At 38.1% G+C, this 72,089-nt stretch overlaps 1 protein-coding gene and 1 non-coding gene across 3 annotated transcripts; both read right to left on the bottom strand.

Annotated features, from left to right (window-relative positions):
• Nucleotides 1-18,011: 18,011 nt before the first annotated feature.
• Nucleotides 18,012-23,588, bottom strand: LOC141623115 (phototropic-responsive NPH3 family protein NPY5-like). Of its 2 annotated transcripts, XM_074439187.1 has the most exons (5): nucleotides 23,206-23,562; nucleotides 22,164-22,772; nucleotides 20,467-20,536; nucleotides 19,067-20,227; nucleotides 18,012-18,795 (listed from the first exon to the last, which is right to left on the bottom strand). In XM_074439187.1, the coding sequence occupies exons 2-5, from the start codon at nucleotides 22,223-22,225 to the stop codon at nucleotides 18,262-18,264; spliced, it is 1,827 nt and encodes a 608-aa protein (XP_074295288.1). In that variant the 5' UTR covers nucleotides 22,226-22,772; nucleotides 23,206-23,562; the 3' UTR covers nucleotides 18,012-18,261. The 2 variants fall into 2 exon arrangements, with proteins under 2 accessions (XP_074295288.1, XP_074295287.1); XM_074439186.1 differs by having other exon boundaries at nucleotides 22,164-23,588.
• Nucleotides 23,589-33,076: 9,488 nt separating this feature from the next.
• Nucleotides 33,077-33,183, bottom strand: LOC141625673 (small nucleolar RNA R71). The gene has a single exon (XR_012535441.1). It is a non-coding gene; the product is annotated as a small nucleolar RNA R71 (small nucleolar RNA).
• Between the last annotated feature and the right edge of the window lie 38,906 nt (nucleotides 33,184-72,089).

The following is a 72,089-nucleotide window of genomic DNA, read 5'->3' as shown; positions in this document are numbered from 1 at the left end:
ACAAGACCTTTATTTATGGTACCCCTTACATTGTCCTTTCGATCTTATAGGGTATTCCGATGCAGACTATGCGGGGTGTAGCGTTGACCGAAAGAGCACTTCCGGAATTGCCACATTCTTGGGTCCTTGCTTGATTTCGTGGGGCTCAAAGAAACAAAACACGGTTGCTCTTTCAACGGCCGAGAGTGAGTACGTTAGCGCCGCTCATTGTTGCTCTCAACTTCCTACAATTGATTGGGCCTCTTCATCCCACAAAAAATCCCGTCCAATTCCCAACTTCTCAAAACTTCCGTCCACCTACCACTCAACTTCCTCAGTCAACCCAACCTCACTACCAACCATCCACCTCCCTCTTCACCTACCCTTACCATTTTTACTATGGTAAAAACCTCTTTCAATACCCGACTCAAACCTACCCACATGTCACATCCAACATCACCATCTAACCCTACCTCCAATCCATCCCTTTCTCAACCCGATATGCCCAAACGAAGAGGATCCTATGCATTCCCAATTAATCCGAACCCCACAACCTCCAATGAACTCGAGACTCCTCTTGAACCAACACCTCTTGCCACTCTTTCTCCTGATCAACCTTCACCACCAGAACCTCCGATCTCCTCCATGATCGGAAAAATAACCAGAGGAGCTCATCGGAAAAACACTCCCTCGGTAGGATCGTCATCTGCTACTGTGAGCGTTCTTGATGAAGAAAACGAGGAAGAAGAGATTGTTGACCAATCTGAGGAGGAAGTAGATCAAGGAGAAAAGAAGGATGTTCCGACTAAGTCAAAACGTGGGGTCAAAATAAAGGGGCCGGTTGATCTCCCTAACATAAACGAGGAAGCCGAGGGTGATGACATGAATATTGAGAAAGAGGTCACTGATTTGAACAAAGATAATCTTGATAAATCTGAGTCACCAACTAAATCCGACAGGGGAAAAGGAAAGGTCTCTGATCTTGATGAAAGTATGGGGGTTGAGGATACTGAGACTAAGAAAAGGAAAGGAAAGCTGCAAAAGGGTGTCCCAAAGAAAAAGGCCAAAACCGTGACTGTGGAAAAGCAAGGAAAACCCGTCTTTATCGACCCAAATGATTCCGTCCCCTTGACCTCTAAATGCGACAAAGATGCTCTATGGGGACAAATCGAGGCTTTAGATCTTCCTCCATCGATCTATCGCCACTGTAAAAGGATGATTTCAAAGGATGTAATCCACTCGACTCGAATTTATGAGAAGACGTGGCTTGACCGACCCGCTTTTACCAAATTCCGAGAAATGTTAGCCGTTCAACAGTGGGAGGATTTAATTGAGCTTAGGGAACCGATATTTTCCTGTGAAGTGATTCAGTTCTATGCATCTTTACGGGTTGACCAAACCGGAAAAACTCTCACGACAAAAATTAATGGTAAGCCCATTACCCTTTCTCAATCCGACTTTTCTGAAATACTTAATATAACCAACGAAGGCTATGACAACCTTCCCTCTGAAACCTGGCCAACCCTTGAATATGCCTCACCCCTGACCGTTGCTAAAACTGTTTTTCCAAAAGCTGTCACATGTGGTGCTGTCGGGAATACACAAATCCCTCCCCCTCTTCGTTTAATTTTCAACATGTTGTGCCATACCCCATACCCTTCCGGTGACCGCACCAAACTATCCATTTCCCAACAGTATCTTATTTACCACATCGCCACTGACCGTAAAATCAACCTCCCTGGACTCATGTTTCGCCGTTTCTTGGCCATGACCACCAAGCTCTACGACCCTAAGTACACTAGCGTTATCCGTCAACCATATAGCATGTGGGTGTTCAAAGTCTTGAAAGCCAAGGGTGTGTTAATTTCGACAAGTGTGGGTTGTATCAACTGTTGTGATACCATGAGTGATGGTCAGTTTGGAAAGATGTTAATTAGGATTGGTGAGGATGGGTTGCATCCGGTAAGGTCTCGTGCTAAGGGCCGTGAGTCTACCTCATCCAGTAAGGGCACGGGTCCCACCTTGGGAGCGGTTCTTAAGGATGTCCAAGACCTAGGTGCATGGGTTAAGGCGGATTTGGAGAAGAAGGATATTGCTATTGCTCGTCTTGAGGAAGCCGTGGCTGGGATTAGTTGTAACATTCCGTTTTGATGGTTGATCTTATTTTGTGGATTGTCTTGGTATTGAGTTGCTAGGGAGTGTTAGGGAAGTGAGACAAGGTTGGCAACATTATATTGTGGTTATTCGATAATATTATGGAGTCAATATCGAGAGGATATGTTATCTAGTAAGCGTGGTTGGTGGAGTTAGTGTTAGGTGTCCATGTTTTATAGGTTGGGTTGGAACTTCGGGGACGAAGTTCCTTTTAAGGGGGGAAGACTGTAATACTACGGATTTTCATAAGCTAAGTACTCGACCGAGTAGAGCCTACTCGGCCGAGTAGTGCTAATTGTGTATTCTGTTTTGGTTATGTCGAGGAATACTCGGCCGAGTATGATGAATACTCGACCGAGTAGAGGATACTCGGCCGAGTATACTCTTTACTCAACCGAGTATCTGGTCTGGCGAGTAATACTTCAGTGGTTTGATGCGGGAGTGTTTAGGGTTATTTAATATTAAGAATCAGTTTCTAAACGTCATTTCAACCCTAATTATTTTATGATTACTCTAATCACTCTCTAATCACTCCCTAATCATTCCCTAATCCTCCATTGTGTGTGAAATCGTCGTAGTTCTTGCATTCAATCCTTCATTCTACTGTTGGTAAGTCCTTGTTCTCCATGTCATTTATGTTCTTTTAGGGTTTACTGTATATATATGAAATTGGGGAAAAGAGGGGATTGTATATTGTGTAATTGTCCTATGTGGTTATTGTATAGGACAAGACTTCATAGAGGAGCCTTTCTGATTGTTCAGTTTCCGTATTGCTCTTATTGCTAAGGTAGGGTTTCTCCTACTCAGTACTGTTAATTGTTTGAGATTGCATATGTTTTATAATTGTTGTTATCTGCTGATCATCGGAGGTTGGGTGTTGTGGTGACGGTGTTGGTGTGGTTGTGTTGTGACGGTTGTGGTGTTGTGACAGTTGTGATGCTGTGTGTGTGATTGTGGTGGAGTCACTTGCGGGAGTGGATTCACACCCTAGTTCGCTCTCCGTGGAACCCGTCACGGGAGGGGATGTGCACATTAAGGGACAGGGATTGGTAGTCGCTCGTTGATGAGCTGGACTAAGTGGGGATGGGCTGCGGTCACCCACTGGCGCGAGGATTACCTGTTGCGATGGGTAATCTGGCAGGGTTACACACTTCGGTGTGTAGTCGGTTACTGTGTGAGATCGGGAGACCGGGGATGGAGGATGATCAGCTGGTTACATTATTTGTTTGTCTTATCTTGATTGAACGGTACTGACCCCGTTGTTGTTTTATAAAACCTGTGGTGATCCATTCGGGGATGGTGAGCAGATTGTGACAGGTAACGCAGATGTTTAGCTATGAGACAATCATGGGGAGTCATCACCCGAGTCTAGCTTCCGCCGTCAAGAGACTTAGCTTGCATTCTTTGTAGTTGTTAGACCTTTCACAGGTATACTTTGATTTAGTGTTGGAAACATGTAATCACTAACTTTTTATACTTTAATAAAGGTTGTTTGGAATTGGTAACTTTGTTATACTAACCTCGGGAAACCGAGATGGTAACAGCCTTTTATGCTAGGGTAGTCCTTGGTAAGGTATCTTGGTATGAGGGGGTGTTACAAAATGGTATCAGAGCCGAAGATTCCGGCACCTAAAACAAATGAACATAATGAGGTTAGGGAGTCTAAATAAAATGAACCCGGGGAGAGTTGTTTGGAGCTACCTCAAAGACTTGGGAGACGTCTCGGAGTCGCACTATGGCCCTCACAAACTCAAGCCGGTCACGGGGGGGACTGTGTTGTGTGTTTATTTGATTCATGCGTGTGGTGTGTCGAAATTGAATGCTTGGAACATGTGGTAGAATGTGTAATGTGTGAAAATCTGTGAAGGACATTGTGAAAGTGGTAGAAAGGCATGATGGAATTGATGTGTGAAATCAGTTAAAACGGTTTTGGCATGAAAAGTATTGTCATGTTACGTGTTTACTATGTGGCTTTCAGATTTATGACGTAATATGCTTAACTTTGGGTATGCATCTATATAGAATTACATGCTTAAGTATGTTATCGTAAGTTTATGTCGTGTTTAATTTTCATGTGAGTAAGATAAAAGTACATCTATGTACTGGTTTCTTGAAGTATTGAGTTGTTGTTGCCTTATGCATGTTCAAATTGTTTTGGCTGAAAAAAATTTGATTTGTATGAAAACCGATTACGGAAGGATTGTCTTAAAACTATCATAAGTCGAGTTCTAGAAATGATATGTCTGTGATTCCAAGTTTAGGTGATAGCTTGTCTTCTTACGATTCTAACGATAGGTCACACGCCCAAAACGACCAAGTAACGAGTGAGATATGACTGTTTTACGAAAACTGGACGATGCTGAGAATTGTGTTGGTACTCGACCGAGTAAAGTAATACTCGACCGAGTAAGGGCTACTCGGCCGAGTATTCCCAATACTCGACCGAGTAATCCTCTGCGATAATTACGTTGGCTTCTGGAGTCGAAAACTCGGCCGAGTAATATAGTTACTCGACCGAGTATCATGTACTCGACCTAGTATGCTATGTACTCGACCGAGTACCTCAGTGTGCGGCTATTTTGAGTCGGTGTCTATATTTTCACCTTAATTTTAAGTCGGTGGCTATGTTCTTACATTTTTTTTGAGTCGTGGGGTATGTGCACACGTATGTTTTGAGTCTTAACGCATTCTTTTATATATGTGACGGTCTTGATACGTAAGTTACCAAATGCTATGATAGGGAGGATGCCGGTGTATGAGGAATAGGTGTTGGATATAAAGGACATGAGTTATATGTGGTTGTGAGGGATAGTGGAACAAGAAAAGAGTAGATTGATGAGCTAATTGAGACAAGGAGCATGTTTTGTGAGATATGATGAGTGATATAGTCGTGGGTTGAGTAATATAAAAGTAAGTGTATATGGGCAAGGGTGATGTAAGTGTAAAGAAACGTAAGAATGAAATATTGAGATGAGGGATACGAATAGTGGCGTATTGGGATGTGTAAGGATTTATGGAGGGAGACGGTTTGGATTGAGTTGCTTAAGGATATATGTGATAAAAGGTCGCTATAGAGAGATGGAAACGAATAGTGTATAGTGAGGTCATGTTATGCCGCGATGAGTAGATAGTGGTTGATTTGGGAATTTGGAATATCAAGAGGTGAGCCTAGTATGTAATTCTTTGGGCAATTAACGGTATGAGATGAATTTTTGGTTTCCTAGAGATACGACAGGGAGATACGGCTTATTGAAGAATAACCGTTAGTGTGTAGACTTGATGGTAACAAGTGCGAGTGAATAGTATGATGACAGGAGATAAGTGATAAGAAATAAAGAGAAGATATCGATGTGAATTACTGGAATTTGAGTTGTGGAGTAACAAGAAGGTAATCGGATTACTAAAGAGTTAGGTAGAAAGAGAAAGGAGATGAATTATTAATTGGTATTATTGAGTAAAAAGGGGGAAAGAGGGATGGAAGTAAGTTGAGAGAACGTTGACCGGAGTTAAGGAGCATGAAGGTAGCAAATTATGGATATGTACGATAGCCTCACTAGAGGGTGTGAGTTAATAGTTATATAGGAGAGCAGGATGACATGTTAGCCGTGAGTTTCGAGGTATTAAGGGAATAAGAAGCTGGTAGAGTGTTTGCACGATCTGAGATTTTGGTGGAGAGTTAGGTAACGATATGATAAAGGATAGAATTGGGAATAATGTTGAGGTAGATTTTGTTGATGGATTGGATGTTCGTTATTTGAGATGATAACCAAAGAGAGGAAACAGATTGTTATATTAAGAAGTGATAGTAAGAGAGTAGTCACATGAAGGATGTTGGTGTCATAGTATTGTCACTAGTGGTTGAGGATGATGTTACTTTAGGGAAGTTAGTTGTTCTAATGAGGTTGATTTTGTGGAGGTGATTAGTATGTTTGGTTGTGAGGGGGTATAAGGTGTGGATATATGAGGTGTTCGCTGGAAGTTGGGTACTGATGTTATGGCTACATTTGCCGGAGAGGTGATAATTATGTGTATGAGAGGATATGTTATGAAATTAAAGGCACCTGAGTTAAGTCCGGATGAGAGGTATTCATTGTCAAGTGGTAACTTACGAGATCAGGATTGGCTAGTTAGATTCGATTATGGGTCCATGGGATGTGTAAAACTTTGTGTGAGGTCCTGACCTCACGAGTAATTGTGTGACGTGATAGTTACGAGTCGTTATATGTGTGTTCTGCGTCATATGTTATACTTATATGTGTATGTATGATATCTGTAAGTGGTGGTGTGAGGTCCCGGCCTCAAGAGTCATGGTATGGATAATATTCATAAGGTTGGTATTTGTGATCCCGTCTAATGTGCTGCGTCGTGATCTGGTATAGCAGTTATAAGACAGTCTTGTGGTCAAGGAAGTTGTGCTGAGTCAGTATTATGAGATTGTAAGAGTTCCAATGACTATCGATGTGGTGTTGTGCACTGGGCACGGTAATTCGTGTTGTGATAAGAGTATTTTTGTGTTGTCATCGATCGTTGTTTGTTTACTGCTATTTCTTGTCAGTGTCGGTCGGGGCATATAAACCGTTGTGTTGTTTCCCGATGTTTCTTACCAGTGTCAGCTTAGGAGTGAAAATAGAGTATGGTATGAGAGAGAGTTGGGTATGGTGCTGTTGATGTCATGGCGTAGTAATATTCTGTTAATGGGACACCATTGTGAGAGGTTGTTGGAGTGCTTTTGATCTTGTGTTAGATGAGGCATTGATGGACATAGTTGTGAAAAGAAATTGTGAAACGTGTGTGGTATTGAACTTGAAACTACAAGTGGTTTGGCACCTTTCCTTAGGAGAGGGAGTACGGAGTTTTAGGACTTAGTATCGTGTCAGGTTAAGGGAGTAGTGGTAATAAAGAAGATGAACTTGAGAAGCTAATGTAAGTATGTGTAACACTTGAGGATTGTGAGATAAGATTGTGGAGATGAGTGTATATGTATATAGAAGTATGTCGTGTTGTGGTAATGTAGAAGAGATGGAGTAGTGGTTATACTGAGGATTTTATGATATATGTTATGGGAATGCAGAATAATTGGAGGCACGAGAACTGTTAAAGAAAGAGAGCCCTGGATATAGGAATTCTTGTAGGTGTTGAGATTATCGTGGGTTATTGTTGTCATGCAGTAGTAATGAGGATTATGGGAGGTATAGCAAAGGACCTAGTATTAGTGAGTTACGAGGACGTAACATTTATCTTAAGAGGAGTAGGATGCGACAAGAGAGTTTGATGGTCATACAGGTTGCAATTGGAAGTTTGAGTGTTGGTGCAGAATAAGAATGGATTTGTGTGATTGCCGATTTTATTACAGGTAATGGCAGTGCTCGTAGTAGTATGATGTTTATGAGTGAGAGTAACGGATTGTGTGAGGATGTTTATGTGTGTGAGTAAACTTCGAGGACGAAGTTCGCTTTAAGGATGGTAGAATGTAACATTCCGTTTTCATGGTTGATCTTATTTTGTGGATTGTCTTGGTATTGAGTTGCTAGTGAGTGTTAGGGAAGTGAGACAAGGTTGGCAACATTATATTGTGGTTATTCGATAATATCATGGAGTCAATATCGAGAGGATATGTAATCTAGTAAGCGTGGTTGGTGGAGTTAGTGTTAGGTGTCCATGTTTTATAGGTTGGGTTGGAACTTCGGGGACGAAGTTCTTTTTAAGGGGGGAAGACTGTAATACTACGGATTTTCATAAGCTAAGTACTCGACCGAGTAGAGCCTACTCGGCCGAGTAGTGCTAATTGTGTATTCTGTTTTGGTTAAGCCGAGGAATACTCGGCCGAGTATGATGAATACTCGACCGAGTAGAGGATACTCGGCCGAGTATACTCTTTACTCGACCGAGTATCTGGTCTGGCGAGTAATACTTCAGCGGTTTGATGCGGGAGTGTTTAGGGTTATTTAATATTAAGAATCAGTTTCTAAACGTCATTTCAACCCTAATTATTTTACGATTACTCTAATCACTCCTTAATCATTCCCTAATCCTCCATTGTGTGTGCAATCGTCGTAGTTCTTGCATTCAATCCTTTATTCTACTGTTGGTAAGTCCTTGTTCTCCATGTCATTTATGTTCTTTTAGGGTTTACTGTATATATATGAAATTGGGGAAAAAGGGGGATTGTGCATTGTGTAATTGTGCTATGTGGTTATTGTATAGGAGAAGACTTCATAGAGGAGCCTTTCTGATTGTTCGGTTTCCGTATTGCTCTTATTGCTAAGGTAGGGTTTCTCCTACTCAGTACTGTTAATTGTTTGAGATTGCATATGTTTTATAATTGTTGTTATCTGCTGATCATCGGAGGTTGGGTGTTGTGGTGACGGTGTGGTTGTGTTGTGACGGTTGTGGTGTTGTGACAGCTGTGATGTTGTGTGTGTGATTGTGGTGGAGTCACTTGCGGGAGTGGCTTCACACCCTAGTTCGCCCTCCGTGGAACCCGTCACGGGAGGGGATGTGCACATTAAGGGATAGGGATTGTTAGTCGCTCGTTGATAAGCTGGACTAGGTGGGGATGGGCTGCGGTCACTCACTGGCGGCGAGGATTACCTGTTGCGATGGGTAATCTGGCAGGGCTACACACTTCGGTGTGTAGTCGGTTACTGTGTGAGATCGGGAGACCGGGGAAGGAGGATGATAAGCTGGTTACATTATTTGTTTGTCTTATCTTGATTGAACGGTACTGACCCCGTTGTTGTTTTATAAAACCTGCGGTGATCCATTCGGGGATGGTGAGCAGATTGTGACAGGTAACGTAGATGTTTAGCTATGAGACAATCATGGGGAGTCATCACCCGAGTCTAGCTTCCGCCGTCAAGAGACTTAGCTTGCATTCTTTGTAGTTGTTAGACCTTTCACAGTTATACTTTGGTTTAGTGTTGGAAACATGTAATCACTAACTCTTTATACTTTAATAAAGGTTGTTTGGAATTGGTAAATTTGATATACTAGCCTCGGGAAACCGAGATGGTAACAGACTTTTATGTTAGGGTAGTCCTTGGTAAGGTACCTTGGTATGAGGGGGTGTTACATTAGTCGCCTTGGGAAGGCCGTGGATGGGCTCAAAGGTGAAATTGACATTATCTCCACTTTCCTCCAAGCAAAGGACGATGGCCCCTCCGAGGGAAATTCCAATGATGATCACGTGTCCTCCTCCTAGACCTAAACCATGCCCCTAATTAAACTATTTTGCCATTTTGTTACACCCCTTCCCTTCTCTCGTATTATTGGTTTTGGTGGTGTATTTTTAAACTTGATCTTGCCTTGGTGAACATCGTTTGAACTATGTTTAAACTTTGATTTGTGCTGACTTTGTTATCTCCTCACGACTATGCTTATCTTTATGTGTTTTCTAACGTGTGTTCTCCCTTGATCGGACGATAGCATCGTTGCCCTTTTGATGATGTCAAGAGGGGGAAAAGGTAAAACCCATGCTCTATGTCTTCTAGAACAATTTGATTAACCCTTGCCATGCTCTAAATTTCTCGATTAATCCTTGATATATGGTTTATGTTTTTTATTTATAGTCTATCTTGCTTTAGGTATTTTGCTTTATTTGGTTAACCCATTCTAATCTACATGCTCTTGGTGATCTTTGACTAAACATGAAAGGGGGAATATTAGACTTTTGATAAGCATTCGTTTTTGTTTGGGCTTGTCATCATCAAAGGGGGGATTGCTTGGGTTCTCTTAATTGATGATGACATACCAATTTAACTTGTGTTCTCTTAATTTACTATTTCAGGCTTAATCGATCAATTTGCTAGTCCTAATCACTCAAGGTTCGTCAAGTGTTTGCTACCCAAGACATAGAGTCGTTTGGTCATGCTATGTAAAAGTTGAAAGAGTAGAATACTTGTAATAGTGACAGTCTGAGATACCGTTACCTGTAACGGGTAGTAGTATGCTTGACTATCCCGTTTGACCCGTCACAGTTGAAGCAAAACTTTCATTTCAAATATTTCACAAATGGGCCTTCTTAAACCAGTTTAACATCCTGAAATATTTGAAAGGGTGGTGTGTTAAAAAGAGTTTGTAAGGAGTATTTCAAAAGATTTCTCATTTCATGATACAACTTTTGTTTGTCTTTCCATGGAACTTGGTTTGGCTCTTTCCTTGTTTATCAAAAGATTGTCCTCTTGTTAATGGCATCTCTTCCTTGTTTCTGAAAAACTCATGGATCATTTAAGGGTAAATATAAACTCTCTTTTCTTCTTTTTGCCTCTTAGAAAGAAGTCTTTTTGGTGCTAGTTTGGGAAGGTCAGCCTTTTTGTCTCATGACTAAAAGTCTTGACCATAAACCCTAGCATGCACCCCATCGTCCTCTCTCTATAAAAGGAGCGCCTCTTCACACTTTAAAAGCAAGACTTTTTCTGAGAATTTATTTGAGTTTGCAAAATTGCTTTCAAGTTCAAAATCGTTTTAAATATTTTGCAAAGCTTTCAAAGTCTTCAAGTGTTACAGTCACAACAAATGTTGCTTTAAGTATTAAACTCTTTTACTTATGAACCGTTTGATCTTGTAAGTTGTCCATATCAATTCTTGTTAAGAATCAGTCCGTGGAAACTTGATCTTTGTAAACATTCTAAGTTAGAGTGTAGAGTTCTAGGACGGAGTAGTCCTTGGACTCTTGTGGCAACCGTTGCGAGTCCTTTTTATTGTACGGGTTTTTAGTAATCGGAGTATGTAGATCCCTTAAGTAATCAATAAAAAGTAGATTGGACGTAGGCTCTTGAGTTTTGGCCGAACCAATTCAAAAAACTTGTGTTCCATCTTCGTTTACTTTTATTCCGCTGCACTTGTTTCTGTTAAGTTTCATTACTTGCTTTACTCTTGGGTAACAGTTCTATATACTGTCACATTCGTTCTGTAGCTTGTACTTCATATGCAAAGAGACGAATAGCAACAGTCAGAACCATTGTTATCTTCAGGCTTCAGCAAGTATCCACATTTCAATACTCGTTTAATTCTTCAATTTAATCGATGTATTTACAACTCTTCTACATTATCAAACAACTTACTTTAATTCAATAAAGTTCAAGTTAAAATTTTTAAAATAGTACATAATCCACCCCCTCCCCCATCTTAGATACTTGAATCCATAAACTCTTCAGTAATGAAAAAACAAATAACAAATAAAATGAAATAAAAGTAACTAAATGCCAAGTATTATTTTGATTGTTGCCACATCAGGCCGGTTGTAGCCAAAGAAACGAATAAATAAGGCAAAGAGTGGCAATTAGTTAATTTTAAAATCTAAAATGTTGAGCAAATTACCAATATGATTATTTAGGGGTGTAGACCTAATCATTTTAACTTTTTAATTGCTTAATTTTTAATTTAGATTGTACTTACAAAATGTACTACATGCATACATGTAAATTTTAATTTACTACCCGTATGCTTAGTTTATATGATCAACTATATGCTTTAGTGAGTGCTAATCTTAACTAAGCACAAATTAAAGTAGCAGCTTTTAATAACATAACCTCTCTAATGTCACTTCTTGTCTTGAAGTTGTATAGAAAAAGTTGAATAAGAAACTCCATCTAATAAGATTAAACATTGTATATTTATAAGATTAGTTTATATATTATTATGCACACGACCAAACTACATTGCACCATCCCACTTGTATTTGTTGATCACCGATATATAATTATCGATGTAAAGAACCCAAACGAAAGAGAAAACCCTACACGTATTAAACTCATTTGTGGACCTAATTGCTACTTCATAGGGTCTTAGACTCTTAATTAGGATACCTTAATCAAACTACTACATTCGCACATGAATTTGGGCCCATGTTTATCAATGATAATAGAGTGTTCACTTTTTAAATTTAAAATGTTTTATCCTAAAATCAATTGAAAATGAATTGTGTAATAACTTCTTACTCATAAAGTAGATTATTTATATGTAGGGTTTCCATTTTTATCGAAGGATAGGAACGTCATTCTTTTTTAACTTGTTTCGTCGGACAAGCTAAGAGCGTCGTTGCTTTTCAGACCCGTCAAATATAACCCAGTTTTTACCTTTTAGGAACGTACAACCATGGGTTCTAATACCTACCCTATTAGATTTGCTAATGGACCTGAGCCGCAGCCATCGAGGAGCTAGAAGTTTAATCAATTTTCTTTTTTATAATAAACATCCATTTTTTATCGTAAATTTATGATCTATAAACAATTTCCAATTACTTCTATTAACATTTTTACTTTAGATTATGACATACCGTCATAATAAGTTTATTATAAACCGGTATGTCACGACCTACATACTCCCATCACTAATCCCTTATAGAAGAAGTAACGGGAACTGAGAAAAAAAAAATTGCACTGGATTGAAAGTACCAATATAAAATGAGGGGCCAAATGAAATTGGTTGAGAAAAGTAGGAAAGGCCGGAACTGCCATATGCATGCATGGGATAAGCACTGGTTAAAATAGCACGATATGTTACGTCTATGTCATATTTTAATTGTTTCTCATTGGTATCATGCATCAGACAAAATACAAGGCTCACATCACTCACCACAATTTGGTGCAACGTAATAAATTTGCCTTCGCAAACGACAATTATTAATCATATATTTTTTGACTATTTTCTGAATTATAAACTTCCTTAGATGATCGATCACTAATGAAATCTAGTGGGTACGTTCAATACGTCGTAACTAGGAAAAGACCGGCTTTGGTTTGAATCGGATGGATTTATAAACTTCCTTAGATGATCACTACGTTGTAATTAATTTATTATTGTCTTATTGGGTTTCAAGTTTCAACCATCATGTTTTTAGTTGAAGTGATCCTTTGATATGATATAAGAGCTTTCTTCAATGACACTGACGTTTCAAATCCAGATCTTGATAGACTCCTATTTTGATGTGTAGAATTTCAGCACAAAGTTTGATGAGCCCGGTTTCAACCCCACGAGCTTTGTGTAGCCTACATGCTTGCGCATAAAGGGGAATATATTAATGTATAACAAGCAATTTTGGATGTCAACTTTCAAGCTTCGACCATTAATTCAAACTTTTGACTGAAATTATTTTTAAATAGATAAGTTAAAATTAAATTTGTCGAGTTAATAAAGTCTAATAAATATATGTCAAGTTCATGAATCTAATGTGATTCCTAATAATTAAGAATGGTGGAATGCTAAAAGAGGAGACACTTTACACTTAATGGTGCTTTATGAGGGATTACAAAGTTTCAATATCATTATCAATAGTTAATACTAAGAAAAATACAAATTGTTTGGGGGGCATGATTAAAAATATGTCTGCCATGGGGTTGAAGAAAAAATTAACTAGTTTTAGTGGATTTATCTTTTGTTGGTTGATATATACGGAGTATTAGAGAAAGGTTGTTAGGAAAATGGATAATCAGTTTTTAATCACACTTTTTTCCCTCAAATAAAGTGTGATTAATAAGTTATTTGATTTAATTTAATGGTGCACAATTGATTGCGCATTAATTAATACTTCCAATAATAGGTGTTGGTGCTAAGGTGGGCTAGGCTAGCTAGGCCGCTTGAACAATGAAATTTTTAATTTTTAATAACATTTAAAAGCTAAAATCTTCGATTCTTTTTCGTATTCTACGTATTTATTAAATCATCCGGTCAAGCTGAAAGATTTTCCTCCGTCCTAACTGCAATACAATTTTTAGTTGCGGCACATACAACAATGCTCTCAATGAGTGCATGCATGTATTGACATCAAGGTCCAAATACAAAGAAGCCGTTTTCTCATACGTACAAAGTGATTACTACAATTTCCTAAGTTTGTTTCATTCAACTTAAAAGGTTACCCGAAATATAAACTCTAGAATAAGACGGTTTTACATTGTGAGACGGTCCTTTTAAAGCTAATGGTTGAAATCTTAAGATTAATTTTATACTCTAACACGTTTAGTCACAAGGCTGTGATACCATGTCAGATGAATCATCCCAACCAAAACCTTAAGGTGATAATTGATACCAACTATAATAGTTCGCCCTGTGTGGATGCAACTATAAGTCTACTCGTACATGGTGCTTAATATTCCGCTTTAGAAATGGGGGCGGTGAGATTGGAACCCATGATCTTTTAGTCACAGGACTCAGATGAACATTTCATGTCAAGTCATGTAAACGGGGTTAGGCCGCACCCAAATGGAAGAGAGAGAGTCAGTTTCATAAGTTCAATGAGTCACACTCTAAAACCAATTGGCAATAGAGGGGGTAACCCCTTCCTAACAACACTTACATGTCGGACTTGAGTTTCATCACACTCCCTCTCACATGTTAGCCCACTTTAAACCAGACTGGGCCATCAACGGATGAACTCTTTATCCTACTGCAAACAAGCTCAGGGGACCACGTAAGAGGTACGCAAAGCCTCGCCCAGCTGGTTGACTTTGGTTCAGTTAATCATCATACCTAGGTCTTTAGCCATGTACTCTGATACCATGTCAAGAAACCATCTTAACCACAAGTTTAAGCTAATGGTTAGAGTCTGAAGATCGATTTTGTACTCTAACTGATCGTCTAACATTGTGACACTGTCTCACACAATAATTATTGAAAAATAGCAAAAAAAGTAAAAGAGGCATGTTTTTTATAACTACTTCATTTATCCCGATTATTTACTTATATTTGATTAAAACACATGTTTGGAAATTGACGATTGGTAGAAGTATATAACTAGATCTAGTAGTACGGAGTCAATCTTGGAAAACGGACTCTACGTTATGGGCCATAAGAGAAGAAAGGTTGTAAGTCCACACCTGAAAGTCTGAAACTATTGGTGAAGGGCCACTATAGTTACTAGCCCAATGAATTTTACATACGTCGATTTGGGCTCAGGGAAGTTGGGCCTACTCTTGCGCACATCATTATTGCAGCTGGATAAAAGTATATTATTTCCGTCTCGATCATTTGTTAACCTTGGGTTTTAGCATAAATACAACAAAGATGGGAGGAAACCATAGTGGATAGTTGGATACGGAGGGGGAGTTTGGAAAGGGAAAGGGAATGGAAACAAGAAAGGGAAATAAGGGGAAAAGTATGAGTTACCCTTAGATTATATTAGTTGTTTGGTTCATATTTTATCCTACGCCAACTTCCACCATATCTACCACCATCAACACCATAAATCACTTTATCCTACGCCACCACCACCACCACCACCACCACCAGGAAATTTTCCGCCGTCGCCCAGTAGCCGCCTCACCGTCGTATTGCCAACCCCAGCATCCCACACTGCCATACACCCCTTAACCCCCAAACCTGAAACCAACCTCCACCACCCACGAAACCTTCTTCCCCACCCTCCAAAACACCAGATCTAGTGTTTTGGAGGGTGGGGAGGGATTTTATTAGGTGAAAGTGGTGGTCTTGGCAGGTTGAAAATGGTGTTTAAAGGTGGTCGGGATGGAGAAGGATAGTTGTGCCGACGCTGACGATAGGGGGAGGGAACGTCGGCGACACCGCCGATGATGGTATCGACGTGATGGGTTGCAATGGGTGTCGGCGGTAGTAATTGGTTGGTGGTATAGGTGGTGAAGTGGTTGTGTATGGAGAGAGAAGAGAAAGGGTATTAATTACCCTTGGGGAGTTAGGGGTATCAAACTAGGTGGAAATGAGGCGAAGTCATTGTGGAAATGGGGGAAAGGGAAACAAAAAAGTGTCAAACAAACATCAACAACCATTCCCTTTACCTCTCCTTATTACCCTTTACCGAACGCCCCCTATAGCGTTAGAGAATGACAAGTGAACAATATGTTATATGGATAATTAAATTAAAAAATATTCCTAATACAAAAAAGTAAACAGATAAATGAGACATCTAAATAGGGAAACGAAGACCGGACGGAGGGAGTATATTATACGCATTTTTGAGGTGTGCGTTCACTCATGGACAGTTCTAAAGGATGATTCATGTCAGCCGACCCCAAATCATTTTGGGATTAAGGCTCTGATGTTGTTGTACTCATTTTGTGATTGATCATAGGTATATCGTTTAAAAAAATAATAATTACCTTAAATTTTATACTCATTTTGTGATTGATCATAGGATTCATAGGTATATCGTTTTAAAAATAAATAAAAAATTAATTATGTTAAATTTTATACTCATTTTGTGCTTGATCGCGTGTATATCATTTGTGCTCGTTCAATTACTTTTTATGTCATTTTATTAGTAAATCGATCTCACGATAAACCTATTATGAGACCATTGCTCAAAAGAAAACTTAGACAGCATTCCGGCACCATGATCTGAAACTCATCCATTAAACTGTCTTTAACTTGTGTTAATCATCCCCCTACTACTAAGAGAATAAAAATTCTCTTAATTTTCCCTCCAAAAAGCATATAGCTAAATAAGGTAATAAATAAAATTTTCTTTCTTACATTATTATCTTTTCAATGAATATATTCTTATAAATAAACTCAATTTTTTTTAATTAAATTCATAATTATGATTTTTTCATTAAAATAAAATAAAATAAAATTGATATTAAATTATAAAGTATAAGTTGTTAAATGTTTCAGTAATACAATAATTATTACTGTAGAGAATAACTTGACACATGCTTACTATTAATTTTGTGGCAAAAAAACATTCACTAAAAAAAATTCATAACTTAAATAAAATTTTTTATTAGTTTTCCATTTCAATTTTTTTTTTTTTATTTCATATCAAAATACAATAAAGTGAACTGATAAATATTAATGAGGTGCAAATTTTAAAAATATAAATCCTCCTATATACTATGCAAATACAACTTCTCTAAAGTTTTCCCTCCAAAGTGCTCAAACTTATATATGGAAACAAATTAGATTTTTATTTATTAAACTACTTTTCCATTTAAAATAATCTATACATAAAAATTGTATCTTCTATTATTAACTTCGTGGCGAATTTTTTTTTTTAAAAAAAAAAAATTGATGTAGTTAAAATATTTTTATAAAAAACACAATTCCCCCTACTACTAAGAGAATAAAAATTCTCTTAATTTTTCCTCCAAAAAGCATCTAGCTAAATAAGGTAATAAATAAAAAAAAATTTCTTACATTATTATCTTTTCAATGAATATATTCTTATAAATAAACTCAATTTTTTTTAATTAAATTCATAATTATGATTGTTTTCATTAAAATAAAATAAAATTGATATTAAATTATAAAGTATAAGTTGTTAAATTTTTCAGTAATGCAATAATTATTACTGTAAAGAATAACTTGACACATGCTTACTATTAATTTTGTGGCAAAAAAACATTCACTAAAAAAAATTCATAACTTAAATAAAAAAATTTATTAGTTTTTCATTTCAATTTTTTTTTTTTTCATATCAAAATACAATAGAGTGAACTGATAAATATTAATGAGGTGCAAATTTTAAAAGTATAAATCCTCCTATATACTATGCAAATACAACTTCTCTAAAGTTTTCCCTCCAAAGTGCTCAAACTTATATATGGAAACAAATTAGATTTTTATTTATTAAACTACTTTTCCATTTAAAATAATCTATACATAAAAATTGTATCTTCTATTATTAACTTCGTGACGAATTTTTGTTTTTTTAAAAAATGTAGTTAAAATATTTTCATAAAAAACACAATTCGTGGAATTATTCAATTTTTTTGATTAATTTTAATACTAGTTATCTTTTATAAAAATTCGCGAGATATAAATCTAAAATCTATAACTAATACACTAAAAATTAAAATGTCTATATTTACCGCGCATTTGCGCGGGATCTATACTAGTTGTTAAACATAGAACAAGGTCTACAAAACTATACTGTATTTAGGAAGGTTACTGTAATCTAATGGCACAAGAAGTTTGATCATTAATGAAAACTTGCATCCAAATCTAAGTTAACATCAAAAGATGATGGAGTACATATTCATATGACAATTGACATAAACTCATCGGTTAGAATCTCGAACCAAGCATCCCTAAATACCCTAAGTCGTTCCGCCATTCTTTTCCTGTTCTATTTCTTCCTTTTCCTACTTGAAGATTTAAGGTAATCTCATTTTACTTGTCGGGCTAAATGCTCGTTATTCTCTAGATCGTGACCTTGAGAAATCACGGTAGCCTGTTTCGTGAAGGGGTAATTCTTGTTTCCTCGGCATTAGTAGACGCTGGGCTTTCTGATGTATCCGAGCTACTGTTTTCGCCCTCTCTTTCTTTGTTCGACCATAATTTTGAGAATAACCTCTTGGACATGACCAAGCCTCGGACCTTATTAGCTGCTGCTTTGTCCCCGGGATTAGTGCCCGCTATTCGGAGTTTGGCAAGTTCCCCTTTAAGAGCCTTGAGTTCCTCGGTTGTTGGGACGGAATCCCAGTCCTCGTCGGTGTTTGTGGTGGCAGATCTTGAGCTTCCGTGGGATCCACCTGGAAGTGAATTCTTTAAAGTTCCTGAGGAGTTTGGAGTCTGACTTCCTGGGGATGAGGTTGCTCCAGCCCGGGCCTGCTCAAAGAAAAGCACCTGGACGACAACGCGCAACGGGAGACGTTCATTTTGCACGGCATGTGCACAGGCCTCGACCGAGAGTTTCCTGCAATCCATGAGTCTGCATATTCTTTTCCTGTCACTCTTGCTGATGCCAGGATGTTCCTGCACAGAGAGCAGAATTTGTTCAGATTAACTAGACTACAAGAGTTGCACACAAACCGAAACGTGGCAAGCAGGATTAGGATTTAGATCGGATCACTACGGGTTCATGACATTTTGAATGTGCTGCTACTGGGTCATTTCAGGCCACTAGACACGACTACACGACATACAAGCACACAACCCACAAAGTGAACATAGATGGAATCATTTACCAAACAAAACCGAAGTACTGATGATTTTTGGGTTACAGGAAAAAGCAATTTATCTTTACCTTCAAGAACATGTCAATGGCTCGATAGATTCCATCATGAGAAGCTCTTGGAAATCCCGAGACTAGCCCTGCCATGCTGATGAATTTATCCAAAGGTAAATCGGGGTCTCGGGAAACTTCAGCCAGGTAGCAATCAACAAGCTGGGCAACCATTTGCTTGGAAGCATCTGATAGGAGTATCGGCTTCTTAACCTCTTCGAATTCAATTTCAGCATGAAATGAATTCTCAACACTCTCATCCTGCATCACAAATTCCTTAACCAGATTTTCCACCATATCAACATCATATATAGTAGTCTCGCCAGGTGGCGCACGAATCAACAAATCAGCCACTGAAGCCTCATCCAATTGCAGCCCAATTCTTCTCAGTAACTCAGTTCTCACCATTTCCCCACACCCTAAAGATATCGATGCCCTTAATAACCTAAGCATAAAGCTCGACGACACACTACCTTTCTCTCTAGGCAGAAGCCCCACAATGGTCTCGACTAACATTTGATTTTTCGTCAAATCACCTCCTGGGACTATATTACCCTTACTGAAGCCCGGCAACTTTTTCGATGCATAGGTTTTCAAGGCTTCACCAATTACTCTGCTAGAAACTCTTCCCTTTGTTTTAATTGTAGCTATGACACGCTTATACAAATCTATATCAAGGTCAGACAAGTCTTCTACCCACCAATCTTCAGGGACCGAGACCGGTTTCCTTACACCATTCTCGGATGAGAGCCTTTTACGGTTGTAAGTATACGACCACTCGACTCTAGATGTATCCATTGATGCTTTGGATGCTATTGAATCAAGGCAGTGACTAACCACTTTGAGCTCTTCAGAGAGTGGAAGTAGGGACTTGGTGCTTTGAAGAACTATAATCGAGTCTTTCCAGCCTCGAAAGATGCTAGAGTTTAGAAAGACATCGATCTTGTATATTAGGTTTCCTTTCTCAACAGTGTCATACATTTCTAAATACTCGGCTGCACAACGAGCTGCAACCACATTGTAGGCATTCAATGTAACAGTCATGCCATAGCAGTACTTTGCACATATCTCAAAAGCCGCGGGTCCACCTGGGATTTCCTCGATATATATTTCATCCCTGTTTTCCTGACTTGCCATGGCTACCAGCTTTTGTAAACGAGCACTCTTGGACAAAAGTGGAAACTGCAGATAAATTTACCGGAAATAAGCATCATCTTGCAATTTACAAACTATCACTAGAAAAATCTCTTAAATATTTTTCAGTTTCATATCCTCAATTCCTCAGATAATAGAACTTATTATTCAGTTTCAAATCCTGGATTCTCGGATTTAAATTTTAACCCAAGTATATACTCTGTATTACATATTCCCTACTTTACTCATGGGAATGAGGAGCGATGGCAGAATGAAGCAAGTCATACCTTGTGCAGACAGAATTTGACATCCGCAACATGGACAACTATGTCAGTTGACAGCTCAGTTGCCACATACCTGAAAACAATTATTCTCGAAGATTTAAGCATGCTAAACTCTATTTGCTAATTTACAGAACTGAAGTCAAGATATATTATCAGGTCAAGCATTTCCCAAAGAAAGAACAATAAATTGTTTGTAATTGTCCCTTGATTAGCAAGGATAGATTTAGCTACCAAGAAGTACATCTTCAATTCTTGATTAAAGCAGCTAACGAATTAAGACTACTTTTCAATATCGAAAGTCACATACGTAAGGATAGTGGCGAACCTAATAACAAGTTAATATTTTTGTACAGTCTTGATACTGATATGGAGTAAAATTTTACATTGTTACATCAGAATGATTAAACAGGCAAGCAAACTGAAGGAGTGTAAAACAAGTAAAATGTCTGCAACATAATGCTAAGAAGTGTTGTTGCAACTTTGCAAGCACAAAAGCAAGAACTTCGAATGAATGTAACCACAATGTTGAGCGCATAAATAAATTGATTAAGAGAGGAGAGCCTTGACAATTCTTAAACAGGTTCTTTGACATGGTCAAAGCCTCAAATCAACATCCTTATATTAGGGAATACCTGTGAGAAGGTTTCAAAACCTGTCTAAATCACTAATGACTTAATGACCCCTTCGCACCACGAAAATATCGTTAATATTTTAAAGCGACTCACAAACAACCAGTGCCTGCCTAGTAGAAGAGAAATTTCTACTCAATGGAGCCAAATGCTCGCTATTCTTTGTTTCTATATTTTGATGGAATAATACTCCCTAAATTGGATATTTTTCATTTGAGTAACCCGGAAGCTATATCTGTGGTAAAAACACAAGGGTAAGGTTGCGTATATCTGACCCCCTAATCCCGCCACTAGTGGAGCCCTAGGTGGGTAAATGGTAATGCTGCTGTTTTTCTTAAAGCGCATTCAATGCCAATGTCACATTATCCCCACAAATGGACTACGGAAGGGAACACAAGACAGTTATACCGCAGCGATGAGCACATTCAATGATCTTTAACCCATACTCAGCAGCTGATAGTAGATTAACAGGGACCACAACTCTACTACTTGACTACCTCAAAGATAAGTATGTCAGGCCAGAACAATCAACATTAATATGTGTTGGAAACAAAGCTATCTCACACCCGTATCAACGACGACAACACCGCCCGTCCATCGTGTGAGCTGTCTTGTACTCCTTTAGGGAAGACATCATTAATTTCATTGTCTATAACTACCCTACTTTTAGAATCCTCTATATGCACCACTATTTTGACCTTGAGCACAATAATAAGCTAAGACAGTACTAAGCTTACAAGAGACCGGGGACTCGAACCTATGACCTATCGAATAAAGCCATCAATCTCGGCCACAAGGTAAAGCAAGTTGCTAATACTAAAACCTGTTTACTAATCTCCTAAACCCATAATTAAGTTGATGAATATTGTTCCAGGGTCATCTTTAACAAAAATGCAGAACAACAAAGACATATCTCGAAAATAACGAGTTTATCACAGTGCCTCAATGGCTCCCGAAAACCGAAGATCATATTCAACAAAACTAAAAGAAATACAGTTACTTCAATCAAACAGTAATACTTATACAAACAACATCACAAAAAAAAAATTAAGAAACATAACAAAACTAAACCTGATTCGATCACCATCACTCTGAAAAGAATCGGGCTTGGATCCAAGCTTCATAAACTTCATTTTCACTTCTTTTTTTTCGTATCAAACAAATCAAAACCCTTAAAAAATCCAAACTTTATGCAAATTAAAACACAACCCAAAACCCAAAAACACCAATCTAATAAACCCAAAATGAGATAAAGATCATATGGTAAAAAAAAAAAAAAAAAAAAAAAAAAGTAAAAAAGAAGAGTGATGAAGTAGAGAGAGAAAGTGAAAAAATAAAAGGGTGAATTTATGAGAGTAATGAGTAGTAGTAAAATGTAATAATAACACCACCAAACGTTATACTTTTGCTACCTTACTTAATAACACAAGCCCACTAAGACCGGACACATTTTGTTACCCCAAGTAAACATCTTTTTATCAAAAAAAACACCATTTTTTATAGAAAAACGGTGTGAGATCCGTCTTATTCTAGAAGTTGTGTTAATCTTAATTAAGAAAATTTATTGAGAAAACCAAAGGAAGAATTTTGAGAAACCCTAGAGATTAGTAGATGAGATATAGCACATTCCTTTACGGTTCTTCTATCTTAATCTCCATGCTCCTAAAAATGATAACATCCCTGCAAAAATATGCATAACAAAGACAAATGGTGGACAATTAGCATCTAATTGTAGACAAACATCACTAATTTCAACAAAGTTGTTGTTTTTGAAAACACTAAAAAAAGTGTGCAAACTGAAACCCAATAATATTTCTTAATTCTGTGAAGATTGGTATAAATAAAATCTTTGATTTGGAATCATTGTTGAGGTGGGTATATTCATATAAGCACGAAATTCAATGATAAGACTATGTAAATTAATTAAAGATTTGACGCTTTTTATGGACGAGCGGACGGACATATGTTAGAAAAACCGTTTGGCTAATATGGGAAATGGGTATGGTTTGTTTCCGGTTTGTTTTGGGGTAAAGCAGAAAGAAGAGAAACAGAGAAATAAAGTAAAGTAAAGCAGAGAAGGCAGAAAAAACAGAGGAAAAAGAAAAGACTGAACTGTTGATATAATGATTAGAAGCAGAGGCTATGGTGTGTGTGGGGTGGGGGGGTGACTGTGTGTAGTGTAGTGTAGTGACTAGTAGTGAAAGTAGTGAGGGAATATTTATTATTTGGAATTTGGATCTAAATTTAAATTGGGGAAAATTAAATCTAAATATTATTCCGTACTTATTAATTTAATACGGAGTATAATAAAATTATGGGATTATTATATGAATGTAGAGGAAAATATAAATAAATGGATTAATTGTAATTGACAATGTAATAAAAGAAGATTTGTGAGATTTTTAGAGAAGGAAAAAAGGGAATTAGGTGCAAAAAAGCATTGTTGTCTTGAAGGATTATTGGGGAGGTTATATCATTTTCCATCTGTGTGATTATAGTAGGATCAACGCCACCGTCCCCACTTGTATACCACCTTTGCACGTAACAACCAATCTTTCGACTTCTTTTTTCATCCGTAGAATTTTCTTTTTCCGGTTATTTTATAGGGATAATTCATTGTATGCGTGGCTTGCTTAAATTATGTCATCCTATTAGTAATTTTAATTTAATTCATACTAAATAACATACCTTCCAATAACACTCTGGCATCGGGCAACCTGAACAACAGGTCACCCGTATGTTTTTAAGGGTTAAAACACCTTAATTCTTACCCTAATTCCCAAAAAAAAAAACTCAATTCATCTCTTGTCCCTCCGTTCATTACTCCTCTGTCGATCGTAAGCGGTCCTCCCTTCGACCACCACTCCTCTTGCGGTCACTCCTCGGCGCTAACTCCCTCCGACCACCAGCGCAGCTGCTCACCTCCGCACACGTCAATTTACCATAAACCTACCAGACCACCATTAAACTTCACCAACTCCACCCCTTATCTTCTTCGTTCGCCACAAAGCACTGACCACCGTCGTCCACCGGCACCAGCAACCACCATCAAGCAACCAACCACCAAAACAACCTCCTTTGAACCCGAAAACCACAACCTCTAGATCTAAGGGTGTGAAAGGCGATGCGTTGTGGAGAAGATGAGAAGGCGTGAGGAGCTTATGGGAAAGAGTGCGACCCATAAAGAGAGATAGGGAGACGGTGATCGGCGAGTATACTAATCGGTGAGTAGAGTAGGTGATTGTGGTAGTTGGTGTGTGTAATAATGGGGGATTAGTGATGTAAGAATTTGAGGGTGGGGGAGGTAGATGTAGGCGTGGTGTTTGTCGTGAAGTGAGTCAAATTTGGGAGTTAAATGAAGAGTGAGGAAAAGGCGACCTTATACAATAGGTAAAAAAAATCAAGTGAGTTTGTTCTGGGAAGGAAGGGGGTAATTTAAGCAGGTCACCCATAGAATTGATTAATCATATGAAATAACCCTGGCGAGTATGAACAATTACCGTTTGATCGTCTCATAATAGAATCTAGGTCATTAATAGGAAATGTAAGGAATAAGAATGGGAAATAAATGAAGAGGATTTCAATGAATAACAGCGAGGATTACCTTCTACATTTACTCCTTTTGTCCCAATGAATAGGTTATACTTGTTTTATTTTGTGAGGGAAAAATAAAGCAAGTTTAAACTATTGACTGAGACGGAGGGAGTATGATATAGGCTCTTACTTTTTATAGTTTTATCAACGAGACAAATTATTACTCGATAATTACAGGATTTATATACATGTAGGGATGATGACAATCAGTAACGTAACAAGGATTTTTAGTTTGTGATAAAAAAATTCGGGGAGGCAAACTATAATAAGGTAAGCGGAAAAAATTGAAAAATTAGCTATATATCACTTTCAAACTTTAAAAAGTTTTTGGTTGAATCAGTAGATTCCAGACCGAAAGATCTAAATCTAGAGCAATTTCAATGGTTTGACTTTGGAATTTGCTTGCAATTTTAAGAAATTGCAAGCTAGTAGATCAACCATTGAAATTATCCAGGTAAAATAACTTAGTTTGAGCTAGTAGCCCTCGAGCATCTCCAATGGATCGGACAACTACGATACATTGTAGTTTGATTTGTCACATCGATATTCTTAGCTACTCTGTTTTTCTGTTACATACCGCTCTAACGATGAACTACAACAAATTGTAGCTTGTATGAGTCCTGCATTAACGCTTTCATTCAATGAGAAAATTTACTTTTTATTTATTATGAGGCAAGTTATGTAGCTTGGTAGAGCTACCATAATTGCAAGGATGCAAGCTACTCTTAAACATTCTATCTCCAATGGTAAAATACATGCTTATTATTTTTTAAATATTGCAAGCAATTCCCTAAAAAAGACCATTGAAGATGCTCACTACTACTTTAAATAGACCCACAAGAATGAAGCAACCATTAATTAAGAAAATAATGGTCCAATTTTTAAAGTTTTGATCTTATTTAGGAACTTATTTAGGAAAATAAGAAGTACATATATAAAGAAGAAAGTATGATGTGTGGTTCCATCTAAGCTAATAAAATAAATTGACATAAATAAAGAAGAAAGTATTTGTCTTAAGATGAAAACAGATGAACTATACTCTCACTTGTATATATAGGACAAACATTTTGTTAATTCCTTCGCATCCTTCTTTTAGAGTAAGGATCTTCTCCATTTTTTAAAGGTCTATTACCTTTTAGGGAGTGTTTGGTTCAACTTATAAAGATATGAGGTATGAGTTTGGAATAAGTCAAACTCATAATAGGTGTTAGTTTGGCAAAAATAGAGGTTTCATACCCACACCTCAAACCCATGAGGTATGGGTTTCTCATACCCAAGGGGGAGGTGGGTATGATACCAATGGGTATCAAATAATAAAACCAAAAACCATGAAAAAAAACTTATATGGAACATTTTAAATGAAATTTTTTTACATTTATTTGATCAAATCTTCATTTTTATGATTTTTCAATATTAAGAATAATTATTTTTAATGTTGTATTTTAGATTTTTTTTACTTTGATGAAGTTTAAACCCATTCCAACCAAAATTGAAACAAACACAGGGTATTAGGAATCAAGTTCCAAACCCATACCACCCAGGTATAATTCCCGATTCTAAACTCATATCCACGCGCGAACCAAACACGCCCTTAATGGTCCGGATTAGATCTGGGTTCAATCGAATGACTGTAAATTTACTTGGGAAAGAAAAATTAATGAGTGCAATTGGAATATATAATATAATAATTCTTTGTGAGAGAAAATGAATCAAAAGGAAATGGAAAGGATATTTTCCACTTCTTTTATCTCATCTACCATACTGACATATTTGACTCTTTTTAAGATTAGGACCGTTATTGCCTTTTGTCATCTTAAAACAAAATCAGTGACAAAACAATTATACTCACACTTGTATATATAGGACAAACATTTTGTTAGTCCCTATTACCTAAGCATCTTTCTTTCATCTCATTCACCATACTGACATGCTTGACTCTTTTTAAGTAAGACGATTATTGCCATTTATCATCTTAAACAAGAATTTGTTACAAACCAATTGCGCTATACGTAAAGAGATCATTAACCATTGTAATCCTCATTCAATAATATAGTGATTTAACATAATTAATTGAGATTCAAGAATAACATCCCTGATCATAAGGAATCAGAAATTCACAAGGAGTGTATACTTTTTTTTTTTTGGTTAATATAGGAAGGAGAAATAATAAAGTGCAAAAAGAATGGGCACGCGAAACTGACAGGGTGAACATGGATGCTCCCTCACACAAATACAAAACCTCGTTCATTTGCCTTTGGTTTAGATTTTGTGGAAGCTGGAAATCACTCACACAGTCACACTATATTGTCTAGTTAACATAACCACCCATCTTTCCTTTTCCTTTGTTTTTTTACTGCTTGGCTTTCATTTACTTTCTCATATTCTCCCCATTTATTTTAGGAATCTAACTCATTCTACCACTCGTTTTTTGCAGAAACTTGTCTCTCCTATATATTCCTCCATTATCAAATTCCATCCATTTTTTTTTCCAGCTAGTCTTGCTTGTGACGGGCTAATCCCGTCACAAGCTTGTAACCTCTCACAAAAAGGGAGAGGGGACAAAGGTGGATCACCCCTCATGTGTTTCTCACTCACCTCTTAATAGGCATTTTGTGAGATGAAACGGTATCCGTCACAAGCTTGTGACAGATATCGCTGTCACAAATGAGAATTTGTGTTTTTTTGCTTTTTATCTTTCTCGTTCCTCTTTATAAATCTCGGAGCTTTTTTACTAAAATAATTTAAAAAAACAATGAAATTGTAAAATGATGTTATTATGAAAGAAATTATTGGAAACGGATCAAACGATCCATATTATTAAGCTCGTTTTTAATTACCCAAAATAATAATAAAAAAATAATAAAAAGTTTATAGTAACAGAACAACTAAATAATTCAAAGATGTAGTACAATAAAAAAAATCTAACACATCACATGACAATCCATCTAAGATAATTTACATAAAACTATTCATAATATTTAAGCTTTTGAATTAATTTTTACAAATATTAGTAACAAGATAAGAACTCATAACCGATAGACATCACATGACAATCCATCTTAGTTAATATACATAAAACTAGTCATAGTATTTAAGCTTTTGAATTAATTTTTAATGATGTTAATAATAAAATAGAACTCGTGAGTCGTGACCGATAGACAAAGGATACAAATGCATTTATTATAATTTAGATAATATGTATTTCTTCTTTTTATTTGCTTCCAGTTCTGTTAAGGGTCCAAAAATAAATTATCGAACATTTTAAAGGTCGGTATTTAAAGTCAAGAATATTAGGAATAGATGAAATAGTACAATAAATATACTAGAAATAAAAACGATCTAACCTATTTTAATTAAGTGGAGATAATCTTTAATCTAAATAAAGTAACATATTAAATCCCCTATTTACTACTGTAAATAAATAAACCAATCTACGTTTTTTTCCGCTTAAAATATTATCTTCTAACCGAACTTTTAATTTTTGCATAGGCTAAGTCTAATGTAAAAAATGATTCCCAAAAAAAATGTATAACGTCCTATTCTACTATGTGCTCAATCTAGATCATATCAATGATCTTGCCCAAAAATAACGTAAAAATTGATTGCCAAAAATAAGTATAAAATCCTCAATCATTGCCAAAAAAAAAAAAATACCGTCAATCATTGCTATATTGCTAGATTTGCTACAAGTAAAAAATCCTCGATCATTGCCAAAAATTTGGGTTCATATATTACAAATCTCGAAGTAAAAAATCCTCGATCATTGCCAAAAAATTTGGGTTCATATATTACAAATCTCGAAATATATCTTTCACTAATCGAAATATATAAAATCATTGCCAAAAAGACATGAAATATGAAAAATTAAGTAAAATGATGTGAAATATGATAAATTAATGAGATGTTAATTTAGCATGATTAAGTAATACAAAAATAAAAATTCTATAAATACCGCGCATTTATTGAGCGAGATCTAAACTAGTAATTTTATTAATTGATTATATAAAATAAAGAGGAAAACTATTGAATGCGCGAGATTTAAACTAGTAATTTTATTAATTAATTGATTATATAAAATGAAGAGGAAAACTATCCCACAAAAGGCATCATAAAGATGAGTAGTGTGTAGAACGGAGGTCGGAGACGATGGAGTTTGATTTTTTTTTTTTTTTTTTTTTTTTTTGGGTGTTGAGCAGGAGTATCCCTACCGACAGTTGGGGCAATCTCCTTCGGGATACTGAAGGCAATTTAATGGGTTGACCCCTCCCAAGTTTGGCTTTTTCATTCGCAAGAGTCAGGAATCGAACCCCTGACCACTTGTTTAAGAGATGAGAGCCCTTACTACTCACATTAACCAACTTTGGTTGATGTGGGTTTTTTCTTCACTTCAATTTTACTCATTATTTCTTGCGTTGCTTTTACGGTTTCACTTTTACCATTTTCGTTTTACTGTAGTAGAACGGTCATATTCGGCACTCAACTTGAATGGTTCTGCAATCCACCACAACCATCATTTGCATTAATTATGTCTTTTCATAGAATCGCATGTTTTATAACCAAGGACAACTAAAAGTGATTTTTATAAGATACTCCGTACGATCATTTGTATCACAAAGATCAACAAAAATCATTTTTTTGTTAGAGCAAGTACAATGGTAAGCAACAATCAACTAGCTTGACAATTCCACCTCATCCCTTTAAGCTAATACCATTTTAAGCTAGTAAACTATTCCAATGGTTTATTAGAAAATTATTTTTTTCCTAAACATAAAAATTGTAAATCAAATAATAAGAATAAATAAAAAATTATTGAAGCTAATTTTCTATTGGTTGTTTGGTAAGTGGACCCATCTAAGCAAGTAGCATTGACGTTTACTAAAAAACCAAGCTAATTTACAAAACCTTCTCCAATGGTGTAGAAGAACTACAGATTTTATGAAATCGCGACAGTCACTCCTGCCTACACCATCAGACTTTCTTTCTTAGAAACTTCCAACAATCTCTTTATTTTTTTTATTTTTATTTTTATTTTTATTAAGTAAGAAAACTAGATTGATCTTCTAGATTAGGACCAACCTATCTCATCATTCCGAATGAATGAGATAAGTTGAAGCCACCGGCTTTCAAACTACCTCGAAAGAGTTAGACATAAGGCCAGCAACTATATTGGCTTCACGAAAGCAATGTTTAATTATCACTTCATCGAAACAATGAAATTCTAATTTAACGTCTTTGATAATACTAAAAATTTCTCAAGGGATTTGGCAAGTACTACGGATTGAATTAATAACACATAAATTATCACCCTCAACAATTAGCTTTGAGATTCCTAAGGATTTAGCTACTGAAATGCCTTTTTTTAAAGCGGGAGCTTCCGCAACAAAAATACTATTGGATTCACACTTTTTTGCTCTTAACAAAATGACATTACCATTATGATCTCTTATACAATATCCTAAAGCAACTTTATTGCATTTTATTCTCGACCCGTCAAAATTTAGCTTTAGGAAACCGTTTCTAGGTTTCTCCCACCAGATTTCTTTCTTACTAAAATTGATTGTAGTTGAATTGTCTTTTTCGAGGTTGTTGAGATCCTTATGTCTAGTCTCATTCCAAATCTTAATGCTACTATTACATAAAGTAATAAGTTTGCTGATATTGAGATGAACATTGTTAAAGATAATGTTATTTCTATAAAACATGCATTCCACCAAATAAAGATAATCTTAATGAAATCATCGTTTGGAATTAAGTCTTTGAGATAATTGAGTTTCATTACAAAACTTTGACTTGCAATATTATCATAATTTGACAAAAAATTGTTATAAGTACTAATAATGTTCATGTCTTGGATAACAGACCCAATCAAGGGACATTTGTAAAAGAAATTATCTTCGTTTTCGATAGGATAGTTTCATAAAACACAATGAGGTGGGACACTAATATGACTCTTGAGTAGCCTACCTTTCGTTGGGAGGCCGTCAACACAAGCTTTCCAAAGAAAAAAAATTTTAACTTTTGAGGAATATTCAGTTTCTAAATCCATTGAAATTCACATTTCTCAAGAGTTTGATCGAACAAACCTTGCATTATATTAGGACTCTAAAAGCCTTGTTACATCCAATACTTCAATAGTTTGTCTTGTGATGAGTCATAATTATATACATATTTATGCCTGCCCTTAATTGCTTTTGATACAGTTTTCGTGCTAGTTTATATCATTTACATGCATTTTATGTTAGAACGTTGATACTTCCACCTTTTGATGTTTAATGCAGGAATGATGTATTTGAGGAGCAAAGGAATGAAATGGGCACCGCAGAGTGGGCATGGAGGAATACACGGAGCATGGCACGGAAATTTAGAAGAATAAAGGAAGAGTTTCTTATTACTAGTGCCTACTTTGAAGAGCCATATCTCGAGTTCTACAACTGATATTCAAGTGATTCTAACTGGAGGTGAAAGCTTATCTTCTTAGCTTTCCAACGCCGTAAAAATCGCTTATTTCCGACAAGTAACGATGAAATGGCGGTCGTTTGAAGTTCGGTGCGCAAAGCAGGAACTTGGTTCCTTGATCAACTGCAGCCAGGCTCGATCAAGGAACTTGTGTACTCGATCAACTGCAACAAGGCTCGATCGAGGAACCAACCTAATCAATTAAGCTAATTAAAATATTCAATGTCGAGAGTTGGGGTTCCTGAACTTTGGTACCTCGATCAACTAGGGCTGCGCTCGATCGAGGAACTTGGTGGCTCAATCGAGTACATTGGGGCTTGATCGAGGAACCACTTGGTTCTAGAATATTCCGCAATTTTCCTTAAGTCGGTTATGTTTTGCTATAAATACCAAAACTCGTACCCTAGCTTATTTACACTTTTATTTCCGTAGTTTAGTATAGCTACCTTAGAAAACTCTCTCAAATACTTAGTTTAATTTAATTATTGTTCTTATTTCCGGATCTAGCTATTTACGGTATTGTTCGTAATCTTTCCTCATTAATTATTAATTCAATTCATGCTATTATTTCTTTGTTCTTATTTATTGTCTTCAATTATATCTTTCATTCAGATTATTGTTGTTATTCTCTTTAATATGAGTAGCTAAATTCTTAATCTAGGGTGAAAGGGGATCTAGGTTATTAGAAAAGGGATTTATTGTGAATTGATTGTTAAATCGCTTTCTATTGTTGTTTAATTATCGTTTTACATCTAGTTAATTGATTACTGATCAGAATTGATTAATTTAGTCTTGCACAAACTAGGATTTTCACCGACCGGGTTAAGACTAGTATAGGCCACGATAATTGAATAGAAATAATTTAATTATAGCAATCGCATATTAAATTAGATCTAAAAGAAATATTAAATCGACTGATCATGTGACTTTCAACAATATAAATTGTTCAATCAATAAATTAAATCTTACCCTTGGATGACGATCTAGTGAACCCGATTCCTAGACTCTAATAATACTATTGTTTATCATATTTATTTAAATTGTTATTAGTTGTTAGAAAACAAACTCAACCAAACCCCATAAAATTGTTACCTTTAAGACAGATTTAAATATAAACAAACTAGATAATCACCGCCTCCCTATGGATTCGACCCTGACTTACCACTAGCTATATTGTTAGTAGTAGTATAGAATTTATTTTGACTAAGGCAAACGACTGAAAATAACCTTATCAAATTTGGCGCCGTTGCCGGGGAGGCAACAATTGTTATGTTTGTTTCTGTTTATTTTTGTCTTTTGTCTCAGGGAGTATCAGTTCCTTGAGACAGTTTTTTCTTTTCTTGTTGTTTTCGTGTATGCCCAGGTCTAACAGGTTAGAGATTCTACCTTTTGATCCCGAGCCAGAGAAGACTTTTCGCTACAGACGAAAATTTCAAAGAGAAGTAAGTCAAGTGGAAGACTTGAGTACACTTGACTACGAGCGGTATACTTTTGCAGAAGATTCATCCTTAGAAGAGGATACTCTTATTTCTGCACCTGTGACTTCTACAACACCAAAGATGCCTACATTAGCAAGTCACTCCAAACCCACGGTTGCTTCTATTCCTAAAGGCTTCAAGCTCCCTACTACTGATAAGGGAACTTTTGAAACCAAGCCTTATTATATAAGCTTGGTAGAAAGGAATATGTTTAGAGGAAAAGCTTGAGAGGACCCCGCAAAGCATATGAAGAAGTTTGTCACTTATTGTTGCTCTATCCCTTTGACAGTTGGGGTGACTCAAGATCAGGTGAAGCAAACTTTATTCCCTTTCTCTTTGAGAGATGATGCAGCTGAGTGGTTAAGGGACTTGGATATGGAGACCGACGCAATTACCAACTGGACTTCATTGGCTCTTGCATTCTACAAGAGGTATTTTCCACCACAGAAAACCAATGCTCTTAGAAGTCAAATTACAAGTTTTAAGCAAGGTCCTACTGAGGATTTTAATGAAGCTTGGATACGGTTTAAAAGACTAGTGCGGTCAGTCCCTCACCATGGATTTGAGATTTGGTTCCGTTGCAACCAGTTTTACAACGGGTTGTATGATGATCATAGAGCCTTACTTGATTCTGCTGCTAATGGGAGATTCCAAGATAACACTAATGACGGTAATACTTGGAAGTTGATTGATCAGATAGCTACTCACACAACTGAGTATGGTAACCCCAGATGAAGTAAAAGAGGGAGTGGTTCATATAGTGCGGTCGCGGAACAGTTGGAGGCCATACTTGTTCAAATAGCAGAATTAAAGACTACTCAGTCTTTGGGAAAGCAAGAAACGGTTCATATGGTTAAACAAGAAGTGTCCTGCAAGAGATGTGGGATAGATGGCCACACTGCAGCCAAGTGTATGTGTAATACCCGTCCTTTTAGGGATCTGTTGACCAACGTTGACCGACCTTAGGGGCATGGGATAGCCTTTGGGAACCCGTACAAGAGTTGCCTCTTGCTGGGATAGGCCTTGGGATGAGTGGTACTCGATCTAGTCGAGGCTACTCGATCGAGTAGTTTGGATACTCGATCGAGTAGGGGCCACTCGATCGAGTAGCGTCTTTTCAGTGAGGGTTTATAATCGTGTTTTGATAGAATCGCAAATCATTTCCGCCTTCTTCTTTTAGACCTAGATGTCGCCTCACCACATTCCCTTCACCATAATTCCTTCCATGGGAGCCATTGAGGATGCTTGTGCCTTGGAGATAGGTTGCTTGAGTCGGGTAGCGGTCTTGATTCCGATATGCGATGCGTAGGTATATCATCATCATCGTCTTTGTCGTTGTTGTTTCTTGTAGGGTGATAGCAATAGTAATAGGTGTTTGTACTGTTTGTATAGGGGTTTTGCTTGCTTGGTTAATGTCATGTGATTGAACAAGGAATTGCTGCGGTTGGCTAAAGGTAGGTTTGCCTACTCATTTTCTGTCGGTTGTTTAGTGTGTCGGTTGTTGTGTCGATTGTAGTGTCAGTGTGGTTGATTGATTATGGTAATCGGTTGGTGTTGTGTTGTTTTGTTTATTGTTGTTGTGGTGCAGCTGATTATGAATGATTGTCTATGGTTCTCGAGGTGCGTCCTCGGCTGAGTGGAGTCACTTACGGGAGTGGCTTCACGCCCTAGTTTCGCCCTCCATGGAACCCGCCACGGGAGGGAATGTGCACATTAATAGAATAGGGTTATCGCTCGATATGTTGAGCGGGGCTTAGGTGGGAACGGCTGCGGTCCCCCACTGGCAGGGCTGGTCCAGTGGACAGTCGGTGACGGTGATTGGCTGGAGTGGTTGTGATTTGTGTGTGTGCTTGGTTGTATTTGTAGTATGCTGGTAGTTGATGTTGTGTCTTGCCTCAGTTGCTGACCTTGTGTGGTTGTTTCTTGTTTGTTTCTTTTGTGTCTGCCGTGATCCCTTATGGTGAGCAGTCAGTCTTAGCAGGTGATGTCTTGGATGATAGCCGGAGTCTTGGCGGGATGAATCTTCACGAGTCATGACAGGAGTAGTTGACATAGTGTTGATGAGTTGTATCGTTTGTATCAGTAGTTTTGGTTTAATCACTTGTAAAGTAACTATAAATGTTCTTTTATCGACTTTTGATGATTGCTTTCCTCGGGCAATCGAGATGGTGATGTCCTTATATGCTAAGGAAGGTCTTGTTAAGGTTTCTTGGCATATGGGGGTGTCACAAAGTGTTATTAGAGCGATGATTTTGGAACCTGTAATAAATGAGCCTAATGAACGTAGAGAGTCTAATAAAATGAACCTGGTGTATGTATCTTGGGAGCCCCAGCCGATGCTAGATTTTGGGTGAGTAGGCGCCCTCATTTTAAAATCATGTCCCCATTATGCTTAAGCCAGTCACTGGGTAAGGGAAAGTTGAGTCAGTAATTATGTGCCTAGTGTGTATAGTGGTTATGTTAGAAATAGCTGTGTGAATAATGGGTATGATAGCATTAGTTACGATGAAGTCTCTGTTGATAATAATATGTATGATTAGAGATGGAGGTGCATGATAGTAGTGGAAGTGGTGGAAATCTCGTAGCACATGGCCCTGGATATGATGTAGTAGCTGGTGTTAGTAGTCAATATGATGAACTTGTGAGCTTTGTGTGTTTAGTAATATTGATAATTTATAAGCTATGGATTTGTAGTGATGATTTTCAAAATAGTATTGGATGGATATGATAGATGATTGGTTGAATGCTTCCGCATGTGGCATGATCAAGTTGAGTAAACTAGTTTGTATATGTTGTGGTATAGTTAAATTTCTAGTAGATTTGGAATGGCAAGTAATGGTTGAATGAATAAATGAATGCTTAGAATAATATGATTAGTGGTTACATCGTCAAAGATACTAGTGCGTGATTGGAATTTCTTTGTTTTAGTCACAGTTGTATGAGTAGAAATAGGAGGATATGTGTGAAAATGTGCATGATAAAGCTAAGAGATTAAACATTTAATTGGTTAACGGTTGGCATAAAATAAAACGAATGTGTTTAGTGGAGTAATGTGTTTACAAGGATATATGTTTTGAGCTTGTATAGTAGTAATAATACGTGAATGAGCATAATAATCTGTGACGGTTTTCAAAGTCATTTTGGAATCGACACGCGTTGCTGTTTTGCAGGGATTTTATCTAGACTCGTAATTGTTGACCGTGTATCTAACTTTACTTGACCGAGTATGAGTGCCTACTAGACTGAGTTGACCTCATTCGATCTAGTTAGGAAGCTATAACGTCGAGAAAGTTGGGATTACCTACAAAAATTCGACCGAGTAGCTCCAACTCGATCAAGTAGAGGCCACTCGATCGAGTAACCTACGTACTCGATCGAGTAAGTGAACAGTACCCGGAGAATTGCGGGTTCATAAACCCATTCTTTTGTTCATTCTTCTTATTCTTTCCTTATTTTCGCAAACCCTAATTCCCAAATCCCTCTCACCCTTTTATTCTTGTGATTGTGGTGCTTCAATTTGGTGATTTTCTTGCTTGAATTCGTTCTTTTTGCTTTCTAATTGATCAAGGTATGAATGCTTACTCTATTTTGATGTTTTTAATTAGTTAGAATCATATAGGATGATGAAAAGTGTTGAAAAAAAAATCGATTTACATGTGTTAAAATTTGCTTCTAATTATTGCAATATGATCTAGATGCTTTCCTTTGATGATTATTGTTGTTAATTATGCAAAAACCGAAGTAAATTGGGGAAAAAGATGTCTCGAAAGTTTTAGGGTTTGAGAAATTGAATTGATTTTTGGTTGTCTATTGTATGTAAAAGGATGAAAATTGAGTAATATGTGTTATATATATCATGTATAGAGTTGATTTTTGTGATTTTCACCCCAAAATTCGTCTTAAAACTCCGTCTTAAAGGTGCCCCAAACTGAAATTCGTCTCATGTTATTGTGAACTTGGGTTGTATATGAATATGTTTTGAAGGTTTGAGTCCTAAAAGTAGTAGTGGTTAAGTTAGTTCATGCTAAATGTGTTAAAATTTTTACAGCTGTAGAGACCGTCTGATTTCTAAGAAGTGAGAATTTTTCTTGTAATTTTGGATTTGTTGGTGATAGTGTGTACTTAGATGATTCTTTTATGATCAAACATGTATGCTTTGTATGTTTTAGTGTATATGTGGTGGTATACTTAAATTGTATGCTGAAACAGATGCCGAGACTGAACATATGAACCAAACAGAGTAAGAGGGGTAGGGCTTATGAGCCCGAAGTTGGGGAGGGGAGTGGACCGGTAGTTCCGACGGTACCCGAATACCCGTCCATAGTATTTGTGGACTTCACCCAAAGAAAGAAGTTTGTGGCTTTACAGACTCGTAAGATGAGACTGACCCGCTGCTTTGACACGACCCTCTTGGATGATCTGGGTATTGAGACTGATGTCAGGCACATCTTTGAGACCTTGGGGTTGGCCGGACTTTATCGCCTACGAAAGCATTCGTATGCCTTTCTAACCCTCGAGTTCATGAGCTCGTTTAAATACGAGCCGGTGGAACAAACTGTGGAGTTCCGTCTCATGAATACCAGCTTTGTCTTGACCATGGACATGTTTGCTTCTCACCTTGGCTTGGCTAAGCCTGCCAAGGGAGCCCTTCGTGACATACCGACCGAGTGTGGGGTTAGCAGTCTTATGCCTTGTATCACCGGGAAATCAGCTCCCACTGCTAGTAACATGTTGATCAATGATGTGCAACATGTCACTTTGAAAATCTTCATTCGTGCTTTGTCGTGCCTCCTCTACGAGAGATCGGATGTGATTAAGTTCAAATCACATGAGTTGATGCTTCCGATGGCGTACCTTAACCCCGAGCGGACTGAGAGAGTGACCTTTAGTGCTCCCGCCATAGTGTGTACCAGTCTAGTTTTGATGGCCTCGTCTGACACTAGGATCCTGAGTTGTGGTGCCATTGCCACACGTTTAGCTAAGAAGCTAACTTCCTTTGAGGCTTCTTCGGCCTACACCCCGGTACCTACCTTGGACAGAGCTTACTTCCTCGACCTGAAATGGTTGAGAACCTTGGAGGATGGTAGTTTAGCGTGGAGGGTGTGGGGTATGAGTTGGATAAAGATACCAGTTCCCTGAGCACCTCCCACCGACAGAGCCTTTACCTGCGGTAGTTATATCTGCCGATTCTGACGAGAAGGAGGAGGGGGATGCGCGTCCTGCGAGGCAGACGTACTTCATCGACCCGGAGATCCTCCGAGTCATGCCTGAGCCGAGGAAGGGGGAGAACGTGAGGGTTGAGGAGGATCGACCTAGGATTGGGAGAGGGCCATGCCGAGTGCGAGAGAGGATGGATGAGACTCAGCCACAGCAGCCGGTACCACCACAGTATCCGTTTCCTGGTTACCCTTCTTTTGATACCCCGGAGATGCGTGAGAGCTACCTTGCTGAGAGAGTGTCCTCCACCTTGACGATCCAGAACTTGCATGAGATGGCGTATGTTCAGGGAATTGGGACCTCGGGACCTCATCCGGTTTGGTGGAGGGGAGTCGGGGACAGCAGCGGGGTTTTCTACTCTTATGGGGTGGACATGTCTACTTGGGGAGAGCCTCAGGCGTACCCTTACGGTGGGTTGACCCCTTGGTACGTGAGGCCAGATGCTGGAGCCGGTGGTGATGCGGGTCTTGGTACGTCACGAGCAGGCACTTCGGGTGGTGGTGGAGATGAGGATGCCGTTATGGATGAGCAGCAGCAGCAGGAGTGATGCTCCGTTTATTTCTGTTATGTTTGTAGTTTATGATGGATGTTAGTTGTTTCGGTTGGTACTTTCTTTTTTTAAACTCGTTTGTATCGGTGGCCATAAGGCCGTACTTGCTTATTTTGAACTTGTTTCACAGAAATTGTAGTCGGGTTATCATCCTGGCTCATGGTTATGTGATCACATGTCTCGTATTTGGGAAATTATGGGCAGTTTTGACCTGAAGCCACTCGATCGAGTGCCCCTCACTCGGTCGAGTAGTTGCAGGTGTGTATACTTAAGGAGTATTCTGATCTCGGACTACTCGAACGAGTAGCTAAGATACTCGATCGAGTAGGGCCAGCTCGATCGAGTGCCTAACCCACTCGATCGAGTGACACTGTTACAGGCACTTTTCGAAAATTAAATTGTTTGAATGCTTTTATTTTTGGATATTTCGATATTTATCATGACTGTTGAAGGTTAGTAACATGTTTTGGTCGCATTATTAGTTATGTTTTGACTCGTGCTTGCGTTATAAATGAAGTTTTGTGAGATATAGGTGTGACAGGACGATGACATGTATCCTTACGGGAACTTGACATGCAAGTAATGTTGTTTAAAGTTCATTTTTGTATATGTACATATCGTTGGCTTGTGAGTAGTGGTTATGTGGTGTCAGTGGTCAGGGATGGACATGGATTTTGAGCAATTCACGCAATATTAGTAGTAATTGTATCGCCTATTGTCTGTATGCGCATACCATCTGTCACGATATACCGATTGCTATGTTTATAATATCCTCACTTCTTCCATATGGTTGTATAATATCAAGTTATTGAGAAGCTTCTAGTTGTCACAGAATATGTGCATGTATGGGTCCGTGAGGTAGTATGCAATCTCAATAGTTTTCGGTCGTAGGGGTTGTGGCACGTAATGTCCGTGTGTAAAGTGGCATGTGTGTGTATATGAATTAATATTAGTGGTGGTTCATGAGTAATGTCAATAAGATGTGATAGGTGTCGGGTCAAGGGACAGGAAAGTCGTATGATGGTGAACTTCGGGGACGAAGTTCCTTTTTAGAGGGGAAGAGTAATGTCGCAAAAGAAAAAGCCGAAATTATAACAATTTTTGCCGTATGCTTGTAATATTTTGTAATATCTCTGTTACATTCCAAGTACGAGTTTATGATTGTTTTAATAGTCTTGGTTGAGGAAATTGTATATTTAAGTGAGAATGAGTAATTGTCGAACAAGATGACCTGTCGTTATACCTTATTTTCAGTAATCTTTCGTTATGTTATAATGAGAGTATGGTGTCATGAGCAGTAGCGAGGTTGTCAGTAGTGGTTTTGCGTTGTGCGGCTATAAATCATACATTGTTGTGAATCTGTGATAGAACCGTTGTGTTGCATGTTTGGTATTGGTAATTGCGACCAGTGAAAGTATAGTCTCGAAGTTGCGTCGATGCATGTCTGAATAATTCGATGTAGTAGTATAAACGATAGTCGAGTTGGTCGTGTTGGTGCATGTTATGTGTTCGGTATCTCAAGTAGTGGTTCATTGAGGCTTGATTGTGTGGTGTGTGTTGAACAATTGACGACGATGATGTTTGATGGACATACGTAGTGGGATAATACTTCTAGAGAATTGTTGACCTGTGTCGGGCAAACGGTGGAGTCTACCTTGGTCTCTTGTCGTGTGGTTTGGGGAAGGATGAGTTGAACTTTGGGGACAAAGTTCTTTTTAAGGGGGGAAGACTATAATACCCGTCCTTTTAGGGATCCGTTGACCAATGTTGACCGACCTTAGGGGCATGGGATAGCCTTTGGGAACCCATACAAGAGTTGCCTCTTGCTGGGATAGGCCTTGGGATGAGTGGTACTCGATCTAGTTGAGGCTACTCGATCGAGTAGTTTGGATACTCGATCGAGTAGGGGCCACTCAATCGAGTAGGTTGGTTACTCGATCGAGTAGCGTCTTTTCAGCGAGGGTTTATAATCGTGTTTTGATAGAATCGCAAATCATTTCCGCCTTCTTCTTTCAGACCTAGATGCCGCCTCACCTCATTCCCTTCACCATAATTCCTTCCATGGGAGCCTTTGAGGGTGCTTGTGCCTTGGGGATAGGTTGCTTGAGTCGGGTAGCGGTCTTGATGCCGATATGCGATGCGTAGGTATGTCATCATCATCGTCTTTATCGTTGTTGTTTCTTTTAGGGTGATAACAATAGTAATAGGTGTTTGTACTGTTTGTATAGGGATTTTGCTTACTTGGTTGATGTCATGTGATTGAACTAGGAATCGCTGCGGTTGGCTAAAGGTAGGTTCGCCTACTCATTTTCTGTCGGTTGTTTAGTGTGTCGGTTGTTGTGTCGATTGTAGTGTCAGTGTGGTTGATTGATTATGGTAATCGGTTGGTATTATGTTGTTTCGTTTGTTGTTGTTGTGGTGCAGCTGATTGTGAATGATTGTCTATGGTTCTCGAGGTGCGTCCTCGGCTGAGTGGAGTCACTTGCGGGAGTGGCTTCACGCCCTAGTTTCGCCCTCCATGGAACCCGCCACGGGAGGGAATGTGCACATTAATAGAATAGGGTTATCGCTCGATATGATGAGCGGGGCTTAGGTGGGAACGGCTGCGGTCCCCCACTGGCAGGGCTGGTCCAGTGGACAGTCGGTGACGGTGATTGGCTGGAGTGGTTGTGATTTGTGTGTGTCCTTGGTTGTATTTGTAGTATGCTGGTAGTTGATGTTGTGTCTTGCCTCAGTTGCTGACCTTGTGTGGTTGTTTCTTGTTTGTTTCTTTTGTGTCTGCCGTGATCCCTTATGGTGAGGAGTCAGTCTTAGCAGGTGATGTCTTGGATGATAGCCGGAGTCTTGGCGTGATGAGTCTTCACGAGTCATGACAGGAGTAGTTGATATAGTGTTGATGAGTTGTATCGTTTGTATCAGTAGTTTTGGTTTAATCACTTGTAAAGTAACTATAAATGTTCTTTTATCAACTTTTGATGATTGCTTTCCTCGGGCAACCGAGATGGTGACGTCCTTATATGCTAGGGAAGGTCTTGTTAAGGCTCCTTGGCATATGGGGGTGTCACAGTATGAGTACCATTGAGCAAGTCAATGCCTTCCAGTCCTTCAAACAAGGTACTCCATATTCTAACTTCTTCCCTGAAACGAGCCAGAATGGTTATGCTCAAGCCTCGCCGCAAGGTACTTATGTTATTCCTCCTAATCGTGGTAACCAATCTGAAAGAGGTTATCAAAGGCCAAATCAAGGAGGTTTTCAACAAGTGCAACCTCCTCCTAAAGCTCCAAGTAATGAAGTGTCGGAGTTAAAAGCTCTCTTACATCAAACTTTGATGATACAACAAAAGCAAACGGCTCAAATCTCCGAACGCATGTCTCACAACAAGATGTTGGATACTCAAGTTGCTCAAATGGCGGCTCAAAATCCATCAAAACAGTTTGGTCTTGCTCCTCAAGGTAAACAAGCTCATGAGCAAGTTAACGCTATTTATTTCAGGAGCGGTACTTCTTATGACTGTCCGGACATGCCCACTAACGAAGACGAGGTTCCCTATATGCATCCTAAGGGATTGGGAAATATCGAGTTGAGCGATGACGAGAAAGTAATTTTCAAAGATCAAACACGGGTTTAGAAGAAAGACAAAAAAGCGAGGAAAAGCCAGGTTCCTCGATCAAGTACATGCGGGCTCGATCGGGGCATCTCCCATGATAGTGATTTTTCTGCAATATTAGCTACGGTATTGGGTAATAAAAGGTTCCTCGATCGAGTACACCCTAGGCACGATCGAGGCACCACTTCAGTCGATCGAGTGATAACAAGACTCGATCGAGTCACTCATGTACCTGATGATAATGCTTCCAACGTTGTTCATAATGCAAAAAAAGCCGAGCCAATAAAAATTCAACTACCTTTTCCCCAACGATTGCAGAAATCCAAAATTGAACAACAGTTTGGACGGTTTATGGAGGTAGTGAAGAATCTTCAAGTGACAGTGCCATTTACTGAATTGGTAACTGAAGTGCCGGCTTATGCCAAGTTTTTGAAAGAAATTTTGTCCAAGAAGTGGGCCTTTGATGAAGTTGAGACGGTAGCATTTACTCAAGAGTGCGTGGCCGCATTACAAGCTAACTCACCACCTAAGCTAAAGGATCCATGGAGTTTTTCTATCCCTTGTCATATTGGTAGTGTAGCTATTGATAAAGCCCTTTGCGATTTAGGGGCTAGTGTTAGTGTCATGTCGTATTCAATATGCAAAAAGTTAAATATGGGTCAAATCCGTATCACTAATAAGACCTTACAAATGGTCGACAGATCTTTAAAGAAGCCTATGGGTGTCTTAGAGGATGTGCCCGTTAGAGTAGGGAAGTACTTCATTCCAGTTGACTTTATTCTTATGGATATGGCTGAGGACTCTCAAGTACCCATCATTCTTGGTAGACCATTTCTTCACACTGCAGGAGCACTCATAGATGTTAGGGATGGTAGTCTGACACTAAGAGTAGGGGATGATACTGTTAAATTTGTTCTTGATAACGCTATAAAGCGTCCCCATTCAGTGGCTCCTTGTTATATGCTTAATGTTATCAATCCACCTATTGATGAATCCTCTTCTTACTGTTTTGACAGGAACCCGTATGATGCCCATGCTTCTGCGTCATATCCATGGAGCAAGGAAGTGGATGAAATAGAGAAGTTGATTTATGGGGATGATCCTCTTCCTGAGATGGTTTACAGCTGTGATGAGAATGTTGACATAGAAGCTGAGTTGGATGCTTTAGAGGGAGAAATATTCAAAGAAGAGCCAATCAAAGTCCTTGATGAAGCTCCTATGATGAATGGAGTGCCCTATCTCCTACCAAGTGATGATGACATGAAAGACGATGAACATTGCTTTTATTTTACATTAGACTTTTAGTTTGATGAGCAAGAACTTTATTTGTCATTTATTTTCTTTGCATGGACGTTTTATTGGTGCTACTTATACCTGTATGTAGCACACGCGCTACTTTTTGATTTACTATTACGAGCTTTAACTTGTATTGATTATGATTTGTGTGCGTATTTATTTTAAATGCAGAATTCTTGCTCGACAGTAGATTCCTCGATCGAGTGTCATGGGGCTCGATCGAGTAACCAAGTTTTTGGGCCAGTAACGTAGCCAGACGATGATAGGATTTGCGCGGTTAATATTTTTCCCCTGTTTTGCAGCTGGTTTTGGGGAATTTTCATGCTCTTACCCGGTATTCTCTTCCCTTGTACTTTCTTTTGTTGTACTATTTCTTGTTCTTTTCCATTCCTTTTGTTAGTTGTGTCCTTTAGATTGCTGGTGATTTGTGTGTGATTGCTATGCTGTAGGCGTCACAATGAGGACACTGTGACATTTAGGTTTGGGGGAGGAATTTAATATTGTTGTGTGCTTTACTTATTGTTGTGTGCATTTATATCAAAAATCCATAAAAATTAAAAAATTTATAAAATACAAAAATATGTTTTTCCTTTGTTTTAGGACGAGTCTTGGTGAATTAAATAACAATGATGTTAAATTGCATTGTTTTTACATTTGAATCCCATCTAGTTGTCCATGTACATTGTTTTGACTCGTTTGCCATGAAAACAAAGCTCACAATTCAAGTCTTAGCCATATTGTCATGCCTTGTATTGATTAGATTTGACACAATTAAGTTGGTAAACTACTTAAATTGTGAGGTCTATAGAGCTTCCTAGGCTAGGAACATCAATAAACTGGTCTCATTGTTAATTAGGCTTGAGTGTGGTTTCTCCTTGTGGAATATGTATTATCAAACTGCATAAGTGTGACATTGATTTCTTGCTACTTTTATTGCGTTCATTTGACTAAGTACATGTGGATAGGCGGTTCTTACCGTTCAAATAAGCCTTACAAATTAACCTTTTTGTTAGCCCGTTTGAACCCTTGTAGCCAATCTTAAATTACATCATATGAGCTACAATCCAAGAATTTGCCTACCTTATCGGGACAGTCGCAATTGCTTGTTTATCATCTCTATTTTACTACTATGGTTGGGATTGGGACTATTATTGTCAAATGTGGGTGTAGTAGACTTATTTAGCAATTGTGTTGTATCCTTGTGTTGAAAAAAGAAAAATATGAAGCAAAAGAAAAAAAAACAGAAAAAGAAAAAGAAAAAAAATCGAAAAAAGAGAATTGAAAGATGAAAAGAAAAGAAATTGATTGCTTCATTTGGTTTTGTCAAGGATCAAAACGATGGTTGTTAGAGTCTAATGCATAATTGGAGAGTAGTTTGTTATCTCTCATATGTTGTAAAGTTGAGATAATTTCTCTAAGTTGGGTTCATTTATTATCAAAGATTTGGTGTTGGTTAGCGCTGCGACTACCGTCTTAGCTCCACATATCCATAACGTGCTTTGGCACAAACCATTTCTATCCCTTTTAACCCATTTGTCACCCTTATTGTCCTTGATAAATGTACTTTTGTCTACATATATGATTGCATATTAGTTGGGGAAATCTCTATCACATTAGATTGCATGCATGTTTCATAAGTCGAGTGAGTGTTTCTACTTCTTTCTATCTTCACATATAACTCACCCTATATACTTATGAGTGCATGAGTGAAATCCGCGAGAATCCGACTAATTTGTCTTCCAAGATCAAAAGGTATTTGGCATTTGGCATTTGTCTATAGTATGGTGACTTGAGACTGAGCTACATTTTCTATTTCCTGTACCTTTGAATTTGTTTTATTCGTACACTTTTCTCATTACTTTGTTACAGATATGGATAGCTTGGGATTTGTATGTGCATTAAACATTAGCTCTGAGTTGTTTATTCGCCATTTGTATGTTTGTCTTTTGTAATTGTGTGATGCTTTGCTTGAGGACAAGCAAAGAGATGGTTTGGGAGAGTTTGATGAGCCATAATTATATACATATTTATGCCTCCCCTTAATTTTTTTTGATACAGTTTTCGTGCTAGTTTATATCATTTACATGCCTTTTATGTTAGAACATTGATACTTCCTCCTTTTGATGTTTAATGCAGGAATGATGCATTTGAGGAGCAAAGGAATGAAATGGGCATCGCGGAGTGGGCATGGAGGAATACACGGAGCATGGCACGGGAATCTAGAAGAATAAAGGAAGAGCTTCTTATTACTAGTACCTACTTTGAAGAGCAATATCTCGAGTTCTACAACTGATATTCAAGTAATTCCAACTGCAGGTGAAAGCTTATCTTCTTAGCTTTCCAACTCCATGAAAATCGCTTGTTTCCGACAAGTAACGAAGAAATGGCGGCTATTTGAAGTTCAGTGCGCGAAGCAGAAACTTGGTTCCTCGATCAACTACAGCCAGGCTCGATCAAGGAACTTGTGTACTCGATCAACTGCAGCAAGGCTCGATCGAGGAACCAACCAAATCAATTAAGCTAATTAAAATATGCAATGTCGATAGTTGGGGTTCCTGAACTTTGGTGCCTCGATCAACTAGGGCTAGGCTCGATCAAGGAACTTGGTGACTCAATCGAGTACATTGGGGCTCGATCGAGGAACCACTTGGTTCTAGAATATTCCGTAATTTTCCTTAAGTCGGTTATGTTTTACTATAAATACCAAAACTCGTACCCTAGCTTATTTACGCTTTTATTTCCGTAGTTTAGTATAGCTACCTTAGAAAACTCTCTCAAATACTTAGTTTTTTTTTTTTTTTTTTTTTTTTTTGCTAAAAAGTAAGCTTTCATTAATAGAACAAGCATTACAAAGAGAAATTTCGAATAAGAGCATGTTGACAATATAGTGCTAAATAGACTCTAATTGCACTCTAATCAACCAAGCTCTATCCTTACTCGACACATTACAAGTTTTATAAAGACAATAACGACTTCTAATAGCCTGTTGAATTTGAGCAATAACACTAGCAGGCAGGGCTATGCAATGATGAAGTCTGGCTTGATTCCTTTGCAACCAGACCGAATACCAACAATGAAAGACAACAGCACAGCAAATACTCTTCCGGAGTCTACCCCATCTACTTCTTGTAACTTTCATCAGAATATCAGACTGAGTAAGATCAGAATGGAGCCACTGACTTACCCCTTGCAGAATTTGAGTACTATACACACAATGATGAAATAAGTGCACATGATTCTCTTCCTGTAACTGACATATGCAACAGAGATCATCAGGAGCAATGTGCAGCTGGAACAACTTACTCTTAAGCATTAAGGCATTGTTGGTGATGAGCCAAGCAACAAAAGCGTGCTTGGGGGCACCCATATTACTCCAGATGATCTTACACCACCAGACATCCTCATGCTTGTTTCTCAACCAATTGTAACAGCTTTTAACAGTGAATCCCTCAGGCCTTATCTTCCAAACATTATCCTCAAAACAGTCTATCAGCTTCTCTTTTACCTTGCAGATTTTCTTCCAATACCAGCTAGTATCAGAATGAGGGGAATAAGAGAGAAACGACTGCCCTTTTAAATAAACATGATGAATCCATTGGACCCAAAGTGTATCTTGATTAGAAACAATCCACCATACAAGCTTCCCTACTAAAGAAGCATTCCAAACCACACTTTGCTTAAGGCCTAACCCTCCTTCCTTCTTTGGCACACACACATTTGTCCAAGCTATACGAGGAGCTTTAGAGTATTCAGTACTCCCTTCCCAAAGAAAATTCCTGCAGATTGCATCAACTCTATCCAACACCCCTTTTGGCAATATGAACATAGCTGCCCAGTAATTATGTAAGGTAGAGAGGACAGAATTAACTAGAACCAACCTGCCTGCATAAGACAGCTTCTTAGCTCCTAAGCTTCTTATTCTTTCAACAATTTTATCAATAAGCACAGAACAATCTCTCTTCTTTAATCTTCCTGCTGTGATAGGCACCCCTAAATATTTGAATGGGAGAGTGCCTTCCTGAAACCCAGAAACACTCAGAATTTCTCTCTTGAGTTGATTTCCTACCCCATTAAAGTAGGCATTAGATTTCTGAGCATTCATCTTTAAGCCAGAAGCAGCAGAAAAAGAAGCATAAGCTCTTAACAATACCATGATAGAAGCAGCATCCCCTTTACAAAATAGCAACAAGTCATCTGCAAACATGAGGTGGGTGAGCTTCATTGGTTTGCATAAGGGATGGTAGCTGAACTTCATCTTCTCAGTAGCAACTCTCAATATTCTGGTTAAATACTCCATACAGAGAGTGAACAGAAGAGGAGAAATTGGATCTCCTTGCCTCAGTCCTCTCTTACCAGGGAAGAATCCAAAAACTTCACCATTCACTGCAATAGAGAAGGTGGGACTGCTAATACACTCCATAACCAGATTACTGAACTGAGTGGGAAACTTAAAAGCATCCAGGATCTCCTTAACATATTGCCAACTGACTGAGTCATAAGCTTTCATCAGATCCATCTTGAACATGCATCTGGGAGTGCAAGCTTGTCTATTATAGAGCCTGACAAGATCTTGACAAACCAGAATATTCTCAATAATGCTTCTGCCTTTAATGAACCCACCTTGATTCATACTCACTAAGTCAGGCAAAACTCCAGCAAGCCTATTGCACAGGATCTTGGAAATGCACTTATAAAGGACATTGCAACATGCAATGGGCCTAAATTGGGTGACATGAGTAGGAACAGTGCAACATGCAATGGGCCTCAAATACTTAGTTTAGTTTAATTATTGTTCTTATTTCCGGATCTAGCTATTTACGGTATTGTTCGTAATCTTTCCTCGTTAATTATTAATTCAATTCATGTTATTATTTCTTTTTTCTTATTTATTGTCTTCGATTATGTCTTTCATTCAGATTATTATTGTTATTCTCTTTAATATGAATAGCCTAATTCTTAATCTAGGGTGAAAGGGGATCTAGGTTATTAGAAAAGGGATTTATTATGAATTTATTGTTAAATCGCTTTCTTTTGTTGTTTAATTATCGTTTTACATCTAGCTAATTGATTACTGATCAGAATTGATTAATTTATTCTTGCATAAACTATGATTTTCACCGACCGGGTTAAGACTAGTATAGGCCACGATAATTGAATAGAGATAATTTAATTATAGCAATCGCATGTTAAATTAGATCTAAAAGAAATATTGAATCGACTGATCATATGACTTTCAACAATATAAATTGCTCAATCAATAAATTAAATCTTACCCTTGGATGACCACCTAGTGAACCCGATCCCTAGACTCTTTAATATTATTGTTTATCATCTTTATTTAAATTGTTATTAGTTGTTAGAAAACAAACTCAACCAAACCCCATAAAATTGTTACCTTTAAGACATATTTAAATATAAACAAACTAGATAATCACCGCCTCCCTGTGGATTCGACCCCGACTTACCACTAGCTATATTGTTAGTAGTAGTATAAGATTTATTTTGACTAAGGCAAACGACTAAAAATAACCTTATCATCTTGATTGAGACCGTTTTAACTTAAGACATTTTACAATCTTCTTTTATTTGCACCTCTATTTTAATCAGGTATGATAACAATCTTAAATAAGAATTGGCGATGCTTCAAAGTACTACGAATTGGCGTTTTTTAACGGACGAAAAAAATACACATACAATATATTAGGACTCTTAAAGCCTTGTTACATCGAATATTTAATATAATTACAAGCCATTTTAACTAAGACTAACACAAAGAAAACGTCGGTTATCAGTAGCAAATTGGTGAAAATGATCTATTTAACACGAGCGTTATCATTCACGGCCTCTACAAAGCTAAGAGTTCTTAAGTATCATCAAGATGTTAATTGTATTAATATTATATGTTGTATGAATTTTTAACATTTAAATGTTAAGACTCTTAATGCTTCCTCTGTTTAAAAATTTCCATAAAATTAAAGATGATGAGAAAGTTGATCACGGAGTATATAAGGACATCAAATATGAGAATGATATAGTTTTTTAGTTTCGAACAATATTGTACGTTTTTTTATTGAGGTGTCTTACTTATTTCTTTACGCTTTCGTTTTAATATATAAAAGTTGACAAGTTTTTACACGTGCAAATCGCTTTTTCACTTTATATATTTTTAAAGCTTGTCATCTCTCATATTCCTTGGCCTATGTGCCAAAAACAAACGTAAAAAAAATAATTGGGCACGCGGAGAGAGCAATACAACACTAAAGAGACTCTTAAGCCCTGTTCTTTTGGATTGGAACGGATCTGATCTGAACTGAACTGAACTGAACTTATAGGATCTGAACTTTTCTGAACTTATAGGATCTGAATTAAACAGAACTTATTGGATCTGAACTTCTAACACCCCAACTATCCGTCCAAGATAATTGGAGCGTTACCATCTCGGTTTCCCAAGGTAGGGTTTCAAAAGTTCAATCAAAGAACATTTTATTAATGTAATGTTTAATGATTTACATAAACGTAAACAAATGAATAAAAGTACAACTCGTGACATCTATACTCTTCTAGCCAACTAGAGTCGTCTCGTGACTCATCAAGCTCGTCCCGTCTCCTGCGTGCTATCCAAACAACCTGTACTTAACCTGCTCCCCATATGACCAAAGGATATCATATGGATCGACACAGGTCACCCCAAAAGAGATAGGTGACAATTAAACAAACACAACAAGCGTCAGTTTCAATAAAAAGTGTGACGTAACTCAAAGTGTGTGAGTATGCAACATGACAATGTTACGAATGAGACGCTATAAAACAACCACCACATCGGTACCGGGACACACAAGACGTATCCACAACCACCACGGTACCGGGACAGGCCCAGACATACCGAAAACCACACTGGTACCGGGACACTCCCAGACATACCAACAACCACAACTAGGTAATGGGACACGCTCAAACGTACCGGGTCCGAAAGCCAACCGGATCCTCTGCCAGACGTCTAGTCTCAACCACACGAGTCCCCCCATAATTCAAGCCATTAATGTGTACATATCTCTTGGAGTGGGAAGCTCCAAGAGGTGACTTAAGCGTAAGACGATCTCCCAACCGCCGTACGTCTCTACAATAACCAAGTAAAACCACCAATGATCTCCAACACAATACAACAATGACCATACATGGGAAATGTAACACAACACCAATACACCAATTATATGTCTCATCATGAACTCAATCCCAACATATCATGGATAAAACTTCCTCAAATACCAACATTATATCCAATCGACTCATACTCGAAATGATGATGAAAGACACACAAATATGCACATAAAAATATTGAAACCGAGTAGGATAAACCTACCTTTTAGCATTCTTCATGAGCTACTCGAATCCCCTGCGATTCCATCTCGCAAGACCGTCATAATCCTATATAAATCATGTAATACCATCACAAATACGTCCTACACTATTATAAACTATAAAACCCCTTATTAATACCTACTAATTACCCATATTATATATACTAATTACTAATTGATTACCCAACACAAAATCCCCAAAAATTAAGGTTTAAACTAATTAAACAAGGGTAGATCTTAACTTACAAATATTGAGGGAGGAAGGAAAGTGGATGAAAAATCTATGAAAGTAAGCTTGAATCCCATGTAAGAGTGTTTGTGAGGGTTTTAGAGAGAAGGGAGAGCATATGGAGTGAGAAGGAAGAAGATAGGATGAATGAGGATAAGGGGATAAGATTTCTATATCCCGTGTTCTAATTCAGCGCCACTCGGTCCAGTGGCGAGTCCACTCGGTCAAGTGTCAGTCACTTGATTGAGTGCTGAGTCCACTCGGTCGAGTGAACCTCACTCGGTCAAGTGCGACACAGTTCTCAGCAATGACCAATTTTCGTAAAACAGTCATATCTCACTCGTTTCTTGGTCATTTTGGGCGTGTAACCTACCATTGGAATCGTAAGAGAACAAGATATCACCTCCAATTAGAAACACATCAATACCATGTCCATATCTTAAGTTATGACAGTTTTAAGATAACCCTTCTATAGGCGGACATTATAACAACTCCACTAAGTCTAATATAGGTTATACTCGGTCTACTTTATAGTTATACCTCACTCCCGAGTCACCTATAGTCTAGTCTGAGGTCCCCTCACGCATACCAAGGTTCCTTTCCGGGTCCCACAATATTCAGGTATTAGAATCTTTCCCCCTTAAAATGAACTTCGTCCCCGAAGTTCACCTCACTCTCTCTTTTCACAATTATTCCTCAATTTTCTCTCAAGTCTCATTACCGGTTCTCATATACTCTATCGCCATTTTACTCTATCATAAATTCCGTCAAGGTTCTTATTGTCATTGTCACTCTTATTAACCACACATGTCTATCGTACTTATCCCAAGGTTCTTTGCTCAATTCTCATTACTTCCTCTCATTCCGTACTTTATCTTTCCTTAATTTCCGAATTATTACATCCACTCCCCCTAAAAGAGAACTTCGTCCGAAGTTCAACTGTCAAACCTCATAATGTGTTCTCATATGTTCATTACCAAATTCCACAAATGATCATGTTTCAGGCTCAACACTCTCTCTTACTCATTACAAATCCGTAATCAAATCACATATCGTCTTATGCCATTGTCATAACCCCACTCTAGAAGCCTCCCAAACGTCTAAGCGCAAGGTCTAACCTACGGTTCGAAACTCTAATCCCATAAATAACTCTCATTTCATGTTGGCTATATGTATACGTATCTATCGCGGGTATAACTCGATTATTATTACGTATCTATATCACATCAAATCTCATACATTAACATGTATGCACATTAATCACGAATATGCGGACTCCATGCAATAATTAAACAATGTCAAAATTACCCGTAATGTGACTCAACCATGAACAATAATTCCATTTCCACACACCATGCCAAGCATGTACCGCGTCAAATCTACCACATGATCACACATGTGTTTCCATATCTGTTCCCATCCATCATCAATACTTCCGTTCATATGGAAGGCCACAATACACAATTATGCAAATGATCACTATGCAACACATAATTTGCATATTTCCTCTTACTTTTATACAACCAAGCAAAATCACGTCAATTAACATACATCAAACAAGATTATCACATCATTTTTATTTGGTCATCAATCTATTCATGTCAAATTAACAATTTCCACTTGCTTGCAAAATGCCACACCATATAATCAAACGTAAATAATTCACAAATATCACACATGTAAGGTCAATCATGGTCATCCAAGCACAAGTCAAACCAATATAACCGCGAAACGGGGTACACGCTCAATATTTGGTCAAATATCAACAAAACAAGGGTTAAGGCAGACCACTCGGTCGAGTGTAGGAGGGCACTCGGCTGAGTAGGCGACCACTACTTGGTCGAGTGCATGGTGCACTCTGGATACGGCCCTACTCACTCATTACTCGCAAGGAATAATGACAACATCATCACCCAAGTGGGCACTACCACAAGATCACAAAGTATATTATGGACGCTTTCCCGACGTTTGGGAGGCAAGTTTACAAACAACATATATACTACCACTCACAGGATCAAGTCTCGCGTAACCATTTTCACACTTATACACACCTACTTCCCATTTAGACGGCTACACTCTATAATGCTGCGTGTATTTTATATAAGGTTTTTACCTCATTTCTACACGTATTTCTGTACTATTTACGTGGCATCTAGCTACAAATACCCCCGAATAGTCTACTTTGGTTCGTTTTATGTAAATTGCAGGAATAAACCGAAGAGGAGCTAAATCAAGCCTAAACTCATCCCATTTGCATGCATTTATGGAGAACAAGGAGCCGGAGCTTGGAATCTATCACTTTGAAGTCGTGTGAGCTGTTTTCGGAAGGTGTCATAGTGTCTAACGTGCCAAAATAGCTCGATCGACTACTTTTCTAGTCGATCGAATGCTTTATATACTGAAGGTTACTCGATCGAGCAGTTCGAGTATTCAATCGAGAAGGCATTACAAGGAGTTAGTCAATCGAGTGGTTTGTTTTCACTCGATCGAGGGGTTTGTCGCTTAGTTGCTCGATCGAGTGGTTTATTTCCACTCGATCTAGTGGTTTTGCCTGTAATAGAGTTTTTCCGCCTAATTTCGTATGGGCTTTTGTAATTAGGCTATGGATTAGGTTTAGAGGAGGATTTTCGTATACTACTAAATACAGTAGACTGTGTAACTCTTCCGTATCGACTTTCACTATATATTTTTCTACTGCTTCTTCATTTTTACTTTTCTTCTACCCTTTGCTACTCGGATTCGGATTTGTGATCGGTATTATTATTCCTTTTTGATTCCTTAATCAAATTTTTTGTTTTATTCCTATCTTTCTTTTATTGCTTTCATCATTACCCTATTCAATCTTTACTAGCTTTATTATCATGTTTAATTCCTATTATTTATATGTTATTGTTGTTAATTCGATGATGATGCATAGCTAATTTCCCTTGCTAAGACTAGGGGATCCGTGATTATGAAGGGATAGTGATTGAGTTATTAGGTTAATGCTGGTGTAGTCCTTGTTGTTAATCGCTGCATTTATTTGTATTTGTCTAATTGAGTCGACGTAATTAGGCATTTAAATCATAGTAAACCTTGACCTGGACCGGAAGGTTGGAAGGGGTGAGACTCGTAGCGAACATTAGGGCACTGTAGTGAGGGCGAAAGCTAAGTTATTTGTGCTTTAGGGCGAATTGAGACCTGAAGGAGATATTCACTGCTCCTTGGACCATACTTGCATTGACCTGAGACCTAGATTACTTGACCGAATGATCATGGTGAACCGTCTGTCTTAGCTGCTTTCTTTATCTGCTTAATCCTTTTTCTTTGCCTTTTCTCTTTCTCATTCTCATTAGTTTAGAACAATTACTCAAATACAACCCCCTAGTTTGGTTACCGTGACGAACTTAGACAAAGCTAACATTTTCCCATATCCCTGTGGAGATCGACCTGACTTCCCTAGCTATATTAATTAGAGCCAGTTGGTTATTTTTGATAGGTATACGACTGTCCTGTCAAATTTTGGCGCCGTTGCCGGGGAGGTGGCGCAATTTTGTTTCTTTATTTAAGTTTGTCTCTCGTCTCAAGGAATTTATTCCTTGAGACTGATCTCATTTTTGCGAAGTTTTTGATTAGTTTTGCAGGTTATTTGTTCTATAAGAGAACATCGTCGCACCTGCTTTGCTTTGTAAATTCTATTTGCCAGGATGCCTAATATAGCCAGCCATTCAAAGCCTAATGTGGCTTCGCTTCCAAAAGGTTTCCTATTACCCACTACTGAGTCGGGAACCTTTGGAATCCACCCATCTTACATACAGCTAGTCGAGAGAAATCTCTTTAGGGGGTACCTGAAGAAGATCCATGCAGGCATATAGAGCTGTTTACAGAGTATTGCTCTACCATTCCTCTTGCTGCTGGGGTGACACAGGACAAAGTGAAGGGAGTTCTTTTTCCCTTTTCTTTAGCTGATGATGCCCGGGAATGGTTGAGGGATCTAGATAGGGAGGTAGTCGGTGTAACCGACTGGAGTTCCCTTGCTTTGGCCTTTTACAGACGATATTTCCCACCGCAGCGCACCAATGCCTTGAGAGCTCAGATTACTTCTTTTGAGCAATTGTCTACCGAAGACTTGGATTGGGCTTGGACTAGGTTCAAGAATCTTGTCCGTTCTGTGCCTCACCATGGGTTCAAGCGTTGGTTCCTTTGCACCCAATTTTACAACGGGTTATATCGGAACCCGAGAGCTATTCTTGATAGTGTAGCTAAGGGGAGATTCACTAAAAACGTGGAAGATGATCAAGGGTGGCGTCTTATTGAAGAGATGGCTATCCATGTTGCAGAATATGGAAATCCCCGAGGTAGTGGGCAAGTTAATGAGTTGGTAGCAGCTGCAGTGGAAAGTCCTAGCAAAAGTCTAGGTAATGTGGAGATTACGGAAGCTATAGGTGAGAGTGCACAGGTTTGTTCAATTACTGAGCATGTGGAGTTATGTGGTAGATGTGGCATGGAAGGGCATGACCCTATTGATTGTCTGGCAAGTATAGAGCGCATCCTTACTTATCATAAATACAAGCAAGGAGTCCCTTTTTCTCAATTATACGAGGAAATGAAGAATGTTTCTACTCTTTCTACGCGCCGCGCACGGTCTCTCTCCTTCTACAAACGAGGAAATTCTTTGAACTGAAATCCTTGATGTTGAACTTAACACAACAGTTTGGGGAGAAATGTAGCAAGAATGAAACTGTTATAGTGGAGTTGAGAGAACAAGTCGCGCAGTTAACTCTCGCGAAAGACCAAGCTAACCATCCACCTACATGCGATCCAGATAATGCAACGAATCTCCGAAGTGGCTTTGTTCATGAGGGGCCAAAAGTACTAGAAGACGGGGTTGTGACAGCTGAAAATACCCCGGATGATGATTTGGATGAATTTCTAGACGAAATCCTTGCTGCGTGCTGTCCAGACACTCGATCGAGTGAAAAATCTACTCGATCAAGTAAAGTCCAAGACAAAACCACTCGATCGAGTGGTGAAAGTACTCGATCGAGTACGAGAAGCAGCGGATACCCTATTTTGATATCTAATTCTGCTACCGTGTCATCTTCCCCTGTTGTGGAGACGTCACGCACTGATAAAGGTAAAGAGAAAGTCGCGGGTCCACTCATTGCTACCAGAGTACCCTTTCCAAGTCGTCTGAAGGACGCGAAAGTCGAGCGACAGTACGCTAAGTTTGTGGACGTTGTGAAGAACCTCCAGGTAACTGTTCCTTTTACCGAACTTGTTACCCAGGTACCTACTTACGCTAAATTTATGAAAGATATTGTGACGCGTAAGAGAGAGCTAAGTGAATTTGAGACTGTTTCATTTATGGAAGAGTCTAGTAATTTACTTTTAAATAAGGCTCCACCTAAAATGAAAGACCCGGGTAGCTTTTATATTACCTATGTTATAGGCAATGTGGTTATTGATAAGGCTCTTTGTGATTTAGGAGCCAGCGTCAGTGTCATGCCCCTATCTGTCTGCAAGAAATTGAATATGGATCATCTTAAATTGATAAATATTACCCTACAGATGGCTGATAGATCTGTTAGAAGACCCTTGGGTGTCTTAGAGGACGTGCCTGTAAAAATAGGCAAGTTCTTTATACCAGTAGATTTCATCGTTTTAGACATAGCTGAGGACACCCGGACCCCAATTATCTTAAGAAGACCGTTCCTTTGTACAACTGGTGCCATTATTGATGTCAAACAAGGGCGTTTGACTCTTGCAGTAAGGGATGACATGATCACCTTTAGTCTGCCTAACACTTTGGCTCGGCCAATGATAGAGGACACATGTTATTCAGTTGATATTATTGACGAGTCTATTTATGACTTCTGGTCGGGTTCTTTTATGAAGGACCCACTAGAAGCTCTTATGCTTTTGGATGAGTGTGCAGATAACCCAGATGACGATGATGCTGTGATGGATTTGCTTATAGATGAGTTAGATGAGCATGAGCTCACCGACGCTGAGGGAGAGCAAGTGGAACAGATGATCAGTACCCTTTTCTCCATTGAGGTAAAGGTGCCGGAACGTAAGCCTCTTCCCTCTCATCTAAAATATGCTGTTTTAGATGATACTGAGCGATATCCAGTCATCGTTTGTGCTAAGCTTGATAATGATCAGCTAACTTCTTTGTTAGCTGTGCTTAAGAAAAACAGGAAAGCTTTGGGTTATTCTTTAGACGATATCAAGGGGATTAGTCCCGATATTTGTATGCACAAGATAGAGCTGGAGGAAGATCACAAACCTTGCAGACAGGGTTAGCGCCGGCTGAACCAGAAGATGCAAGATGTTGTGATGGCTGAGGTAATGAAGCTGCTCGACGTAGGTATTATCTATTTTGTTGGTCATTCTAAATGGGTGAGTCCAGTGCAGGTGGTCTCGAAGAAAGGAGGGACTACCGTGGTTAGGAATGACAAAAATGAGTTAATACCAACTCGAGTAGTGACTGGTTGGCGGATGTGTATAGATTATAGACAGCTGAATGCCGCCACCAAGAAAGATCACTTTCCCCTTCCTTTTATTGATCAAATGGTAGAAAGGTTAGCTTCTCATAAGTTTTTCTGCTATTTAGACGGGTATTCAGGGTTCTTCCAGATCCCTATCCACCCAGACGATCAAGCTAAGACTACATTTATTTGTCCTCAAGGCGTGTTTGCTTATCGCAGGATGCCTTTTGGTTTATGTAATGCCCCTGATACCTTCCAAAGGTGCATGATGGGGATATTTTCAGAGTATATTGAGTCTATTATGGAAGTTTTCATGGACGATTTCAGTGTTTATGGAAGTGATTTTTCTAACTGTCTGTCTAACCTTGAAAAAGTGTTGCAGCGCTGCATTGAGGTTAATCTCGTGCTTAACTGGGAGAAGTGTCATTTCATGATCAACGAGGGAGTTGTCTTAGGGCACTTAGTTTCTTATAGGGGAATAGAAGTTGATAAAGCAAAGGTGGAAGTGATTCAGCAATTACCACCTCCTGTTAATGTTAAGGGGGTGAGGAGTTTCCTTGGCCACGCCGGCTTCTATCGCCGGTTTATCAAGGATTTCTCAAAAATTGCTAAACCACTTACACAGCTGCTACTTAAGGATGCCCCTTTTGTATTTATGTGACGAGTGTCTTTCTCGCTTTTAACGTTAAAGCGAGGCTTTGGTCTCTGCGCCGATCATCAAATTTGACCTCCGACTGGGACTTGCCGTTTGAGATAATGTGTGATGCCAGTGACTATGCACTAGGAGCAGTGCTAGGCCAACGGAAAGACAAAGCTTTAAATACAATCTACTATGCAAGCCGAACTCTGGATGAGGCTCAAGTGAAGTACACTACCACTGAAAAAGAGCTGCTAGTTGTAGTTTATGCTTTAGAGAAATTTCGTTCTTACTTGATTGGGTCAGAAGTTACTGTTTTTACTGACCATGCAACTTTGAGGTATCTCCTTGCTAAGAAGGAGAATAAACCACGGTTATTGAGATGGATACTCCTTCTCCAGGAGTTTGATTTGCAGATTAAAGATAAGAAAGGAGCTGAGAACGTTGTAGCTGATCATCTGTCGCGACTGTCGTGACAAGAAGGGGAAGATTCTTTACCTATTGATGACTCTTTCCCTGACGATACTTTATTTTCTGTATTATCGTCTATTGTTAACCAAGAGCCTTGGTATGCAGATATAGCTAACTACGTTGTCAATGGCAAGCTGCCGCCTGACCTTTCTCATCAGCAGAGGAAGCGTTTTCTGTATAACGCTAAGCAATATTTTTGGGACGAACCTTATTTGTTTAAGGAATGTGCAGACGGTCTCTACAGACGGTGTATTCCGCAGTGGGAGACCAAAGTAGTCCTGGAAGGCTGTCACTCCTCTTCCTATGGTGGTCACCACGGTCCATCGCGCACCGTGGCTAAGGTACTTCAGTCTGGTTTTTACTGACCTTCTTTGTTTGCTGATGCTAAGTCTTTTGTTTCAGCTTGTGATGCCTGCCAACGATCAGGGAACATTTCAAAGAGACATGAGATGCCACAAAATGGTATCTTAGAGGTTGAGGTTTTCGATGTCCGGGGCATTGATTTCCAAGGGCCGTTCCGTCCAAAAAAGGTAACAGTACATTTTAGTGGTCAGAGATTATGTGTCGAAGTGGGTCGAGGCAATTGCCTCACCTCATTGTGATGCCAAGACCATGATAAAAATATTCAAAAAGGTCATATTTCCCCGATTTGGTGTCCCTAGGGTCGTCATTAGTGATGGGGGAATGCACTTTAAAGAAAAGAAACTAACTTCCATTCTGTCTAAAGTTGGTGTTCAACACCAGCATGGTTTGGGGTATCACCCCCAAACTAGTGGTCAGGTTGAGATCTCTAATCGCGAGATGAAAGAGATATTGTCTTAGGTAGTTTCTAAATCACGGAAGGATTAGAGTCTTAAATTAGAAGACACATTATGGGCCTACAGAACTGCCTTTAAGACACCAATTGGTGCATCACCTTATAGGTTAGTTTATGGGAAATCATGTCATTTACCTGTTGAGTTGGAATGTAAGGCTTGGTGGGCAATTCGTGAGCTTAACTTTGATCCTAAGTTGCGTGGTCAGAATCGTCTTTTGCAGCTAGATAAGTTGGAAGAATTTAGGCTTGATGCCTATGATAGCTCGCGCATTTATAAGGAAAAGACGAAGAGATGGCACGACAAAAGAATTCTACCTCAGGAATTTCATGTTGGGCAAAAGGTGCTGCTGTTTAATGCCCGACTGCGATTATTTCCTGGCAAGCTGAAGTCCAGGTGGAGTGGTCCTTATACGGTAACAGCTGTTACTAAATTTGGATCCATTGAGCTAGAAAGCCCCGAGGGAAATCGGTTCAAGGTTAACGGGCAATATGTGAAGCATTATCACGAGGCAAATGAAGCAGAGAATCGTGTTGAAGTCTTGTACTTTGACGAGCTTGACACGCCAGTTAATTGATGCCATAAAGGTCGTGCGGGACCTCCTAAACCTGCGCTCTCTGGGAGGCAACCCGGACTGTTTTGTTGTATTTTTGTTGAACTATTTCTTTGCCTTTAGCTTTTTGTTGAACTTTAGAACACAAAACTATGCTTTTTATACATTCCCTATGCTTCTTATACGTGTTTTGCAGGTGCAGTTACTCGATCGAGAGGTTTTTCTACTCGATCGAGTACTTTTGCCAAGAGATTCACTCGATCGAGTAATATTTCTACTCGATCGACAAGCTGCGAATTCACGTTTACTCGATCGAGTGATTATTTCATTCGATCGAGTCCTTTTTTACACCAATTCACTCGATCGAGCTATTCCAAGCCACTCGATCGAGTTGTTTCGTCTTCCAGCTGCTACTTTTCGTCTGTTGAGCTACCGCTTGACTTCCTTTGACCTCCCATGTTCATGGTCGGTTTGGGGAGGTCCCTCTTCACGACGTTTTGTAAGTATCCTGCCTCGAGTTATCCTTTTCTCCTCAATTTGCATTACTTTCCCTATTTTTGGTACAATGAGGGCATTGTACGGTTTGGTTTGGGGAGGTATGCATCCATATCTGTGTCTGCATGTTTTCTTGCATTTTCGTTTGCACTTTTATTTATTTTCGTTTGCACTTTTATTTATTTTCGCATGCATTGTTGTTTTTAATTCAAAATTTCCTAAATCACATAAAAATCAAAAATTTTCACGTTTATTTTGAGTCGGAACGTTTGAACTTTGACGCTACATTGAATCCTTACCTTAGCCTTACATATTCTTGACATTTACCTGGCATGATTATGTGCATGATCTACGAGTTTTTGTTTATCTCTTATCTGAACGAATAAACTTGACTCACATACCGGCAAGCTACTTTACATTCTGAGGTTAGAGCTTTATAAACTGGTGACATTCATGACCGGTTTCATTTAGGATGTGAGTAGTACTCTCTGTAAGGCATGTAACATCAATTTGCATAAGCATGAGTATAGTCTTCTTAATACCTGTATGCATTCGGTCTGTGGATGGTGACACATGTTAGGAGAGGCAGTTCCCTTTTATTTCATTCTACCCATGAGCCTCACATAGCCAAATTGCCCTTTTTGTCCTACTAGCTACAAACTATAATTTTTCCTACCCTGGCCAAGCTAGTGATGTGTAGCTATTTTGTGACACCCTCACATATAGCGTTAAATAAACACGTAAAATTCTACAGAAAAACTGACAGGATATGTTTGTAATTGGTTCAGCCAAATAAAACCTGTAATTTTAAAAACTTTTCTAAACCATTCACAAACATTTCCAAAAGGAGAGTGCCAAAACTTGCAAGATCTAACAAACTAATTTACATAACATAATTAAAGACGCGGGGATATAGTGATACAAACCAAAATAGATGAGGGAGACATATGTCCCTCCAAAATATAAATACAAACAAAAGTTAAAAGGTTTACTACAAAATATAGACAACTAAGTCCAAGGTTCTTTTGCTCACTAGCTCGTCTGTGTGCCCCATTTAATCATCAACCTGTCAATCGCATTTTATACAAACACGAAAGCCACAATTCAGTGGGGAGTAACTTCGAGTCCTCCCAGCCACGAAATGTCAAATTTAATGTAACATGTAGTGTAACATGTAAACAACATCATAAATCAATTAACTATCGAGTATTCTAACATATGACCACTAAACTGACCAAATTAAACTATCATGTGAAACATATAACAAATAGTAATCCAAACTTTATCAATTGTAACCGGCTTACATCTCACCTATTACAATTCATAAAATCACCATACAAGAAAGGGCAATATATCAAAGACAGGCATATGTTCTTAGCACCGTCAATAGTCACTCTGTAACTCGAGTCTATACCACGAGGTAGGGAAGGTAATCGAACCGGTATCTTGGCTCAGAGGTTCTATCAAAACATGGCCAAGACACAACACAACCCTAGCCTAAAATCTGCGCAGACCTAGACATGCGGATACACACCACCGCACCCAAGACCCACAATTTTTCTAAAACAAAGTGAGTACCTAAGGAGTCCACCAAAGGGTTGGCTAGTACTTAAGTGACTACTACTATCAAAATAAGTAACGAGGTCATGCCCCAACTTGGATATAATCCCACCAAGTCAGGAACACAAAGGCTATTAAGCAGTGAACATATACTCGTCAAAGACTATAAAGACCTATCTATGACAAACACAACAACCTGCAAAAAAGTATTTAATACCAATACCATTTCTAGCAATATTAACAATATTAAAGGTTCCAGGGAATCTAGGGCCGTTTCTACAATATAAGAAACTATTAAATTCAACCAACAGCACATGTGAATTAAAACTTAATAAATGGCCTAAAACAAGAAAAAGGCCGATTATCCAATTCATATAAAATTTCATCCAACCGAATTTTTACCCGCAACCCCAGTCCTGCGACAGGTACGGGTTAAATTGCGGCTGACCAATCACACAATTGACTGACATCGATTCAGTCAAAGGGACCAAGGCTCAGTTTTCGGCTTAATCACCAAAACATTACAATTATTGCTATAAAATTCATTTTGAGCCTATTCATTACAATTTCATTTTATAATCTATCCTAACATGTGCAACTACCAATATAAACATAATTTTTACCATCAACATAATTTTTACTACTAATATGACTCATTTAAAAAGATTACCCATTTGTTACTTATGCTAATTATAACATTAATAAACCCGAAATGACAAATATTGCATGAAAAACCGCGAAACAAGCAACGGGCTGACCCGGGCCAGCCGTGGGCCTGCCGTGGGCCTGCCGGGCCTGCTGGCCGCCACCCCCATCCCACCATTTCTCCATTTTTGTTCAGTTTAACATCGTCTGAAACATCAATTAATCGTTCCCAATACTAATATGTTAACTTAAACTAACAAAAGACATGAATTAGACATGCATGCAACCCATATTATCATGTGAAACAAATTACTCAAATAAAAATCACAAAAACATACAAAAAGCAAAGAATGTGACGATTCTTCGTCGAGTAACTCGAAATATGTTACCTTAAGCTATAAAATGAGCAACTAGCACCTTGGAAACCAAACCCTAACATGCAACTAGCTACTATCTTCAACAATATACGAGTCCCCAAACTCGTCCTCCAAATCTTCACCTAAATAAACAATAAAAACACAATTATAAGTACAAAAAACCGAAATTTGCCCAAATTCGTCTTAAATCAACATCAAGAAAACTGAAATTAAAACATACTAGGTTGTAGATCTCAAAGAGAGGATTCCGAAAATATAAATTTTGTGAAAATCCGACAAGAAATGAGGAAGTTATGGTGAAAACTAGATTAAAAAGCTTAGTTTTGGTATGATAATGGTGTTTTATTGTTTGGAATAGTTTAGAATGAAGAAGAACAAAGAAAAATCAGAAAGAAAGGAAGGGGAAGGGAGGTGCCGCGGGAAAGGAAAGAAAAGAGGAAGGGAGCGGGTTTTAGTCGGAATTTTACGAGTCGGTTTTGGCTCGTTTCGATAATAATTAGAACCGCTTGTCAAATGCAAATTCCGACAAGACCAAAGTTCTTAAACACGAGATTACAAGAAAATTGAGTATTCATATGACCCATTTCCATAATCGTTTGCCCAATTTTCAATAGAGTTGTCATTTTTCCCCGATATGCCCTTATTTCAAAATAAAAAGTTTTTACACGGTTTGAACTATTTTTAAACATTTCGAAACTATCAAAATAAATACTTTTCTTCAAAATATAATAAAATTATATTTCTTTGAATTATTATTATTTCAAATACATTAATATCAAATTTTACTTGATTAATAAATTACTTCCGCAAAATAATAATGGTTCGAAATTACGGGGTGTTACAATCACCCCTCCTTTTAAAAAGTTTCGCCCTCGAAACTTAGAAGGAGAAATTATAGTATACAACATCTTAATAATATAATCATAAGAAAAATATAGGTATCTTTTCAAAGAAACGGTGATACTCTTGTTGATTAGACAAGAACATCCACATTCATATCAAGATATATAAAAATATTTCTACACCAATAAATGAGAAAACTCATTATTGGGACGTCTCCAATAACGAGATTTAACACTCATTAATGTTAAAACCATTAAAAATCATAAAAGCATTTTCAAAATTTTAGTTTAAAGTTATATAATAAGAATAATATCTTTACTAATTATGATTAAATACGGCTTAGTAACTCGGAAAAAGAGTAAGAAAAAGGAATACCTTACGGAAATAAATCAAAATTTCATTTTCAAATCTTTAAAAATAGGTTAGGTTTGCAGAAGTGACATAAACTTTTATGAATGAATCGAAACTGGTAGCTTGAAAGTTTAGAAGTCGTACAAAAAAGGAAAGTAACTTAGATAGCATAAAAACAAAGTATGTTAAGAGAGCTCAAACTTAATCAACAAGAGAGCTATAATGAATTTCATGGGGTAAGAATTGAAGTCGAACCTAACAGGGTGTCAAAGATGGAGTTTCATAGGTTACCAACATCAAACTTATGAGAGGAGTATGATGAAGTAAGGAAAAGAGGTATGAGCGGTAACGCTCATGATCAAGGAAGAAGGGAGATTAGACAACAAGGAAACGCCAGACACTCTTATCTCAAACAACAACATCACTCAGAACGGTTCCGAAAACTTCCTAACAACAAAACTCATAACCACATCACTCCCAAGGGTTTCCTCAATCGCTTATGTTACCTCTTCCTAATATATTCCCTGGAACAAGATATTTCACTCTAAGTGTGATCTCATCGCTCCAAATCCTCAAACATCCCGAAACAACTTTCACAAGCCTAAGGTCAAGGCTTCCAACAAAGTTATATTCGTATCCAACTAGTGTCAACTATGGGTTCCTCAAATATTCTACAAGGTTCTCATTTCAAAACAAGGTAGTAACATACCCACCCCAAAATCCGAAAAATCAATAGGATCTCAAGTTCCTCTATCCTTTTACTTATTAAGGATTGCCAAAAGCGGAACTACACTCAGCTACACTCAGCTACAACACCGTCCCATCATCTCAAGTACTCAATGCGACCTCAAGGTCTATAAAACTATAGGATTAACAAATTCTTCTCAATACTAAGTCTCTCTCAACTCAAGAACTCTCAAGAGCCAACTAATACCAAATCACATCACCAATCCATTCTGGTCATTAACATCCCCAAGGAGTATTCTTTCAAATTTGATATCCTAAATTTACTTACCATCAAATTCTCAAGGAACAAGGTCATAATTGTAACAACACTTTATCACCTCAGAGTTCCTAAAACCATAAATTGAAATTATGTTCCTTAGCCTAACAATTGGTGTCAACCATACCATTACCCTTTCTAGTTACCAAAACAAGTGCTAAAACCTCCCAATAATGTAGCTTACTCTCACTCTCATACCATACCTCAAGTAGTAATCAATATCACTCACTAAAACCAACTAATAATCCCACATTTAACATTTCTCACACGGTAACATATACATTATCAAACCCTCATCTCCAAAGTGATTATGGAAGCCAATCACAAACTCGACTACTTAGTCAATCCTATATCCTCAAGTCACATCTCACTAACTCTGTAAACATGGTCAACAAGGTACCAACTAAACTAAGGAGATAAGGAGTGATAACGGGATAGAGAAACGGTAAAATATTTTCGAAGGGTGCATGAGCCTGACAAGTTAGGAAACTAAGGAGTCGGACCGTAAAGATAACGGTTGGCAAAAATAAGAGGTATTCGAGTTAAGAAGATATCTCAGGCAAGAAGAAGACACGTAAACTTTGGCATAAAAACAGGGTTCAATGATCGTTAAAGAGAAGGAAAGGAGAACAGAAGCGGCATAATGAAAGGGTTACTGCTTACCAAACACTCATCAAAGCTTATGATCGATATGGTAAGGTTACATCACTAAGGTGCTCAACAAAGCCTCAAAAGTCAACCAAATCATAGGACTAACAAGGACTCCACGAGGGTTGGTATTCCTCCACTCAATTGGTTCTAAGAGCCAAAATCAATTCACCACACAAATTCATTTGTTACCACCCATGTCCCAAAGTATCTCCTTTACAATTCTCGTCATTGAACTTCACTTACTATGTCATCCCCAAGTACCATAGCTTGTCAACTCCATCATCTCACCACTTAATACTTCTAGTCTCCGATACCATAAATTAGAATCACAACCTTGAACTCACGAACTACATCGAACAACATTCCACCCAAAATTCCCAAATCCAGATATGATTAATAAGGTCAACCACGTGTTCTCAAATTTCGAAAGGTCAACAAGGGCTACTCTATACTAGATTTGGTCAACTCAAAAGGTTTAACAAACTAACTAATTCCAAAGTACGATACCAATCCATTAAGCAACATCAATGTCCTATTGTATTCCTTTCAAGGCCTACAAGGATTAGTGCTAACTATCATTCCTTTAATTCTCCACAGGAAACATCGAGACTCTCAAATGAAGTAGCTCAGGTTCATTCCATCTTATGTGCTATGGTAGTACCCATGCTCAATCATCTATAACAAACAAGCTCTCAATAGACATAAATCCCAAAGTGTTTCTCATTTCACTAAGTTCTCATATCAAACACAACTAACAAGACTAACCAAAGGATCCCAAGTTATATTCTCCTATACAACTCAAACCCTAAACAATCAATTTCTCAACTCGTTCACGCCCTCCAATGATACATTCTCTCAAAACTGGGTTCTCTTGAACAAGGGAACTATCCTGCGGAATAAAAGGAAGGTGTCCACAAGGACTCTTATTATAAGAAGAAAACGAACCAAGGATGAATCGGGAGAAAGAATAGAAGAGTAGTTACCAAGGCGAGAGAAGAGGAATTAAAAAGACGAATAAACAATGAGATTGGAAGATTAAGGTAAGATACACTGAATACGAAAAGAAGTATCGAGAAAGTGGAAGCATTCTTCATTTGGCATAACCAATCTTCAACATTCGGCAACGGCCACTCAGTCTTGGTCACCAACGAGTAAGATCACGATCATAGCTTCAACGACACGAAAATTAATAACTAACAATTAACAAACCCAGCTGGTAAGATTGCATTATCTACGTTTCTTGAAGAGCCATATTGCAAAATAGAACATTGGTTAGAACCTAACAAATAGCAATCACAAACAGACTACCACATAAAATCCTAAATCTACCCATCCTACCCATCTCTCAAGTTTATTATTTAAAGGTCAAGTGATTTTAAGTGGGGTGCACAAACGTGCGTCGGGAGCAACAAGCTCTGATACCAACTGTGACACCCTCACATATAGCGTTAAATAAACAAGTAAAATTCTACAGAAAAACTGACAGGATATGTTTGTAATTGGTTCAGCCAAATAAAACCTGTAATTTTAAAAACTTTTCTAAACCATTCACAAACATTTCAAAAAGGAGAGTGCCAAAACCTGCAAGATCTAACAAACTAATTTACATAACATAATTAAAGACGCGGGGATATAGTGATACAAACCAAAATAGATGAGGGAGACATATGTCCCTCCAAAATATAAATACAAACAAAAGTTAAAAGGTTTACTACAAAATATAGACAACTAAGTCCAAGGTTCTTTTGCTCACTAGCTCGTCTGTGTGCCCTATTTAATCATCAACCTGTCAATCGCATTTTATACAAACACGAAAGCCACAATTCAGTGGGGAGTAACTTCGAGTCCTCCCAGCCACGAAATGTCAAATTTAATGTAACATGTAGTGTAACATGTAAACAACATCATAAATCAATTAACTATCGAGTATTCTAACATATGACCACTAAACTGACCAAATTAAACTATCATGTGAAACATATAACAAATAGTAATCCAAACTTTATCAATTGTAACCGGCTTACATCTCACCTATTACAATTCATAAAATCACCATACAAGAAAGGGCAATATATCAAAGACAGGCATATGTTCTTAGCACCGTCAATAGTCACTCTGTAACTCGAGTCTATACCACGAGGTAGGGAAGGTAATCGAACCGGTATCTTGGCTCAGAGGTTCTATCAAAACATGGCCAAGACACAACACAACCCTAGCCTAAAATCTGCGCAGACCTAGACATGCGGATACACACCACCGCACCCAAGACCCACAATTTTTCTAAAACAAAGTGAGTACCCTAAGGAGTCCACCAAAGGGTTGGCTAGTACTTAAGCTGACCACTTACTATCAAAATAAGTAACGAGGTCATGCCCCAACTTGGATATAATCCCACCAAGTCAGGAACACAAAGACTATTAAGCAGTGAACATACACTCGTCAAAGACTATAAAGACCTAACTATGACAAACACAACAACCTGCAAAAAGTATTTAATACCAATACCATTTCTAGCAATATTAACAATATTAAAGGTTTCAGGGAATTTAGGGCCGTTTCTACAATATAAGAAACTATTAAATTCAACCAACAGCACATGTGAATTAAAACTTAATAAATGGCCTAAAACAAGAAAAAGGCCGATTATCCAATTCATATAAAATTTCATCCAACCGAATTTTTACCCGCAACCCCAGTCCTGCGACAGGTACGGGTTAAATTGCGGCTGACCAATCACACAATTGACTGACATCGATTCAGTCAAAGGGACCAAGGCTCAGTTTTCGGCTTAATCACCAAAACATTACAATTATTGCTATAAAATTCATTTTGAGCCTATTCATTACAATTTCATTTTATAATCTATCCTAACATGTGCAACTACCAATATAAACATAATTTTTACCATCAACATAATTTTTACTACTAATATGACTCATTTTAAAAGATTACCCATTTGTTACTTATGCTAATTATAACATTAATAAACCCGAAATGACAAATATTGCATGAAAAACCGCGAAACAAGCAACGGGCTGACCCGGGCCAGCCGTGGGCCTGCACGGGCCTGCCGGGCCTGCTGGGCCTGCTGGCCGCCACCCCCATCCCACCATTTCTCCATTTTTGTTCAGTTTAACATCGTCTGAAACATCAATTAATCGTTCCCAATACTAATATGTTAACTTAAACTAACAAAAGACATGAATTAGACATGCATGCAACCCATATTATCATGTGAAACAAATTACTCAAATAAAAATCACAAAAACATACAAAAAGCAAAGAATGTGACGATTATTCGTCGAGTAACTCGAAATATGTTACCTTAAGCTATAAAATGAGCAACTAGCACCTTGAAAACCAAACCCTAACATGCAACTAGCTACTATCTTCAACAATATACGAGTCCCCAAACTCGTCCTCCAAATCTTCACCTAAATAAACAATAAAAACACAATTATAAGTACAAAAAACCGAAATTTGCCCAAATTCGTCTTAAATCAACATCAAGAAAACTGAAATTAAAACATACTAGGTTGTAGATCTCAAAGAGAGGATTCCGAAAATATAAATTTTGTGAAAATCCGACAAGAAATGAGGAAGTTATGGTGAAAACTAGCTTAAAAAGCTTAGTTTTGGTATGATAATGGTGTTTTATTGTTTGGAATAGTTTAGAATGAAGAAGAACAAAGAAAAATCAGAAAGAAAGGAAGGGGAAGGGAGGTGCCGCGGGAAAGGAAAGAAAAGAGGAAGGGAGCGGGTTTTAGTCGGGATTTTACGAGTCGGTTTTGGCTCGTTTCGATAATAATTAGAACCGCTTGTCAAATGCAAATTCCGACAAGACCAAAGTTCTTAAACACGAGATTACAAGAAAATTGAGTATTCATATGACCCATTTCCATAATCGTTTGCCCAATTTTCAATAGAGTTGTCATTTTTCCCCGATATGCCCTTATTTCAAAATAAAAAGTTTTTACACGGTTTGAACTATTTTTAAACATTTCGAAACTATCAAAATAAATACTTTTCTTCAAAATATAATAAAATTATATTTATTTGAATTATTATTATTTCAAATACATTAATATCAAATTTTACTTGATTAATAAATTACTTCCGCAAAATAATAATGGTTCGAAATTACGGGGTGTTACATATTTGGAATGCTTTACTGCAGTTTGGTTACTTTTATCTGATTTCAGAAGATGGTGGAAGAACTGAAGGGAATGAAAAGAAAAAAAAATGATGAATGAAAACGAAAAAAAAAGAAGGAAAAAATGAAAAGAAAAAATTGGAAATACGAAAAGAAAAAAATCATGTGCGAAAAAATGGAAAATTATATGGATGATTTTTACTCCCATGTTTTACTTATATTTTATGGGGAGCTGGCAAGTTTATGGCGTATTGTGAGATGAGTGCATTGAATTTGCACCGTTCTGTTTTGTTATATTGAGTACGAAGTTGGGATGCAGTTCAATATTTGGATTCGTTGTTGCTAGCCTGGCTACTAACTCCACATATCCAAATTCATCTTAGCCCCTTCTTACCCATTACCTCACTTACCCAAATGTAACTCCTCGGCATGTGTCTTGGTCATTAGTATGGTTGGATTGCATATGTACGGTTGTAGAGACTTTATTCATGTTAACTGCATGCATGTTCTTATAGGTCGAGTTAGGTGAGTGTCTTTACTTCTTTCTATCTTTCACATATATACTCACCTTGTGCCTAACTTTGAGTGATGAACAACCCGTGAGAGTCCGATACTTTTGAGTCTTGCAAGGTCGACGGTTTAGTAAGTTTGAAACATTGATTTAATTCGTTTGCGCCTATCATTTGCCACTTTGTTAGTTGTTGCATTAAACTGGTTTTGGTGGATGATTTGTAGCTGATGCGTTGGTCCCGTTCCACTGTTATTTCTTAGTTGCATTCATAGTTTGCTTGGGGACAAGCAAAGGTTTGGTTTGGGGAGATTTGATGCGTGTATTTTATATAAGGTTTTTACCTCATTTCTACACGCATTTATGTACTATTTACGTGGCATCTAGCTACAAATACCCCCGAATAGTCTACTTTGGTTCGTTTTATGTAAATTGCAGGAATAAACCGAAGAGGAGCTAAATCAAGCCTAAACTCGTCCTATTTGCATGCATTTATGGAGAACAAGGAGCCGGAGCTTGGAATCTATCACTTTGAAGACGCGTAAGCTGTTTTCGGAAGGTGTCATAGTGTCTAACGTGCCAAAATAGCTCGATCGACTACTTTTCTAGTCGATTGAATGCTTTATATACTAAAGGTTACTCGATCGAGCAGTTCGAGTATTCAATCTAGAAGACATTACAAGGAGTTACTCGATCGAGTGGTTTGTTTCCACTCGATCGAGGGGTTTGTCGCTTAGTTGCTCGATCGAGTGGTTTATTTCCACTCGATCGAGTGGTTTTTCCTGTAATAGAGTTTTTCCGCCTAATTTCGTATGGGCTTTTGTAATTAGGCTATGGATTGGGTTTAGAGGAGGATTTTTGTATACTACTAAATACAGTAGACTGCGTAACTCTTCCGTATCGACTTTCACTATATATTTTTCTACTGCTTCTTCATTTTTACTTTTCTTCTACCCTTTGCTACTCGGATTCGGATTTGTGATCGGTATTATTATTCCTTTTTAATTCCTTAATCATAATTGTTGTTTTATTCCTATCTTTCTTTTATTGCTTTCATCATTACCCTATTCAATCTTTACTAGCTTTATTATCATGTTTAATTCCTATTATTTATATGTTATTGTTGTTAATTCGATGATGATGCATAGCTAATTTCCCTTGCTAAGACTAGGGGATCCGTGATTATGAAGGGATAGTGATTGAGTTATTAGGTTAATGCTGGTGTAGTCCTTGTTGTTAATCGCTGCATTTATTTGTATCTGTCTAATTGAGTCGACGCAATTAGGCATTTAAATCATAGTAAACCTTGACCTGGACCGGAAGGTTAGAAGGGGTGAGACTCGTAGCGAATATTAGGGCACTGTAGTGAGGGCGGAAGCTAAGTTATTTGTGCTTTAGGGCGAATTGAGACCGGAAGGAGATATTCACTGCTCCTTGGACCATACTTGCATTGACCTGAGACCTAGATTACTTGACCGAATGATCATGGTGAACCGTCTGTCTTAGCTGCTTTCTTTATCTGCTTAATCCTTTTTCTTTGCCTTTTCTCTTTCTCATTCTCATTAGTTTAGAACAATTACTCAAATACAACCCCCCAGTTTGGTTACCGTGACGAACTTAGACAAAGCTAACATTTTCCCATCTCCCTGTGGAGATCGACCCGACTTCCCTAGCTA

This window comes from Silene latifolia, chromosome X, assembly GCF_048544455.1.
Source record: "Silene latifolia isolate original U9 population chromosome X, ASM4854445v1, whole genome shotgun sequence".
Taxonomy (NCBI): Eukaryota; Viridiplantae; Streptophyta; class Magnoliopsida; order Caryophyllales; family Caryophyllaceae; genus Silene; species Silene latifolia.
Note: the sequence above shows the minus strand (reverse complement) of the source record. Positions and strands in the feature narration are given on the sequence as shown.

Coding starts and splice junctions, on each gene's coding strand:
- LOC141623115 (XM_074439186.1), bottom strand. CDS start 22,225: ATGAAGTTTATGAAGCTTGGATCCAAGCCCGATTCTTTTCAGAGTGAT. Junction 20,228..20,466: donor TCAAATTCTGTCTGCACAAG/GTATGACTTGCT, acceptor ATTTATCTGCAG/TTTCCACTTTTGTCCAAGAG. Junction 18,796..19,066: donor CCATTGACATGTTCTTGAAG/GTAAAGATAAAT, acceptor CTCTCTGTGCAG/GAACATCCTGGCATCAGCAA.